Source organism: Colius striatus, chromosome 4 (assembly GCF_028858725.1).
Source record: "Colius striatus isolate bColStr4 chromosome 4, bColStr4.1.hap1, whole genome shotgun sequence".
Taxonomy (NCBI): Eukaryota; Metazoa; Chordata; class Aves; order Coliiformes; family Coliidae; genus Colius; species Colius striatus.
This window is the reverse complement of record NC_084762.1, coordinates 20,329,177-20,401,265: the sequence shown is the minus strand read 5'-3', so window position 1 is coordinate 20,401,265 and position 72,089 is coordinate 20,329,177. Positions and strand designations below refer to the sequence as shown.

General features: G+C 42.3%; 1 protein-coding gene across 3 annotated transcripts; it reads right to left on the bottom strand.

The window, feature by feature from the left end:
* Positions 1 to 31,215: 31,215 nt before the first annotated feature.
* Positions 31,216 to 71,721, bottom strand: DSP (desmoplakin). Of its 3 annotated transcripts, none has more exons than XM_061995055.1 (24): positions 71,249 to 71,721; positions 62,380 to 62,482; positions 60,582 to 60,730; positions 60,063 to 60,237; positions 57,310 to 57,438; positions 56,142 to 56,192; positions 55,128 to 55,289; positions 54,095 to 54,199; positions 52,800 to 52,895; positions 52,437 to 52,562; positions 50,440 to 50,592; positions 48,503 to 48,657; positions 48,098 to 48,224; positions 47,393 to 47,597; positions 46,660 to 46,877; positions 45,721 to 45,887; positions 45,289 to 45,427; positions 43,116 to 43,309; positions 42,100 to 42,262; positions 41,413 to 41,496; positions 40,413 to 40,520; positions 39,708 to 39,806; positions 36,596 to 38,887; positions 31,216 to 35,081 (listed from the first exon to the last, which is right to left on the bottom strand). In XM_061995055.1, exons 1-24 carry the CDS (start codon positions 71,437 to 71,439, stop codon positions 31,887 to 31,889), a joined length of 8,586 nt encoding a protein of 2,861 aa, XP_061851039.1. In that variant the 5' UTR covers positions 71,440 to 71,721; the 3' UTR covers positions 31,216 to 31,886. The 3 variants fall into 3 exon arrangements, with proteins under 3 accessions (XP_061851039.1, XP_061851040.1, XP_061851041.1); XM_061995056.1 differs by having other exon boundaries at positions 37,922 to 38,887; XM_061995057.1 differs by having other exon boundaries at positions 38,390 to 38,887.
* Between the last annotated feature and the right edge of the window lie 368 nt (positions 71,722 to 72,089).

The window sequence follows — 72,089 nt, the reverse complement described above, 5'->3', positions numbered from 1 at the left end:
GATTTTGTACTGGTTATAGTTTTTTCCCCCTTCTTTGTGAAATACACTGACTAATGTAACAAACTCCATCAATTCACTAACTGATCACCTATAGGCAGTAGATATATGCAGGAAAGCATTGTTTCCTTGGACGCCATGAAGACCAGAACACCAGGTACGCAGTTTGACAGTTGTTTGCTTGAGTGCTTTACCTCAGAAGGATTTGGTTTCGTGAGCTTAAAGCTGAGTACAATCGCTAACAAACTGGAAGGCCAATTAGTTTGTTGGCCATGTACCTTGTTTTGTCCCCTGGCTCTCCAAGATTCCATGCAAAGAGAAAATAATTTAAAAATTACATTTGAAATGACTCTCAATGTCATTAATGTGATGTGTTCTATTTTTCTCCCCACCATATTTCAACCACATGTCTCAAGTTTCTGTTTCTTGAATGACTGCATTGAGCTCACCCCAAGCATGTTCATAGGCCGCATTTTAAAAAGAAACATGTTTTAATTTGAGAGTCATATGACTAGAACTTGAGGAAGCATCTGCAGTTTTCTTTTGCAAAATTTCTGTGGGGAGGAGACTTTCTGGAGAAAAACTTTGCTTTTCAAAAATGTTTTCTGGGAAGGGTTCATTTGTTCCTTTCATTTGACAATGCTTTTTAATAGAGACTGACTATAATAAATATTTGTGTAGGAGAGTGAATACATCAATTTTTAAGCATGATTTTATTCATTAGTAGAACTAGGCAAAAACCAGCTCTGCTTTCTAGCTTTATGGTTTCTTATCACTCACATATTCCTCATTTCAAGGGGCATCACTGGGTTTAATATCAAACTATCAAAACAAAAAAATTGGTGTTCCTCTTAATGTTCCAGATGTAACTAATTTGAACTGTAAAGATCAAGAATCTGTAATCTTGAACTAAATTAACAGAATTATTTCTGTGGGACTTCAAGATTCCCATGCTGATGGTTCTTTGTGGGTTCTTTTTCTTTCTTTTTGGATTTTTAGCATATGCTATATCATTTATTTGGGTCTTAGAAGATTAAGAAGTATGTCTAGGCCTCAACACCATGGTGCCTGAGTGTCTCCTAAATTATTAAAAACAGATATGGCAACAACATGAACATCTATTTTTATGTATAGTGCAATCGTTACTACTCTGACCCCAACTCAGAAAAGGATGTGTATCCAGAAAAAAATTACATATGTTTAACTAAACATTTGTATGAACCACATGGAAGTGGTGAGATTTAAGTGCAGAACTGGAGCTAAACAAGGTATTTTTTTCGACTCGCGTTTGTCAATCGTATATTCAACCACTGGTGCCACAAGAAAATATTAACTGCAAAAAAAACCTCTACTTGCTATTGAACAAAATATATTAGAGGACCAGTTTCAAGATGGTTATACTTTGCCTTTAAGTTGTAAATGAGTATAAAATTTCTGATTATCTAACTTCTTCTCGCAGAATTTGTATCCTTCTGCAGAGCTTCACTTATTCTGACAGATACGTGTAAATGGAACCAGGAGGGAATGCTCCGTTTATTCCAGCCACAAGAGAACAATCCAGAAGAAAATTGGAGGCTTAAATTAGTGGCAAGTGAATTCAAATTATAACTTCTGAGAATGATTTGTGGTCTTCTGAAACTGTAAAAAGATGAAATAGTACATTGATTTATATTGGCTTACAATGCCTTTGTCAGTTGCAGAAAAGGATCAGTAGTCAAAGTGATGATTTCTGTGAGCAACTAGTGCCAAACTAAGGACTCTAAATTATACAGTAATAAAGCTACTAAGAGCCTGTATGGAATTCAACAACTTTTGGAAAACAGAGAATTCCATTTGAAGTTATTACACAGCGCTACAAAACTTTTCAGTTTGCATCAATAAAATCTGGTTGAAAACAAAATTTGGTTTGCTTTCTCCAGTTTTTACAAAGCCACATGCTGCATCCAAATGAAACTGCCACTTGTTTGCTGAAAATCTGCCCCATCCAGTTTGACTCGGTTATTTTGTTTCCACGTTTCTAAGAAAATAAAGCACATTGTTGATTTTAACTGTCTCTGAAGACCCGTAGAGTTTTGCAGTCAAATTTTAAGGTATTTAAGAATGGCAATTCAGAAAAGCATCTCTGTTACTAAACAGCTTAATTTGGGGACTTAAGGGCTGTTGTCTTCCTGGGAAAAAAAAAAAAAAAGAAAAAACAGCTTGCCAACAGAAAACTCAAACCCAGTTATTTCTATGTGCCTTTTATTTGTGGATCTCTGCACACATTTCCATTGGGTGCACACGTGGGTGCAAAAGCTAGATTCACATCTACATCCCCAGGGACGTTTGCACAGTTTTTCCCATTCCAGTCGTTTCTTCTAGCTGGACCAGGTTACAGCATGGGTACTGCTTATTCTGAGCACCTTAACTCCGAAGCCCGGATGGCCTTTGGTGTGACCCCGTATTTCAGGGAGATCAACTTTGTTTTCTAACATATAAAACCGACGGCGCCACTAGATGGCACTTCCAAAACATGGCTTTGCACCCTCAGTCCAGCTGGCTACAGATCTGGGGCCGAATTCCGAGCTGCGCTGCAAATCCACGCGGTAAATGCTGTTCTCTGACACGTACACTGAACAGACGTGTTCAAAAGGTTGACAAAGCAAAACACCTTTTTACCAAAGCTAGAATTTCTCCTGTCTTCCCCCATAACAGCATTTTGTCTGAAACATCAGTATATAACCATGACCATGCTTAGCATGGTATCCAATAGCCTTTATAGCATCTGAAAGGAGAGGAACTTGCACACAGATGAGGTAGTGGGAGCAGCAATCTCCTTCCTAGTTTAGAAAGGATCTGAAAAAACAGATTTTCCAGTTGTGAGACTATTGCATTTTGAGTATATTTTGTATGCTTCTTTCCTGTTTTGACCCTTCATCCTTTTGGCCACTCATCCTAGGGACAACATTGATGAAGGAACTTGGTTTTAAAAACAGAAAACAAGAAGTCTTATTTTAGGCAATAAGTTACTCAGGGTAAGGCTGTTTGTCTCTTTTAATGTTTCTCTAGTGCTCAACACCATAATAGTGCAGACTGAGCAAGTCTCAAAACTTTCCTGCAGTGTAGCTGATTACATTAAAATAATCTCATCATATAACATTGCAAGATGTAGCTAGTTAGCCATTAGAAGTATGACAACTACTACTTTTACCCCAGGGCAGAAAAGATGGAAACGTGTTACTAGTGCAACAGCAGGCCACAATCTGTTCAGCCTCTTTATAAGAGGGCTTCAAATCAAGATAAGCTTGCAACACCTGAAATACAGAAACTGCTAGGCTGTCTGCTCCTGTTCACCATTCATCGCCACGGACTGAAACTTTCTCTTTTTATTTTTGCTTTTATTACTATCACTTTCAGTCCTCGACTCTTGTTACTTTTTAAAGCTCTGGACATACAGTGCAAGGGATTAGTTGAGGTTTAGTGGCTCTGAGTGTCTTTGTTTTCATGACAGTGGAAAGATTGCCATTCAACTCTTGAAGGATTTTCTGCAGATGGAGTAAAATGGATAATCCATGGAAGTACCTGTAGTGTGTTGTGTAATTGGTTGTCCAAGAGACAAAAGAAGCATAAATATCTGGAAGGAAACTTCTCACAGTTCCAAACTTCAATGGTTGAGAAAAGGGGCAGAAGATAGCTGCATTCATGGACCAGACAAGGCTCTTTTCCACTAAGCCAGCATTTCAGATAGCATATGGAAATCTTGTTAACTGTGGCGGTCTGCTTAGTCTGCAAGGAGTTAGAATTTTCGTTAACCAGGAAGCATTTTAAGTGTTTTCCAGGGTAATTTCTTTGTCAAACAGAAGGAAAGACAGGTTTTATGAAGATTAAAACCTATTATGAAAATACGTCACATACACAAAAAAAATACTGAAAGAAGCTCTTTAAGGTGCAAAGTTGAGTATATCAGAGTCAGGAAATACCAGAATTAAGTTTACTTATAGACCATTAAATTGTTTCCTTTGAGTCTACAAGTTCTGTTAGCCTTTAATTTAATTTTAATAAGCTGTTAGTGGTTATTTCCATACCAGCCTTTTTTAAAATTTAATATATATTACTGATTGTCATGTTATTTTGCTATCAATATCTATTTTGTCTGCTGTCATTTGATATATGACCCTTATTTGCTGCACATTATTTAAACCCTTCTATGAATCTGCTCATTAACTTTTCTAAAGCATTCATCCCTTGAATAGCTAAGCGCTACATTGATCTTTTATTTTCATAATATCCATGCAAATAGAGGGTAAATGGGGAAAGAAGGCAAAGAGATTAAGGTTAAAAACATTGCTTTTGGTTGCTTAGCTGGCAATTCTTACATGACTTTTTGCATATTTATCATTTTGTGTCAGTCTACATAGTCAGGCCAGCTTCTGTTGGTGCTCATGTAGGAAATGAAACAAACTTATTTTTTCATGAGTTCTAAGTAACTCATTAGCATCAAGCCTGGAAGAAGCAAACCTCTTCAAAGGAGATGCATATACATCTTAACCATAAGGTGTCTTTCCTCCTTTTGCAACATTCTGCTGGATTTCCTACTGTGATTTGTCCAACTTCTGTGACAAAAGCAACAAATACAGACACAAAACTATGTCTTCGTTACATGACCTTAATTTATCCCCAGAAAAAGTTTTCACCATGTGCCCTCAATGAGGTAAGGCTTCTGTTGAAAGAGATTGATGGGAATAATTAAGGAATGTATCCTAGTGATGCCATCAAGGAGCCAAACAGAAGGTGGAACAGCAGAAATTACTGAATTCTTGAATCTTAATGATTTTGTGTGTGCATTACATGCTGCATAATTTTCTAGGTTTTTTGAATATTAACTTGAATGTTTCATCCCTGTCCACTCCCCAGCCACCAAAACTCCCCTTACGGTATCCTATTAACACTTTCCGATATTAACAACATTCCAGCTTGCAGCCAAACACACAGAATTCTGACACTTAATGGTAAAACTGTCGTTGCAGCAAAGCTGATATTTTCTTTGTGAATGACAAACCTTTGGCATCACCTTCTGGTGAAGAAAAGAGTGTGCTCTGGCAGGCCTATTTTTCTTTACCTCTTCACAAAGGAGCAGTTTCATTCACCAATCCATGTCATGCCCTTGTCCTTACTCACCTTTGCAACCTTCTCCTTAGCTCCTTACCAACTAAGCCTGCTTTGACTTTTCATGTTGGCTCCCATCTCCGTGTCTTTTCATTGTTAAGCTCAAGTCAGTATCTCCCTCATGACCTTTCTGTCTTCCTGCCTAATTTCTTTTACTAAACACCTGAGTTTTCTATTCCTCTTCATTCAAGCTGTCTCCTCTTACCCCATCGATGACTCATAAACTGAAACTCCAACTCCAGGCTTGTTCTATCTCAGCAGCTCTGCCTTTGTAATGCATTTATTTGTATCCTTCCCTGGATTTACTGGGGGAAATCTTCCTCTAATGTATGTGTAAAAGAGAAACATTTTTTTAAGTAGATCCTGTAACTTGGGATAGTTGATCTATTGTAGCTTTTGAAAATATTGTAGCTTTTTTTCTTAAAATATTATAGCTTTTTTAAAGCTACGATAATGCTTTAAACATTATTTATATAGTAATATATTTATATTACTACTAAATTAGTATATTTTATATATTATTAAAGCTATAATAATGTTTTAAGCATTACTTTTTAGTTAAACTACATTCTACATGTGTAGATGGTTTTTATCAGAAAAAAGGTGGCTTTAATTTAGTGTTCTGAACTTACTTGAAATTCACATTTGTCATTAATTTGTATCAACTATCCTGACTATCCTCATGTGTAAGGGAAGCTTTAGGAGATGATAGATCTTTGAACATAGGATGTGCTGGTGCCTTAGAGTCATCTTACCACTTTGCATCTTTCACTGGCTTGACTCTTGACTGAATCGCTGAATGACATATGATACAAACAAATAAAAATTGCAATACCCAAATGCAAAGAGAAAGTACAAGGTGTTCAGAGACATCATTAACATGTGTTTAAGGGAAGGATGTCTCTTGGTTGATGCATATTGTCCTTCTGCAGCATTTTCATACAAAGCTATTAATACTACTGAATTCTTTATTTTAGAATTTTCTCTGTGGAACTTATCCAATTCAGAGCAATGTGTATAAAATCATTCCATTCACTTATGCTCTCTATTATGACTTTCTTGCCATTATTCTTATTCCTGTCAAGCCAGCTGTTGTGCAATTTGGCTAGTGAATAAGAACTAGAATAATTAGCAAGAATCATAGAATCATAGAATGGTAGGGGTTGGAAGGGACCTTTAGAGATCATCTAGTCCAACTCCCCTGCAGAAACAGGTTCACCTAGATCAGGTCGCATAGGAACATGTCCAGGCGAGTCTTGAAGACCTCCAAGGAAGGAGACTCCGCAACCCCCCTGGGCAGCCTGTGCCAGGGCTCCCTCACCTGAACAGTGAAATAGTTTTTCTTATATTTAAGTGGAACTTTTTGTGTTCCAGCTTCATCCCATTACCCCTTGTCCTGTTGCTAGATACAATAGAAAAAAGGGATGTCCCAACCTCCTGACATCCACAATTTAGATATTTATAAATGTTAATGACATCTCCCCTCAATCTCCTCTTCTCCAGACTAAACAGCCCCAGTTCCTGCAGCCTTTCCTCATATGAAAGATGTTCCAGTCCGCTGATCATCTTGGTGGCCCTGCGCTGGACTCTCTCCAGCAGTTCCCTGTCCCTCTTGAGCTGAGGAGCCCAGAACTGGACACAGGACTCCAGATGAGGCCTCACCAGGGCAGAACAGAGAGGAAGAAGAACCTCTCTTGACCTGCTGGCCACACTCTCCCTGATGCATCTCAGGATGCCATTGGCCTTCTTGGCCACAAGGGCACATTGCTGGCTCATATTTAGCTTATTATCAATCAGAACTCCCACGTCTTTCTCTGCAGAGCTGCTCTTCAGCAGTTTGACCCCCAGCCTGTACTTGTGCCTGGGGTTGTTCCTTCCCAGATGTAGGACTCTGCACTTGTCCTTGTTGAACCTCATGAAGTTCCTCTCTGCTCAGTTCTCAAGCTGGTCGAGATCCCGCTGAATGGCAGCGCAGCCTTCTGAGGAATCAGCCAGTCCTCCCAGTTTGGTGTCAAAGAAGAGTTGGTTGGACTGGATAACACAGGAACAACAAAATTCTAAGGAGCAAGGACCAAGGAACCATTTTATACCAAACACAAATTACAAAACTCGGTGAAGTTTTTCTCTCCCCTGTCATATGGTTCCTATAAGGACAATTAAGAATCAGTTTCTATAAGAAATAATTAAGAACAAAGAATCAGTTTCTATTTTTTTCCTCTTGAAGAGTGAAAGTTAGGTGTGAGGGTTTTTTTAAAGAAAGAAAAAAAGAAAAGAAAAAAAGAAAGAAAAAGAAAAAAGAAAAAGAAAAAAGAAAGAAAAAAACCCCTCACATGACAATTAGATACTAGCATTAGTGGCCCAGTTCTAAATTTGCTTTTAAAATGAAAAAAAGTCTCTGAAATTCTACTCACAGCAATATGGTCAGTACTGAAAATTTGTGCTTATTCAAGCGTAGAATTTAAACAAACCACTGTTGAAAATATTACTTTATTCTTTAAGTCTTTTACTTTAAGTCTTTACTAGTCTTTAAGACTAGTATGTCTTAGAGAAAATGCCTTGGTAAGCAAATTTATTTCATTGTAGATTAAAGGCTGTTATCTTAGAGTGAATAGCTGTGACTCACAGGCTGACTAATCAGAGTCTGAATGAGAAACAAAAGTCAAATTCAGTGAAACTGGGTTGCATCTGCTAAGGAACAGGCTATTTCAGTTCCAGTTTTGTTTATATCATCAGGTTGTTGGAGGACACAAAGCTCTGCTAGCATGTGGCTTACATGTTTCAGCATATCTCCTATTCCTTCTCTGGATATCCCTCTTTATTCATTTCACGCATGAGAAAAGGAATTGCAACATCCACTTCCAAGAGACAAATTGTCCAGTGAACAATGTGCAAGCAAGGGTGGGGACAACAGACCCAGCACAGAGAATACACCCACCAGGCTGCCATCCATCATCAGGACATGACATGCTATCAATCACCATATTTCACAAACCAGAGCACTTACTTTGCTGGCGGTGGGAGTTGTGTGTACCCCCATGCCTTTTGGGCAACCATGTTCCACCTCCCTCCCTGCCAGGCCTGCTTGTGTGGAATCCTCCACAGTAGGGCAGCCTCCCACGCTAAAGCATGGCAGCAGGCAGTGTGGCCTTACCCTGCGCCTACCCACTGCAGCAGCGACTGCAGAGGGCAAGGAAGAATGGAAGCAGAGGAGGTAACTTCAGTTAGGCCAAGCTGAAGCATTTGGCAGAAAGAGGCAAGGGTTTTAGTACTGCAATATTGTGCATTGAACTATTTACCTTCTTTATCGATGATCTACATGAGGAGATTGAGTGCACCCTCAGTAAGTTTGCTGAAAACACCAAGCTGGGCAAGAATGTAGATCTACTTGAGGACAGGAAGGCTCTTCAGAGGTAGATGTACAAGCTGGAGCAATGGGCTGAGACCAACTGCATGAGGTTTAACAAGGCCAAGTGCTGGGTCCTGCACTTGGGCCACAACAACCCCAGTCAATGCTACAGGCTTGGGACAGAGTGACTGGAAAGCTGCCTGGTGTAAAAGGACATGGGGGTACATATCAACAGGAAGCTGAACATAAGCCAGCTGTGTGCTCAGGTGGCCAAGAAGGCTGATGACATCCTGGGTTGTATCAGAAACAGTGTGATCAGGAGGATCAAGGAAGTGATTGTCCTGTGCTCAGCGCTGTTGAAGTCGTGCCTCAAACAGTGTGTTTTTGGGCCCCACATTACAAGAAAGACACTGAGGTTCTGGTTCATGGTCAGAGACGGGCAAGAAATCTGGTGAAGGATCTGGAAATCTGGAAGGATCTGATGAGGAGTGGCTGAGGGAGATGGGGTTGTTTAGCCTGCAGAAGAGGAGGCTGAGAGGACACACAAACACTCTCTACAACTAAAAAGGAGTTGTAGTGAGGTGGGAGTCGGTCTCTTCTTCCAAGTAACGAGTGACAGGACAAGAGAAAATGGACTCAAGTTGCATCAGAGGAAGTTTAGATTGGAGATTAAGAAGAACATTTTTTCCCTGAGAGGGTTGTTAAGACACTGGCACAGGCTGCCCAGGGAGGTGGTGAAGTCACCATCCCTAGTGATATTTAAAAGCCCTGTAGATATAGTTTAGTGACGGCCTTGGCAGTGTGCAGTTAGTGGTTGGACATGATGATCTTAAAGGTTTTTTCCAACTGAAATGGTTCTATGATTCTATGACTCCACTCAAACTCTTCCAACGTGTTGCCTGAGCTCATGAGTAATACCTGCAATCTGTTGTTTGGATAGGGTGGCTTGTCAGAGCTGAGCTTCTCCCACACTAACTTCTTTTCCTCTTACATCTTTCCATATCTTATTAAATACACATGATACAATCAGGTACCAAAGGAGAATCCTGACACAACAGATTTGCTGTTGATACAAGCAGGATTAACCACAGATGGCAAGAATAACTGGCAACTAATAACTGTCCTACATTATCTGCTCATCATTTTAAATCCCAAATTTCATCACCAAATCTGTCCACCTCATGTCAACTTTTTTCCTTTAAAATAAAGTTGCTGATTTATTCTATTTAATTGCATTTGTCTGTCAAAAGGCCACATAGTATCATTTTCCAAAACAGTTCAGGTACGTGGAAAAGGAAAAGAGTTCTACATCACTGCTACTTTCACGACACTGCACATTTAAATGCACTGTACACTCTCATATAAGTAATCTTGATTCTGCAAATAATGATGCAGTTCTTTTAATGAGTTGCAGAAAAGCAGCAAGATACACACATAAAAAAAAAAAACAACCCAGAGAAGGTATGATCCCCTCCTTTCAAAGGAGCAGTGAGGTCCTGAAAAGCAGAGATAAGCATTTATCATGAGGGAAAGCAGGAGATCATTCTGAAGATAATTTCGGTTCATTATAAAAGAGTATAGAAAGGATCTCAGAAGTGGAAGAGGAGAGGTCAAGGAGAGCTGAAAGGGGCAGCTGGAGTGAAAGCAAGAGATGGAGTCAGGATTTCTTTTAGGAGAGTTTGGGAAGCACCATATACTAAGAGATGATGGGTGTTATGGAAAAGCTTTTATGGACGCGTGTTTGTATATACATAAATACACATATTTGAAAAAATGTATCAGAAAAGGAAAGAAAACATTTTAAAAATTAAATACAGTTGGATTTCAATTATTCTGGGTATGTTAAATGTCTTTTTTTTGTCTTTTCAGCACTCCAGTGGGACATAGGCAGTATTCCTCTGATACAGGTTTCCACAATTCCTTCTTCTAGAAAAGAATAATGAAAAATACCAAAAAGTTATGTTCTGATTAAATCCCAGATCATGCTGAGGTGAGGAGTAGGTGAAAAGATGAGAAATGAGCAGAGACGCTAGGAGAATCAGATACATTTGTTCTGTGAAAGCAGATATTTATCACTATTTCGAGCAGAGCTGGAGCACAAAAGTCATCACATAATGCTTGCTGATGGAAAACTGCCTTGAAAAAACATGTCGGAAGAGAAAGGGCAGTCAAGGAAGACAACAAATATGCACAGAAACTTAGATACGAATGGCAAGTGTTGAAAGAAGAATTGTCACTATATATGGAATTAATGTTACATATGTGGCCAGTGCCTTTAGAGTCCAGTAATTCAGAAATTATGTCTGACTCAAGTACAAAGGTATAGCAAAACATTTCTTTTCCTTTCTTAACATTTTTTACTAATTATAAGCATGTTTGTATCTCAACCTCTGAATATTATTCTCAAAATTAAATCTGGTAGAGAGTGTGGATTTTAAAATCGTTTATCCCAGTGATAGAATCTTACAAAAAAGAAAAGATTTCCTGAATTGTACTTTAGGCTATATAATTTTGAACTGATCTTGGATCTTATAGGCATTTATTTCGATGTCACATGGAGAGCTGGTTCTGTTTCTTGTTTATTAGTCTAATGTTTACGGTATTTTCAGAATGGGATGACAGTAAATGAGACACTTTATGTGACTGAAAAGGACAAAAGTATAGTGTATTTTGCATGTGAAGAGATGAGCAAATGTGTGTGTTCTTTTAACTTCAGGCTAGAAAAAGAAAAGTGGCAAGAAAAAAGATGCAAACACATATCCTACTGCTCTGTAATTGCCAATAATTAAAGGGGGACTTGCTTGCACGTTCACCTATGACAGTCTCTTGTCCTTCCACTTCAGTGGAAGCTAGGTTCAGTCATAAATCCTGCCTTTATAGACACTCTGGCAATGGTATAACAAGGTATAGAATAGCTGCTGGGCTGTCAGAAGACTCGCTGAGATTTGCACCTGGGAATATTCAGGCAGACATTAGTGGGATTGTTCAAGAGGTGGTGTCTCTAGGACACATTGTTCTGGCTCCATCCCTTTCATAGAAGGGCAGCTGGAAACATACACATTCATTCCAATATTACCTAAACACATCAGGGCTATATTTGCCACAGGATTGCTCTGAGACTTAAGCAGGCAATAGTGTGATCCATGGAACTCCTCTAAGAAGTGATTTCAGTACCTCTAGCTCAGCATTTTGATTCCCTGTTTGACACTTCACTCTCTGGACAAGTAAGAAAAACTAAAAATTAATTCTTCCATGCTTTCTACCAGAGCCACTGCACCAGACCTCCTTCTGTTCACCTGAGATCAGCTCCTTTAGCTTCCAATTCAGGAGCTCCCACATCAATGCAAAGCACTGAGTTTGCCAGCCTGATTTGAATAACCTTCTACCGAACATCCCACTTTAAAATTAAATGGAAATTCAATGGAAATGTTTTCATCTCCCAAGGCAGAATGCTCAGACAGACTGATAATCTGCAAGGCAAAACTGTACCTTAAAAGTTATTGCAGTGACACACACATCTGAGACACACTGCAGATTACTACATGCTGCTGACTTGAGAGACCTACTTGGGTAAGCAGTTGCTCCTTATGTATTACAAAAACATATATATATATATATGTACATATATCTTTACATATGATACACATACATATGTATGTATTTCTTATTATGACATATATTTCAAAGAAAAAACAAAATCTCTTACTTTTATCATTCTTAATAAGAGATCATACAAACCAAGTCACAAGAGCTGTAAACTCGTGGCTTTTAGGACATCTAGCCTGAAAGACTAACGTGTTACTAACTACAGCATCAAAACCATTTTCAGCCCAAAACAAAAACCAGGAGACAGAAAGTTGCTGCTTAAAATTGTAACAAAACCCCTGACTTTGACACATCAAGGTAACGGGAAGATTGAATAAGTTGCTGCTGTTTCAGAATTTTAAGCCACTGTGACTGAAGTAATTTGTTAGGGCAAGTCTTGTTCCACTTTTAAATGAAATTCAGAGAAACACTGAATCATTGAATTTGCCTGTTTTTGGCACTGTGCTGATCTGTATTCATTCATGCTGAAAGGCAACAAAGCATTTAACCATGTACATCATTTTAAACATGTCTTCGAGCTCCGTAACGTCTTCATTCAAAATGAAGCCTAGAAGTGGTGCACTGAATCAGTACTTCCAATAAGTGGCAACTCCTTTCTTCCTCCAAGTCTGTTAAATACTTAAAACAAGGCCATCCTTCTTGCACCTCAGAAGGATATGAAAGCAAGTGACCATACAGTAAGAGGCAAAATAGCACTACAGTTAATAAATTTCTCAAAGTCACTTGTAACTTCATGAAACAGCAGAAAGGAATCCCCAAGTCCAAAAAGGAAGACTGATTTTGCAGAAGACTGCTCTTAATGGTGAAGAGGCAGAATGTCCAGACAATACAAAACTATTTAGAGCAGTGACAATTAGAGAAATTCTTGGAAATTTAAAGGGTCATTTTGCAAGATCAAAAGGCACCAGAGCTGTTATAATTCAATATTGATAAAGTGTGAGGTAAGGCACATCAGGAGAAATAACATGCAGGAACTGCTTAGTGTGAGAAAGAGAGAGTTATTCACATAAGACCAGTGAAATCCCATTCTGAAATCACATTAAATTTATTTTTAAAAATGTATTATCAAATTTTTTTGCAGCAAGTTTTATCTCATAAGTCATTGCAAGTTGTTATATCCTGTGCCTCTGGTGTAGTGTCCTGGGCCCCTCAGTGCAGGAGAGACATGGCTACTGGGGAGAGTGCAGAAAGAGCCACTAAGATGAGGGATGGACCAAATAAGTCATGAAGAAAACTATGCCAAGGGGTATTTCCTTACTATGTTTTCAAACTGTTAAAAAAACCCAACTCTACCTTCCAAACTGTATTATTACATATGTTGTTAAAAAAAAAGAGAGATATAAGAGTGGTAATATCTTAAATAGTTTCCTAAGCTTGTTCAGTTACAGAAACCCTCCAGTCTCTGAGGATTTTTAATAACTCACAGTAGTTTACCAAACTATTACAAGTTTTGTAAATGATCTTCAGGTTTTACCAGCAATTTTAAAAAGAATTGCAGTTCAAGTAAGTGCCTACGCCTGGTGCTTACCATTAGGGGTACACCCAAGCTTTGCCTATTCCAGACGTTATAACTAAGATAGTAAAAAGCCTTCTGTCTCTGAGGGAAACAGACTGTAGGTGAGCATTTTAAGTTCTCTCTAAGGGCTGCAATTCAAGCTACCAGAGGTTTTTTTGTAAAGAGCAAAAGACTAAATCCTCCCTAGAAAAAGAACTATCTGAAAAGTCTGAACCCTCAGCACTGCACCACCAATTCAGAGAATGAAATGTCTACAAGAAGCAGGTGGCTTTCACAAAGTGATTCCAAGTGAAGAGTTGAGCACTTGACCCTGTGCCATAACTGCCATGGTCAAGGTGTGTCACACATCTGTTGAAAATTCATTTTTGCATTATCACAGGCATTCTAGTTTCCTCTAAAAATACATCCTAAGCCAACTTCTGCTGGTATTTTACAGGTCACTGAAAACAGAGGCTAGTTAAATATCTTACTGGGGAACCATTGTCAAGCATCTGAAATCTGCCAATCTGCCAGTTGCCCAGAATTTACTTTTATGAAAGAGTTTTGCATGATTTCTCAGAGAAACATCTTACTTCCAATATTTGCAGGAAGCCATTGATGCTTACCAAGAAAAGAATCTACTTGGGTTATAAAAATACTTTTTCTTTATCCTGCAATGCAAAATTAAAAAAACCCACTGTAGTATTTTACCTTGCAATGAATACCAAACCATATACATCAATGAAGATGATAAGTCTCCCTGAAGAGTAAATACTCTGCTTTCTTTCATTCTGCAGGTTATTACATTGCTGTCTTGTCTTTGCATATCATCGTAGAATCATGGGACCAATCAGGCTGGAGGGGACCTTGAGAGGTCATCTAGTCCATCTGCCTGCTCAAGTGTGCAAGGTGAGCCTGGCACAATGTCACTCCCTGGCTGAGCATCAAGGCCTTTTTCTGTACTGAGATCCACACTTGACCTCAGCTGCCAAGAGTTACCCTACGCACAGCTTTGATTGTGTATTGTAATAGCAGGAATTTATTGCTTCATTAATGTTTACCTTTAGGATTATCATCTGCTAGAAGCGGATCTGTGGTTAAAGGTCTGAGTCTAGGGCCTGAGAACAGGGCTGGTTTTATTTCAGGTTGTAGAGGATGTGCCCCGCAGTTACTGGAAGTGACTGGCTCAAAAGTCTTCAATCCTTCTGTTGAACAAAACAGACTAACGTGCTCTCCCTTTTGCTTGGGTTCCTCTGAAATACAGAATGAGTTTCTATCTCATAGCCAAAACAGCGAAGGCTCAAAACTGGAGGCAGTCATACATTTGCCTTCCCTCTGTGGCCCTGACTTGCTACAGAAAGTTGCCACTGGAACAAAACAGGGCAATCCAGTCTAGGAAAGGTAATATAGCCTTTCATAGGCAACTCAGTCCCAGCTGAGATGATTTCCACAATTAGTTCTCCAGATGCAAGCACCATAGCACCAGAAATCCTCTCCATCCCATGCAGACAAATCCACAAACTTACCAGGCTCTTTCTCCTACACACTGGGAATTGTTACTTAATCCTATATTTGGGAAGTGCTCAAACAGGATGATGAAGGTGCCTACATGGATGGGCAGATGGGCTGGAGTTGGATTACAACTGATGAGGAATTTTAAAACTTATTTTCCTTCTGATTCATCCCGTAGGTTGATGTGCAACAGCTTGAACTTCATGTAGATCGTAATGTGACAGCAGAGGAAACCTGCCATGGATTTCCTAGGGTGGTGAGCTGACTGGCTGCAAATAATGCATCATTGTGGTTTTACTTGAAATGTAATTAAATTCATTTGCCTAGTTTTCACTGTTGTTCTTTCCTTCACTTTTCTTCCTTGCAGGCAGGCAAGTTTCTTACCTTATGGATTTGTAAGTTTGACATACATATTTTCTCCTGCTTGGAACACAAGGAAGGTGTATGTCAAGTACGGCTTAAATGTGCCAAGTTCAGCCTAACTACACCGAATTTGCTGTTCTTGTTACATATTTCTTCCCAAGGGTACTAGTGTGAGATACATGGAAACTCCAACAGATTGCAGCAGTGTTTTCAGAGAGGCAGGTCATGCCAGTCTGCTGAGTGAAGAGGTAAGGAGGACAGACATTGGCTAATTGAAGTAGAGCAAGCCTCTAACACCACAAAAAGCAGCAAGGGGCTGCAGAAATGGATTACTCATTTGCCTAAAAGGTTATGCTTTTTTGAAAATATTAAAAGACTAAGGTGAAAAACTGGTCCCACTGGAATCAGTAGTCAGTTCTCTGTTCTTTTTGTAGAGCCAGAACTTCATCCTAGGTCTCCAGGGGGCAAAGCCTCTTCTCCTTATAGCTGCAAATCAAAGTACTCATAATTCCGCTTAATTTATGTAAGATTCCAAGCAGGTGTGGTTACTCTGATGGGGGCCTGTATTTGAATTTGAGTGTAAATTTCAGCTCCAGGGCCACTGCAAATTTAAGCATTGGAGAAGAGAGGCTTTTTCTAGTCTCTGAAGACTATTCTTTCCAACATGTCTGTAAAAAGTTAAGCTTTTATCAATAGTGATGTAAACTGAAATGGGGAAATATCAAAGGCAGCAAAATGTTGGCTGCATGAATACACAACAGCCTTAAACTCTCAGCCTGAAGTCTTGACCCCTGTCACTGTGATGTATGGTGCATTGTCATGATGCAGTGATCCATCAGAAGCACTGAGATATAGTGTTCCAATCCATTAACAATTATTGATTTATATTTTTTTGTAGTTAAGTGACTCCAGAACCCTTCCACTACATGGGACTCTCACAGTATAGTCTGAAGCACATTTATGTCCAAGGGAAGTCAGTAGAAGACTGATCAGCCATTCTCACATTCATGGCTTATCCTCTAGAAATGTTTTCCATGCTCTTCACTCAAGGGATGAAAATGCAGAGCATCTAGGTAACTGTAGGGAATCTGAAGCATCTCAAATATTATGAAAGGCTGAGAAAGCTGGAACTCTTCAGCTCAGAGAAGAGAAAGTTCAAGAAGATCTCAATGTGTGCAAATACCTGAAGACAGAGTCCGGCTCTTTTAAGTGGCCCTTAGTGACAGAACCAGAGGGAAACAGCACAAACTGAAACACAGAAGGTTCTGTCTGAACATAAGGAAACCTCATCCACAGGAGGTCTTAGGCAGCCAACTATAGGTCAACAAGTGTTGCATTGCTACCTTTTACAAAAGCAGTTTCATGCATTCTCCATCTTTCAGGACTACTCATAGTACCAGAATGGCAGCTTGAAAATTATTTAATCTCATCTTTGATGTCCCTGATCTAGAGCTACCAACTAGTGCTTGCTTTATTTTTAGTTGACAGGTTGGCTCAGACCCAGTTGGCCCTGAAAGATCCTCTGGCTACTCAAAAACTACAGTAAATGATAACAAACCTTAAGCACCACGGATAATTGCAATCCATGAAACATACACTGTTGTTCCTGTTATTTTGTCATCTTCCTTAAATCTTAAAATATCTTTTTGTTATTTTCATTTTCTTATATTACCAGATGCTTGGTATTAGGCAAATTGGTTAGCAAGACTTTTGATAGCTTTGTGTTTGTATGGTTCCAAAAAGAGAGACATTTTATCACACACTGCATGGGTTTGAAGCTTCTCACCTGTATAAAAATCACACTGTTAACTGTCGGATTTTCTGAAGAAAAAGGTGAAGTTGGTTCTTTAGGTAGGGAAGCCAATATTTTACATTGCCTCATATCTTGCCTTCAACACTAAGCTTCACTTAATGAATGCATAACCTTATCACCTGTCTTGTTGACTTGAAAATTTTTGTCTCTATTTAGATTGTAGCATTTCCTAGTCCAAAACTATCTTTTGTTAGTTGTTCTGATGAAACCAAGTGGCTCAGGGCTCTGGCAGTTCACAGATGTTTTCCAAAGTTAGTTTTGATGGATTCATGCTCAGTAAAGAGTAACATCTAACCACGTGTATTGTGATTCAAAGTGTCTGGTTTTAACTTCCTGAAATCTCAATCACAGGGAGATCCTGGTTTGCCAAGTCCACAGGGTATATCTAAACCAAAAGACGACAGGATACACAATTAATACCTTGCATTTTTAGATTATTTGTGAGAAGCAGCCAGGTAAGAATCCCTGTAATCATACTGTTTATTAAATGCCCAAAGGAGCAATTGCTGTTTTTGCATGTCATGATATTGATAGGCATGAGGGAGATGATTACTCTTGTGCTAGAGAGAAGGTATGAAATACCAGGCTAATTACAATTTTTATAACATTTGGTCTCGTTGCTGTATGTCTTCTCAATAGTAACATTTCAATATATGTGGATAGTTAATCATGATAACTTTTGGCAACAAAAGATAAACTGTGGTTCAAACATCAATGTGCCTTCTTCTCTACATAAATGACATTTTCTTCATGTTTACCAGCTCCCACCAATTTAGTGCACAGAGACACATCCTTGCTCATGAAGGAGCTAAAACAGCCACTGGGCAACACAACAGCTCCCAGATGTCCTCTTTAGGGGTTGCTTAACAATCAGCAGAAGCCAGTCCTAAATTCACATCATTCCTGAGCAGCTATTCCCTTTTTATGCTGCTTTGACTTTTTTTTTTCCCTAAATGCAGTGATTTCCAGCTGCATCTGTTCTATGCTCAGTGTATCTTAGAAGTCAGCAGGAGAAGTGCAGGATTCTTCTTTCAGTCACAACCCACATGTAGAACAGCACGATTTGCCTGCGAAGCTACATCCTCAGGTAACCTCAGGGAGGATGCAGAACACATTGTCTGAAAAACATTGCTTTGCTTAGAGACATCAAGTACCTGAGAACACTGACTAAAGCATGGCTTTAGATAAGTGCAAAGTGAAACAGGGCAAAGAGAGACCAATTTCAACTGAACTTGCCCTATTCCTTTACTATATTAAATCTGCTACTGTTTTGAGAACTCATTGTGGTGGTTTAGCCCTGGCTGGATACCAGATGCCCACCAAGTCTTTCTATCACTCCCCCTCCTAAACTGGACAGGGTAGAGAGAAATATAATGAGAGGTTTGTGAGTGGAGATAAGGACAGAGATTACTCAGCAATTAGCATCATGGGCAAAACAGACTCAACTTGGGAAGAAATGGTTTGGTTAATTAAATGAGCAATCAAAACACAGCAGGGAAATGAGAAATAAAATCTTAAAATACCTCCCCCTACCCCTCCCTCTTCCCAGGACTCCTCTCTTCCCCCCTAGTGGCTCAGGGGATGGGGGTTATGTTCTGTTCATTGCAGACGGACTTTGCTGCTGCTTCTTCTCAGGGGGAGGCCTCCTCACACTTTCGTCTGCTACACTGTGGGGTCTCTCTCATGGGAGACAGTCCCTCACAAACTTCTCCATCGTGGGTTCTTCCCATGGCCTACAGTTCCTCATGAACTGCTCCAGCATGGGGCTTCCCATGGGGGCAGCTCCTCACACCCTGCCCCAACGTGGGTCAGCCACTGGTAGAACAGTCCTTCAGGTACTGGCTGCTCCAGCCTGAGTCCCTCACAGGATCACAAGTCCTGACAGCAAACCTGCTCTGGCATGGGCTCCTCTCTCCCCACGGGCTCCCAGGTCCTGCCAGGAACTTGCTCCAGAATGAACTGCTTATAGACTCACAGCCTCCTTCAGGTATCTACCTGCTCCGGTGTGGGGTCCTCCACAGGCTGTGAGTGGATCTCTGCTCCCCAGTGGCCTCCATGGCTGCAGGGGCACAGCTGCCTCACCATGGGCTGCACCACAGGTCACAGGGGAATCTTTCTTCCAGGGCCTAAGCACCTTCCTCCCCCTCCTTCTCCACTGACCTTGGTGTCTGCAAAGATGGTTTCACATTCTCACTCCCTGTTGCTGCTGCAGTTTAGAAACTGTACAGCAACTTCTTCCCCTTCTCAAATACGTTACTCACAGAGGCGTTACCTCAGTCACTAGTTGGCCAGGCCTTGGTTAGTGATGTGGACATCTTAAAATTAACTGGCAATGACCCTATCAGCTACAGGGGAAGCTTCTGGCAGCATTTTGTTTAAGGAAGCCACCCCTATAGCCGCCCTGCTATCAAAACCTGGCAAAACCACTGTGCTCATCATGGCACAGAATTTGTAGTAAACACACAGAGGGCTGGCTTTGAAGGCTAAAGGACTACAAGTATAATTTAGCAAGGAATAAACAATTGCATTGCAATAACAGCTCTCCAGTCTCCATCAGAGGGCTTTCCTGATGCTTACAAATCCAACTGTCTACCTGGACCAATGGTAAGCCTAATGGTAAGGTATGGGAGAGGCTGGAGAAGGTCAGTGTATGATATAAACAAGGCCTATTTTTAGCTTGGTCCTATGTCATTGATATCAAGGGTGCCAGAAAATTCTGTAAAAGCAGAGTTTTTAGAAGTTATTTTTAGGAAGCCATAATGAAAGCATTTTACCCTATTTTCCCCTTTTTTTGAAATTCCCAGTACCCTTACTGTGAAACAACACCTTACTCTTACTCCTGGAAGGATTTAACTGCAGTACTTTGGCTTCATTGCAGTAATTGGACTCCACTGCAAAAAAAGCGTGGAAAAAACCCACCATTTCCCTGATTTGCTGAAAGACTAACGGGATTTTCTCTTGGGAAGTGACCTGGAGAATGGAAAGGAACAAACTCTTCCATACATCCTTCAGTTGGCCTAAAATCAAGGTTAGTCTTTTTCAGGCACAAGAGAATAACTAAAAGTAAGTGGAACATGGTTTATAAACTTCCATCTTTGGAACAGTTTCTGTTCTATGTTGGAAGAAATTGCCCAGTGGTATCAAAGTAGATTGTTGTAGAGCATTAAATTCACTTAGGTATACAAACAAAACCAAAAAGATCCTCTGCAACACTGACAATTATCTAACAAGATGGGGAGCTTTATTTGGAGGGCTGTGTTATTTCCAGGGTGATGAAGGGTATGTGAGATCCCAGGAGTGGATGGTAGTTCAGGAAAGCACGAGAGTTAGGATTCACTTCAAAATGCTAAGGAGGAGAGTTTTCAGGCACAGAGAGCATGCTCTGACAAAGATTTCATTGTTTCCTTAGGATCCCCAGAGGATCACAGGGCTATGGGACACACAGGATCCCTGAGACCAAAAGGCAAAACAGTGTGGCTCACACATGAAATCAGCACTCCCAGTAATTAGGACACAGAACAAATAGGAACAAAACAATAGCAGAAAATAGCATCTTTCAGGGTTTTAAGCCTTGCCAAAGTCCAAGAGTAGTTGAAGAACTCTGGATGATTCCTACAGCCCCATTTTTACGATGATTACACCAAGAGGCTTGGGGTGTCATCCAGCAATAGCCTTGGCCATTGTAGCTGCCTTCTAAGCTTCTTATTCCTTGCTAGTTGGCATTGCTATAAAATTGAGCTAGAAACAGAGATAATTCCTCCAGAACTAAAAAACAAATAAAAGTTCCATAACCCATGATGAGTCCAGCTTAATAATTCTCTGAAGATTCATGTTAACTGCACAGTGAGCTTGGATCAAGGTCTATTACCATTAACTGCCCCATTTCCAGAAGGGAATGATCAGAGATATTTTCAACTGCCTTGGCAGAATCTAAGAGTGTGCAAGGTCAAGGATCACAGAATCACAGAATGGTAGGGGTTGGAAGGGACCTCTAGAGGTCATCTAGTCCAAACCCCCTGCTAAAGCAGCTTTACACAGATCAGGTCACACAGGAACATGTCCAGCTAGGTTTGAAAACCTCCAGAGAAGGAGATTCCATACCCTCCCTGGGCAGACTGTGCCAGGGCTCTGTCAGGCTCCCCAGATGCTTCTCAGGATGCCATTTCCAGGCTGCTCCAAAGCCCAGACAGGAAAGACAATAGTCTGCAGGGAAACAGGTGGATGGCAAGAGGATGCTGTGGTGCCAAGGTGGAACTGCACTTTCTCAAGCAAACACATAACTACCATCTTGTGAATAATGTGGATACCTGGGGTGCAACTGGGACTAAGGGGAGTGTCACTTCCCTGCTACAAGGAGAGTCCTATTGACGCCTGGGGCAGGTATGCATGTCACACTGATGCACTGACAGCTCAACAAGGTGTGATGAGAAACGGTCATCTGGAGGTGCTTCAAAAGTTGCCAGCAGGAGGGAAAAGCCTTGTTTGTAGAAGCTGTTTTTGTTTCCAGAAGAACAAAAAAAAGGGAGGGGAGGGGAGGGGAGGGGAGGGGAGGGGAGGGGAGAGGAGAGGAGAGGAGAGGAGAGGAGAGGAGAGGAGAGGAGAGGAGAGGAGAGGAGAGGAGAGGAGAGGAGAGGAGAGGAGAGGAGAGGAGAGGAGAGGAGAGGAGAGGAGAGGAAAAAGTCTTCAATATTTCTGAAGACCTTCTCACCAAAAGTTTGGGTGAGTTCAAGATCCAAGCCTGAATTTGACTTAAAGATACAGATATTTAAAGTATTGAAACTGGAGAAAGAATAGAATGCAGGCAAGTCTGTAAAAGAGAAAATCTGCCCCAAAAATGACCTCTAGAAGAAAAATAAGCAAAATCTTCCACATGGGGAGAGAAAGAAAAAAAACCCAAACAAAACAAAACCCCAAAGCTTACAAGCCCCTTACTAAGTACAGGTAAAAATAACTGAAATAAGGTAACATATTATTAACATTAAGTAAAATCAAGCAGATGTGCAACTGATCTTTTAGGCAGCCTCTGTGTACCTTAGTGGAGAAGTCTAGATACAGACTGCCTCTAGAACAGACTTAATTTCTGATTAATTTAGGACCAGGACATACAACCACGTTAGCAAAGTCTAACAAGTCTTCTGAGCCTCACTCAAGCCATATGCAAATGGTTTCAGATCACAGAAAAGGCAAGATAATTCACCTCCCTGGCCAGTCATGACAGAGGGGTTCTTTAAGTCACTTCACTTTTTATTTGTGGAAGACAAGAAACACAAATCACACCAGTTCCACAGCACCATACATATACAGTAGGTAGCTTGTTGCACGTTAAACTCGCTGCCTCTGAGCTGACCTGGTTTTAACTTGATTTTTTGTTTCTCCTGAGCTGACTAAGCCTGTTGCAGAGCAAAAAAGGAAGAGGAATCAGTTAAAGTCAGAGTAATTGGATGTATGAAATTCTCATAAATGGCTGTTCAAATTCTCTCAATGGGTAATTTATCTTTTTCCATTCAGGACACCACAGATGAGGTGGGAGAGGCTTATCCACCTGGCAAGCTGAGCCTCACAGGAACAAAAAGCCAAAAGGTAAAGCCCTACTCTTAATATGAAATGGTCGCAAATGTGTGGCTTCAACTTACCCAATGATTTCAGCTTGACGGGCTTAGGGTGAGATGGGAGATGCTAGTGCAAAGGTTATTTGGTCTTGAAGGAAATCCTTGTAAAATAGGGTTGTAGGTGAGCTCTTGCAGAACCGCTCTGCATTCATGGTGTGTGTGTGCAGGGCTGTGCAGCCCCACTGATGGAGGACAGAATTTTCAGCAGCATTGCCACCATGGCCAATTTCTCTTGGGACTTACTGCAAAGGCCTGAAAGAGTGCCAGGGATGCTCTCATATTCCTCCCAGACCACAGGGCACTCAGTTTCTGTGGGACAATAGAGCAGCTTTTGGGATAAAAGTATGCTTGGAGAACACTCTAGTATCCCCCGGTGGCAAACGACAGATGGGGAAGGCGTCTGGGCTGTGCCCTGCCTGCAAGAATGTTCACCCTAGCCCTGAGTTCTTGGATAAGCAGGGGAATGGAGTTACAAAGTGCTGGCAGGAAATAAATCTTTCCATCCATAGATCTCACGCCTAATACAGCACAGGCAATGCTCACACACAGCTGAGTTTAAAGAATCGTATTTTCTACTTTGGGGGAGCAAAAAACTACAATGAATGAGGAAATCTCTCTTTATGGAGAGAAGATGCAAGAACGTTGAGCTGGATTTCCTATTTTAAAGGGTGGTACTGTAGGAAAAGGAGAGAGGGATGCTGGATCAGAGGTAGAACCAGTGTTTTTTGAAGTGCAAGTAATTAGTAATTTCTAATCCTTGCAAAGCACACACCCACCTACCCTGTGTTTTTTGTAAATAATGCCTACTGCATTAGGTCAGAAGGTCAGAAGAGGTCAGAAGTCTGGGTTGGGGGAGATAATTCCCCATCCTACTCCCTATGCTATTTCTATAGAAAGCTCTTGTGCAGAGATAAATATCCTTCCAGTAAGGAGGTCTATGGAGCTCATGTACAATTCACATACACGTAGTTTATAAATAACACCCATGCATTAGTCTCTTTCGACCAGGCAACTACAATGTTTGATCATCGAATCATAGAATGGTAGGGGTTGGAAGGGACCTTTAGAAATCATCTAGTCCAACCCCCCTGCAGAAGCAGGGTCACCTAGATCAGGTCGCATAGGAACATGTCCAGGCGGGTCCTGAAGACCTCCAAGGAAGGAGACTCCACAACCCCTCTGGGCAGCCTGTGCCACTGCTCCCTCACCCTCACAGTGAAATAGTTTTTTCTTAAGTGGAACTTTTTGTGTTCCGGCTTCATCCCATTACCCCTTGTCCTGTTACTAGATACTATAGAAAAGAGGGATGTCCCAACCTCCTGACACCCACCCTTTAGATATTTATAAATGTTAATAAGATCACCCCTCAGTCTCCTCTTCTCCAGACTAAACAGTCCCAAGTCCTGCAGTCTTTCCTCATACGAAAGATGTTCCATACCCCTGATCATCTTGGTGGCCCTGCGCTGGACTCTCTCCAGCTGTTCCCTGTCCCTCTTGAACTGAGGACTCCAGAACTGGCTCATTAAAATAATTGATGGCTCATTATAAAATGGTTAGTTTATCAGGATCCAGTTTTCCCAGCAGGATAATGGATATAATGCAAGTCTGCCTCAGATTGACTCTCTACAGAGAGGCCAGCAGTGAAGACGATTTCAAAGCTCTGCTGCTCTCTCCAGGCTTTTCTTTAGCCAAGAGGCAGAGAAAATAGGACTCCTGAGTCTGCCTTCCACTCTGGGCTCACACTGCCCAAGTAGGTCAGACCTCCTCTTGACGCTCCTTGGGGACAGCACAGCTACTTGTGGGGAAGGGCTGTCAAGTTGCTGAAGACTGCGTGGTTTCACAGCAGCGGGAGTAATGCTGAGATTGTGTGTGAGTAGAGGAGGAGTTGAGGGCAGCACAAAGTGGGATCTGCAGCTGGAAAGGTGACTGCCACAAGCTCTATGCAGGACACAGTACTGCTTTGGTTACAGCCAGGCAATGCTGACTGCAGTGACAGTACCTCTGCTCTGTTGATTCACCCATCGCTATTTATCATTTGTGATCTTTGAAGGAAAGGGGATTAAATTGGGACACACACATGGTTACCAGAAGTTAGCATAAACAAGACAGGCAGCTGCTTGCCAGCTTTAGCTGCTGGTTGTTCATCATTTCTTGCTCTGGAGCAGCTGTGAGCAAGTACAAGGCAGCAACAGCCACCTCCTCCTTCCCTCACCCAGCTATCACATTGGTCTAATAAAAAGCTTTTCCCTACAGCCTTGCCCAAGTCTGGTGTGGTAGCAAATGGCTTCAGCAACTGTTCTCCACGTACAGTGAGCCAAACTGAGCAGTGCACAGACTGACCCATGAGCTATGCGACCTGATCTAAGTTGACCTGCTTCTACAGGGAGGTTGGACTAGATCATCTCTAAAGGTCCCTTCCAACCCTACCATTCTATGATTCTATGCACCACACGTTCAAACTGGTTTGTTAGGAACCCCTTTGGGGCACACTCATAGAGAATCAAACAGTATTTTGATCATATTTAAGCCTGTGTTTTCCTCTGAATGTATGAACTCTGTCAGAGCATGCTCAAAGCTTGGCTGGCCAAGCGTGCAGCTGCTCTGCGATACATCTGTGCCAGTGCCTGTTCCCATACCAAGGTGACAATACCTTGTTCCCAGGAGCCTCACAGGGTGACAAGGCCACCCAAGAAAAAGGTAAGAGCTGTATCAACGTAATTAGACCAAAACACAGTCCTGGCTCCAATGATGGCTCAGTCACAAGGACCAGAGCTCAACACAGAACAGTGATAGTCTGTGCTGACCCCTCACAAACTATCATGGCCTATTACAACAAAACATAGCAAGCTGTCTCACTTCCACACCACGTACAGCAGATAAGTGTTCAATATACTCGGGTGGAACTTTGGTGCATTCTTCCTCTCCCCTCCTCAGCTATTTGCCAGGAAACCAACCAATGCCACATCAACTGCAATTATTTTGAAACTTGTGCTAAATGTCATGAACAGTTTTACAAATGAAAACCAAAAGCTAGAGAGGTTTAAAGATTTTTCCTGATATTTCCTAAATGCCAATGTTTGTAGCAACATGTTAAAACTGAACTAAATTTAATCATAAAGTTTTTAAAAATAAAACCACATGAAAATGAAACATTAGATGATGTTTTTAAACTGCTTAACTCAGCCAAGAACCCAAGCACTATCCCAGTTCTATCCTCAGTTCCTTCTACAAAACTTGCCAGTACTTTGTTCTTCGTTTTATTTTTTCCTACTATGAAAACAAACATATTATTCTTGGCCTAATTTTAAAAAAATAAAAGAAAAAATTAAAATCTGCAACATTTTAAAGAAGAGAAAACCTGTTCTGCCTGGACTTAGTGGTGAGCCTGGCCCCGGGGGACCTAGGGGATTTCCTGGAGTGAAGGGAGCAGCTGAGAAACCATGTAGGAATCCAAGAGCCCCCAGGGTCAGTTCACAAAGCAGAGTTGCACGGTGGCCAAGGCATGTTTCTCCTCTTATTTGGTGTCATGCAGGAGTTCCTACAAAGACTGGAAAGGGCAATTTGGGCAGAAGTCTCCCTGGTTTAGGTGGATGACAAGGTCTCGGAGGTAACGTGCAAGCCACTTCTTATTGAATAAGTTTTGTTCTCCTTTTACCATTAACTCAGCCATTCTTTAAATGTCATAGGAGTGGGAAAGCTTTTTGTACAGTAAAGGGATTATTTGTAACCAGGGAACAGTACTCAGCAGCTCCTATGGATCTACTCTTTCAGCTGTGTTGGAGTTGCAGGACTCATTTGACCTCCATGAGAAACTGAGTGTTCATCTGTGGCCACCACATAGAGAACAGAACGTGTCCCTGGGGCCTTGGTGAGAGAAACAGCATCAACTTGGCTGCTGGCATGCTGAAGGGAAAGGAGAGGAAAGCTACTTTGTCTCTCAGCAGCCTTTTCAGTGACAGCTAACTTGGGTGCCCTCATTTAAGTTCCTGCCACATGTTTAGTAAGCAATGAGGACCCCCTAGCTGGTTTGCATGAGGAGGGTCCCATACGTGCTGGAGAATTTAAGAGAAGGCACATCCCTCCCCAGGGCTTTGCTACTCAATTCCTATTGACCTCCTAATCCTCACCATTTGCTCTGATTTTTCCCTGAAGTATGTGCCAGGCTCAGATCATCCTCACATTTTACACCAGTACTTTTTTCACTGCTTCTCATGAGGTCCCTCCTGGTCAAAGCAGGAAGAGAAGACGACATTGTGGTGCATGGTGGGGAGTCTACTCTTTGAGTATGTTTTCTTTATACAGACTCATTTTCTTTTTTACAGGGTTCCCTGGATATCCTGTGGCTGCCTGAGGCAGGCAGACAGACAAAACATATCCCTTGGGCCACAGCAGCAGCGCTGGGAATCCAGCACTCCTGGGTTCACTGAGGAGTCCTGGACTGTGTCAAGTAATGGATTTTGGGTACACCCCCAATCCACCAACAGAACAAGAATCTACAGAGAGATCAGCTGCTGAATCCCCCAATACATGAACAGAATCTACTAATGCAGCCTCTCACCGAATTAACGCTCCCATATAAGATTTTGCTGGTAAACTACCAAAGCTGTAACTGGCTCTGAGAGAACAGAGTCCCAAATATTGCTTTTTCTTTATTATGTGATGCACTTATATATATGTATCCACTGTGCATTTGAAGTCACTGGACAAAAAAATGGAGTTAGCCTCAAATCTCAGGTGTGCAATCATTAAATACCAAGCTAGACAACACAGGTCAGGAAGGAGCAGAAAGGCCATGTGCAGTCTGCCTTGAGGGGCCTGGGAATTGATCCCACATTGTTTGGACATGTCAAAAAAAAGATATTTTCAAGTATAGCATTATTCTGAGAGAGTTACACATGATGAGTAAATTCTACTCATCTCAGAACAGCCTAGGTTCACAGAAACTTCAGCAAAGTAAACAACTCTTCCAGATTTTTGAGTGTATAGCAATTTTAACAAAGCCCAAAAAGACTAACCAGCAAAAACCAACCAAAACTCACTCTGTGTGTAAATGTTATAATTTAATAACAATTCAGATAATTTTACACTGCCACATGGTTGCTACTCTGTAAAGCTCCCCACCCCTCTTTCATATTCATGAGGGTGGACTATTAATTACTCATGGCATGTGCACATTTCCAAATAGCTGGCACAGACAAAACTCTGGCTGGAGCGCTGCTGCATCGGGCAACCATATGGTGCCTTATGTACTTCGGGTCCTAAGCAGCAGTCATTTCTCAGCCTCAAGCTGAAGGACAGCAAATTCACAGCATCAAGACCATTGACTCAGTCAAAAAAATGCTGAGAAATAAATTCCAATCCTGTACAGAGCAAAGCCCCACTTTCCAGGGAGCCAACTGCTAATGACTGAACACAGTAGCTGAGCCAGCACACTGGGCACCCCTTTGCCACTGAACAGGATGAGCATCACATACTCCAATGCAGAGGGAGGAAGCAGGAGACAGCAGAAGACTGCCAACTACAAGGCTGCTGATTGGCACAGCCAGTCCAGCACTCCTCCTGCATGGGGAAGAGCTCACAGCAACAGGCTGGACCAACAAGTATATTCTGAGTTTTAAATACTAAGGAATTACTGTCTCAGCAGCAAGATCATCCAAAGTTGCCAGCCTTTCTTTTAAAATCTACTAACAAAGTTAATTCCACATTTAGTGGCAAAGAGCTGCAATGCCTATGAACACCCTGCCCCAAATCCACAGCAGCACCCTCACACTCATCTCTGCACCCCCACCACCTCACACTGTAACAAAACACAGTCTGCCTACCTTCAGATCCCAGTCATGTCTCCCAGCTCTCAGAAACACCCGTCACTGGCACAAAACCATTCTCCTTGGCTCCACAACATTGTGCCCCTCTGGATGCACTCATCTGCCAGAGAATCATACAATGGGCTTGATTGGAAAAGACCTTTAAGATTGAGTCCAATTACTAACGTCACACTGCCAAGGCCACCACTAAACAGTGTCCCTCAGCACCTCAGCTACACGTCTTTTAAATATCTCTAGGGATAACAACTCCATCCCTGGGCAGCCTATTCCTGTGTCTAACAATTCTCTCACAGACAAAATTCTTCCTAATCTCCAATCTAAACCTCCCCTAGTGCAACTTGAGGCCATTTCCTCTTGTCCTATCATTTGCTACTTGGGAAAAGAGGAAGAGACCAACCCCCACCTCACTATAACCTCCTTTCAGGCAGTTGTAGAGAGTGTTCATGTCTCCTCTCAGCCTCCTCCTCTCCAGATTGAACCACCCCAGCTCACTCAGCTGCTCCCCATCAGATGTGTGCTCCAGACCCTTCACCAACTGGCCACTGGCCTTCTGGTCCACCTAGGCACACTGCTGGCTCACGTTCAGCTGACTGTCGATTAACACACCCAGGTCATTTTACACTAGGCAGCTTTCCAGCCATTCTGCCCCAAGCCTGTCTCTGTTAATTGACCTTCTTGCCGCTACTGCCAAACCTCAGATCTGGAGTTTCTTCCTCAAGCTCCTTCCTCAGCACCTTTTACAGTGGAGGAAAACTGCTTACCTCTAGCACCCTACACTTGCAGTAACCTGCCTCACCTGCTGCCTGCTCTGGCTCAGCTGCTACTCTGGCCCTGGGCACTTGGGTGTCCTGCATCAAAGCCTTTCAGTCATGGAGGGCCCTTGCTCATTAATGCCACACCAGCAGCTGCTGCTGGAGCACCCACAAGGACAACGCAGCATCACCATCATTGCTGTGGGATGAACTCAGGCCACTATGATATGATTGATTGAAGAGTGGGAAAGGGAATATGTCAACCCAACAGAGGTGCTAGGGATGCCTTTTGCAAAAACATAAGCCCAGACCCACGGCAGTCCTGCTGACAAGAGTGTACCGGGCTTCTCAGCCCATGGAGACTGCAGGGGTGCACACACAGAGTAGGAGACTCTCTCTCCTTCAGTCATGACCAGTGCTACTTTTACTGTAGAGCCCAGGAACCTCCTAATCATTTAAAACTACAGGAATAGTCTAGGATTAAATTGTGATTATTTTTTTTTACAGAGCTCTTTTCTCCCTAGCAGTCAGAAAGCCCTTCAGACATTGTTTCTTCCTTTATGGTACAGATAACACACTTCAGTTGTAGAGAGCTGTGAAACTCTAAAGCTCTGGAGTTTCCTAGGAGATGGGACACACTTTCTCACCTACTTTCTATACAGTTCCCTATCACCAACTTGTACCAGTACACTTAATGTCTTCATCCATTAACTAATACTTATAGACAAATAGACAGAGAGCAGAGATTTTTATACACAGCTCTCATCTTCAGAAAACACTGGAAATACTTTTCAGGCTAGAAAACAGCAATATCAAAAACTATGCTGTTTTTTAGCAGAAAAGGCACATGCTACTAAAATTAGGCAGCAGCATCAACATTCATGCCTATCAGCTTCTTTCTGTCTCTAACAACTGATAAAATTCCAGCTGGTGGGGTTGTGGCACAGCATGTGGCTAAAAGCAGGGCAACAGTCAGCTGCTTATAGGAAGAATCTACTTCAGCTACTGGCAAATTAGTACTAAGTTTTGTCATTCAAGCTCTGTACTAGCAGCTGTCTAAAACCATCCCAAATTCTTCTAAGTGATCACCCTTCTAAGAACATAGTGCCTACCCCATAGTATCTGCCCTGTGTGGCAAATGGGAGAGGACAGCATGGTCTTGACGTACACAAATTGTTTTCTGTTGAAGCAGCTTTGAACTACTTTTGTGTCCTCTAAAAAAAGGACTCAGCAGGTTCCCAACTGCCTGCATTGAACCATCAACAGCAAGGCATCATGCCAACAGATAGACTCTTGCTATTTTCTCAACCGAGGCTTTCAAGAGCCAGCAGAAGGTGAGAGGACATTACAGGAGGTGATTGTTCAGGTTTGGAAAGATCTCCCTGCTTATTACTGTATCTTTGTTCTGTTCATTGTCCAAAGTTACACTGATGCCTAAGGGAGAATCTGATTCAGTCCCTTGAACCTGCAGAGACAACAGTATGAGTCATGAACAGAAGAAACGTGCTTTTGTTTATCATCAAGTCTATAAACAGCTGCAGAAAGAGCCCTTCTGCTTCTAGGGGCACAGTTTCCAGTATTCGTCCTATCTTTAGGTTCCTACTGAAAATGGAGAATCAGCATCATGAAAAAGAATGTGCCTGTACACCTTTTATGACTAAACTCGCATTTGCTACTTTCTAAAATGGTTCCTTCTCTAATCTGTACCTCGAAGAATGTCCACAGCTAAATTTAATAAGCACACAACAAATATTTTAAAATTCCAAAAGTTTATTGCCCAGAATAGCTCACATGGTGCAGTTGGATTTGTTGTTGTTGTTGTTACATGGAAATCAAGCAAAACAGTAGAAAATATATATGGGTAACAGTAAAACAAAAGCCCAGCCTAATAATAGCCCTTTCTAGTCACCAAGTTATACTTAAGAAAATGGCTAGCCAAACAGAGAGGTAGAGCATCTGGAAGATAGAGCTTTTCATGTCTATGGTATAGATTCTAACCCAATGTTAAAGGCATTTTCTGTCCATGGTGTTAATGTTTTTTTTTCTTCATAATAGCAAATTGAAAAAGGTCTATGTGGAAAATAAAATAACTACTGCAAGACCTTCAAACCTCAGTTCTCAGCTTATGGTTTGACAGTTACAGGTAAGAGAAGGCAGAGGACAGAGTATTTAAAATATACAGAGGCCAATTAAAATCTAAATACTAAAAGGAAAGGGGAACCAAAACTTTCACAAACCTCACTTTTCCCATCCCTTAATCTATATATCCTGTAAATCTGCATTCAAGCATTTTACAGCATTGAACATACCCAGAAAAGACTTTCAGGTTTTGCTTTGGGTCACTTTGTTTTGTCGGGTTTTTTTAAGGAAAGGAAATGCAGAATAAACAATACTAAAATGCAGACACATTCCCTCGCTTGTTATTAACGCCCAATAGACCCACTGCTGAAAGATGAGTATGAGTAAGAGTATGAAGAGGTTGCAGATGCATCAAAGCTTCCCCTCCTAGACCCACTGCGTGAGCCTGAGCGTGAACCAGAGCGTGAGCCAGAGCGAGAGCCAGGTGCTGAGGAGACATTGTAGGGACTGGATATGCCTTTAGATGAAACGGAGGCGGCTTCCAGGAGTTTAAGCCCAGTGATGTCTTCTACCATTGACCGATTCATCGCATCTTTGTAGGATATTTTCAGTTTGGTCTTGGGGCAGGTCAGAATTTTGGGATAGCTGTTTGTGTCTTGCAATTTCTGTGACGCTCGACCATCAATCAATCCATTCCTAATGGCTTCTTCGGTACTTATTCTTCCACGCACTTCTGGGTCCACAAGACCTCCGGTGAGGTACTGGAATTCAAGGAACCGCTGCCCAGCCTCATAAGGCAACCATTTTTCCTTCACTGCTTCAGCTGCTGACATCCTCTTGCGTCCGCCTTTTATGCCTTCGAACCCTATGAAGGCCTTCTGGGCTGGTTTGAGACGAGTGGCCATATCTTGATCAATGATTCCTTGGCTGGTGGCTTCCTGAAGAGACAGCCTCTGGCCTGTGGTAGGGCATATTATACCACCTGTGCAGGCCTGAGCTTCAAGTAAGCGTTGCCCAGTGATGCTATCCACAATGCCCCGCTGTATAGCTTCTGAAATGGAGATCTTTTCCAAGTTTTCCGTGTCAAATATGGCAGCAATGGGGCTGCACTCTTCTGGAGTATCTGAGAAAGAACCACTCCTGATCAGAGAAGAAGAACTCCTCACACTCAGCACCGTGGGAGATCGGGTCACCGACTCGTGCCGGAACACTTCATCAGTGCCGTTCCGGCAAGAAATCATGTCTGCAAACTGCGTCAGGCTTAAACTGCCAGAGCGGTACTGGTCGAAAAACTTCCTCTCAACCAGACCTTTATCAATAGCATCTTGGATGTCGTACTGGCTCCCCGTTTTTCTGTCGACAAGGACTACTCTACTGCTGCCATCTGATCCTGTAATGGTTATCTCTTCCCACTCACACTCCTGTTCAGCTAGTTCCGTATAGGTGTCAAAATCTATGAGGCCTTTGCTGTATGCCTCCTGCACGGACATTTCCCTGTTTGTTTCTGGATCTACAATGACAACCCGGCGTTTCCTAAGGGTGTTCTTCTGTGAGGTGTGCACCACCTTCTTCTTCTCTCTCAGGGGCAGAAGGCAGAGGCCTGTCGCTTCATCCTTTATGCACCTTTCTTTCAGCTGCAAGTAGGTCAAGTTCTCCTCTGTATTGGGATCAAAGAATCCTTTGGTGTCATCACTTGGGTCACTAAGGATCTGGTTGAGCTCTTCATTGAAGTAGCCACGCTTGTAGGCTGTCTCTACCGGCAAGCGGTAGCTCTCTTTGGGGTCAATGATTCCTCCCGTGGCAATCTGGGCCTCCAGCAAGCGAATGCCATGGCCCCTCTCTATGAGCTCTTTGTTCATTGCCTGGAACAGAGAAATGATGTTTCCAGTTTCTGGGTCTTTGTACCCAGTGACGGCTCTTTCAGCAGAGAGAAGTTTCTCCTTAAATTCAATTCCAACAAGGCCTCTCTTGTAAGCTTCCTCTACAGGCAGTCTCACATTGCTGACGGGATCCACTATGAACCCTGTGGCTGCCTGGGCTTCTAGGAGCTCCAGGGCTGTCCCTGGCCTGACCAAACCTATTTTCATAGCCTGGTAAATGCCGAGTTTCTCTTTGGTAGCCTCATTGTAGATACCTGCAATGCAGCTGGAGCCCTGAAGGAAGTCAATGATTCTCTCGCTCACTTCCTCCACTGTAATTGCACCTCTTTCCAAGTCATTCCTTGTTGATTCCTTAATAATTCCAGCCTCGAGCAGTGCATCTGCTGAGACAGGCTGCCTGATTCCTTGGAATGACATACTCCTCTTCTGCACGGGGAGGAGGAGCAGGCCAGTGTGCGGCTCAATCCTACATTTTTCCTTCAGCTGCATGTAAGTGACTGCCTTTTTGGTGGTGGGATCAATGAAGTTCTTTGTAGTGCCTTGGCAGTTGTTTAGGATCCTGTAGAGGTCTTTGTCGATCAGCCCACGAGATAAAGCTATATCTTTGGGTAGGAAAACACTGTTGACAGGATCAACAATCCCTCCTACAGCCAGCTGGGCTTCAAGCAGACGAATCCCAGTTTCTCTGTCTACCAAGTTTTTCTTGATGGCTTCAGACACTGGCACGGTTTTGCCTGAGAAAGGATCTTTAAATCCTGTAATAGCTTTTTCTGCTGTATAGATTTGTTCTCTGTCATCAAAGTCGATCAGATCTCTAGCTATAGCACTGTCCACGGTTAACATCTCATTTCGGTGTGGGTCGATCACGCCTCCTGTTGCTGCCTGAGCTTCTAAGAGCAGGACTGCGTTTTCTGCTGTCAGCAGCTGATTCCGTTTGGCCTCAACAAAAGAGTACTTCTGTCTGGGTGAAAGAGACACCCCTGCAATAGCACCTGCCCCTTTGAGGTAGGGTTCGATGTCAGCCGCAACCTCTTCTACTGACCTCTGCCCCTTCAGCAGTTTATCCAGTGTGAGTTTGTCTATCAGCTGACACTCATACAGCTGCATCGCTGTAATCTTCTTCCGCAACCCGCTGAACAGCAACTTGGAGGCATCAATACAAAAGTCTTCCTCAGTTTGTGTAGATCTATGGGACCCGTATGGGCGTTGCTTCAGTTTCTCAATCTCTCTCTGCAGCCTAAGGCGCTCGGACTCCAACTCTGACTGGCTTTTGACAGCAGTCTCTTCCAGTCTGCACCGGTATCTCTCCTCGATCCGTTTGATCTCCATCTGCAGCCTTTCAATTTCACTCCTCAGGCTGTTCTTCTCCCTCTCGCTCTTCTCTCTTTCACACTGGATCTTCCTTATGGATTCCTCTGTCCGGGAGTGCTGGCTCTTCCACTGATTGAGGTCATTCAGGATTTGTTGCTTCTCACTTTCCAAGCGTTGCTTCAAACGAGACTCTGATTCCAGGGTAACTTTCAAACGGTTCAGCTCCTCTTCTAACCTCTGCAGCCTGGCTTTGTCTTGCTCCAAAGCACTCATTTTTATCAGCAAGGTTTCTCTTTCTTGCATGATGTGACTATACTGATTTTTGGATTCTTGAATCCTATTGGATGCCTACAATTTTAAAGAAGAAATAAACCAAAAGAGGATGGTTAGGGTTTATGCTGGTTAGTCATCATCTCCATTTGCAATGCCCTTTGGCCTGTCATTTAACCTACAGCAAGCTGCTACTGGAAAACATTCTAGTGGCAGCGGTGCCTTGCCCAAGACCACGGATACACATAACTCGGTGAAGGTACATGTCCCTTCACTGACAGCATCTCCAGTACTGCTGGAGACCCCATTCTGCTACCCACAGCCTTGCTTTTCTGCTGATTCAGTTAGCTCTTTATAATCTTTTAATACTTCTCACAGACTTAAATACTTTCCATACCATCTCTCAGCATTCAAGACTCATTAAGAGCCCGATACTCCACAGATGAACCCTGGCATAGTCCTCCTGACCTGGGTGAATTTGTGTCGGCTAAGGACTGCTCACACAGGGATAAAAGGGAAATATATGACTCCACCTTCGCTTTCCATATATTTTCACATGTTACTCCATGTTACCTGTGTTGCCTTACATTTTAATTCACTTAATGTCTTCATATACATACACACATGCCTGAACACCTAACAGCATGCCCATCTGTATGCAGTCCATATTAAATGGAACACGAGTTTATATATTTGTAATACGTCAGATAATCCTAAACACGAATATTTTTTAAAAAACAGTGTTAAACTTTTTATTTAAAAGAAAGAAAACTGAATAAAGGAAAGAACCGATGAGAATAAAAGTGAGAAAAGAAATATAAAGGGCAAGCATAGGAACAAGCAAAGAAACACTTTCACAAGTGCTCACTTGTCTATATTGAAAGAGTGGATCTTTGGATAAGAAACCAGATAGAAGAAACAATTTAAAAAAACAAAAATATGCTGTTGCCTCAAGTTTATGAAACAAGGACAAACGGCAAAAATTTACAATTGCCCTTAGTGACTCAGGAACATCAATCTCCAAAACCATCAATGAAATGTGGGCTTTAAGTACCTTAGGTACAGCTGATGTGATCTTTAATCCTCACTTGTAGTCAACACCTTACCCAGCTAAGCAGCACTTTCACAGCTAGTTGGTTCTGGGGTTTTCAGCTGGTTTATTTTGTTATAGCACTCCGGTCAGTCTCAAAGGACTGCTTTAACCCACCCTGGCTGAAACGGCATAGGGAAGAACACAGCCAGCAGCATACAGCTAAAGCACAGTGGCAGTCCATGTACTCTCCTCTTTCCCCATGATGGTCTGGCGGAGACTAACACAGACTCAGGGTTTCTCCTGGGCAAAGGGCAAGGCTCAGCTAGACGATAAGACAGCTTACAGCTCCCTAGCACAGCTCCCAGGGAGTAAAGAGGTTAAGAAAGTGGCCAAATCCTGCCATTTTTGTTTAAAAATGAACAAGGAGAAGGGCCATAAAGGGGATATTAGTCACAGGCACCTAAACAGCAAAGTGTGAATTAAGTTGATTCAAATGCACACCGCAATGAATTATATATCTGAGAGACAGTAAAGCTGGGATCAAAATATGTGTGAATACCTCTAGAGCTTGCTTTTGGAATTTTTCAATTTCCTGTCTCAATTTTTCCCTTTCTTTCTGTAAATCATTAATCAACCCCTGAAGTTCCAAGGTTTGCTTGCTGCTCATCTGAAGCTGATTCTTTAGTTCAGCAATGGCAGTGTTTTTCTCATCAACTTCACTTCTGACCATTCTGAGGTCATCGTACTCCAATCTAACGTTTCGCAGCTCTTCCTCCAGTAACAAGTGTTCCTTGGTTAGGTTCTCAGTGAGAGACTGAAGCCTTTCAATTTCTATTTTGCACTCATTCAAGTTTTTGCTTTTTTCCTCAGAGGTTTTCTGTAAGTGCTCGTTTCGTAGGTGAGCCTGTTTTAATTGCTCCTGCTCTTGGACCAACTGACGGCGTAAAGTCTCAAGATCAGAGGTGTATTTTCTTATGTCCTCCATGTATCTCTGCTTCTCTCTCACGTGACCATCTAACACTTCTCTTTGGTGTCTAAGGTCATCTTCATTCCTCTTCTTTACAATAGACACTTCCTCTATCTGCTGCGTGAGATTAGTTATTTTAACCGATTGCTCTCTGAGAGATCTCCTCATGCCTTCTATTTCCTCCTCCAGTTTCTTCCTCCTGGACGTCTCCTCCATTGCATTTTTATTCTGCCTGCAAAGTTCCTCCTCCAGCTTATGTTTCTGGATCTGCAAGTCTTTTACAGTGCTCTGGAACTTTGCACTCTCTTGGTCCCTGCCTTTTTTCTCTTGCGAAACTCTTTCAAAGTCAATTTTCAGTCTGGCCAGTTCCTGCTCTTGGATCCTCAGCTTGTTAATTGTCTCAGTAGCACTCGTGTTTGCTTTTTGCAGGTCAAACTGGACTCTCTTTAACTGACCATTCTCATCCTCCACTTCTTTTCTCTGACTTGTTTCCACGTCCAACAACTTTCTCAGCCTTTCGATCTCCTTGTTTCTCTCCTTAATGGTCTTAGAGGCATCATCGAGCGACTGTTTGTACCGCATGCTTTCATCAGAATGCCTCTGAATAACCTGCTTCAGCTCAATCTCCAGCTGCTGTTTTTTCTGAGAAAGCTCCGAGCCAGCTGCCTTCTGCTGCTGAGCATTCTCTTCTATTTTCCGTAGGTTATCTGTTGTCTGACTTATCGTATTCTTCAGTCTCCTAATTTCCTCACACAAATTCCTATTTTCTCTCATGGCATTATCAAGCTGCGTTCTGTAATTATTTGTGTCCTCTTCCTTTTGCATGGTGATTTGGTGAATTGTGGTCTTTGTAATATTAATCTCAGTTTCATATTTGTTCTTTAAACTAATAATTTCCTCATCATAACTGTTCCTTACCTTAGCCAGTTCATTTTCAAGTTCCCATCGGCTTTTAGCCTCTTCCTGAAGCTGAGCCTTTAGCCTTTCCAGCTCCTTAGTTTTATCCTGAATAGTCGAGGCAGCCTCCTCAAGGGCCTGCTTGTATCTTGAGTTGTCTTCGCCACGAAGCTGAATGATCTGTTTCAGTTCCAGCTCTAACTGATGCTTTTGCTGTGATACCTCAGAACTACAAGCCTTCTGCTGAAGAGCATCTTCTTCCGCCCTCCTTCGCTGATCTGTGGTTTGCAGAATGGCATCGTTCAGCCTCACAATCTCATCCTTAAGGTCTCTGTTTTCTCTGGTCAGTCTGTCAACCTGGGCTCTGAGGCCTTTGGCATCATCATCTTTCTGTGCAGCTATCTGCTGGATTGTGGTCTTCTTAATATTAATTTCTGTTTCATACTTGTTCTTTAAATTACTCATCTCCTCGCTAAACTGGTTCCTTACCTTAGCCAGCTCATTTTCATACTCCCTCTTCCGTGTGCCTTCATCCTGAAGAAGAACCCTCAATCTTTCTATCTCGTACTCCTTCTCCTTGATGACCTTCTCAGACTCTAACTTTTGCCAACCAAGGCTGTCTTTCTCATTTTGCCTTGTTTTCTGCAGCTGGTCATAGTCATTCTTCTGCTGCTCATATCTATCCTCCAGCAACTTCCTTTTCCTTTTTTCATCTTCAGTCTCATAAGTCAGCCTGGTTATTCTGTCATTTAGATCCTTTATTTGGGCGTAGCATTTGTCCAGGTTTTGCTTAGCAGAATTTCCATCCATTTCAGCTTGTCTTTTCATCTCCTCCAAACTCATCAGCTTTGCCTTGAGCTGAGAAATGTCCATTTGGTACTTCTGCAAATTTTGCTCCAGGAATTTATGTTTGTTGCTTGTCTCTGAATTTGAATCCCTGGCAAGCCTGAGTTCTTCTTCCAGGAGTTCAATTTTAGTGTTTTTCATCTGCAAAATGATAGGAGAAAAAGAAACAAAAATCTCACATAAACGCTTGTGCCAACTCTTTCAAAATCATCACATGCAATGCAACGGACATTTGTAACACTGGTAACTTATAAAGCATTTTTTTTCTCTGCTTCAGTAAAAGCTCAAATTCCTTTTGATTTCATGTCATCAAGACAAATCCTGGAATCCTTATTTATAGAGTCAAACCTTATTCAGAAATCAGCATCATGACTTTCAGAGGGGGAATGGTATTTGACTGAGGAGGGAGAGGTAATACAGGTAGTAAAATCTGATGTCCCAAGAGTTCACCAGCAAAGTATTAAATAGCCCTCTTTAGAACCTCTGTAACTTTCAAACAGGCAATTCATATTCCATGTATGTGACCTCTCTGTTCCCACCAAGCTGTTTGAGGCCAGGAGTTACTCCATCTGAAACACTTTACATATGGCCTGAAATGAGCTGTGGCCCCTTAACCATATGGAGCAAGTTTTCAGTACTGAGGTAACCATACTCTCACTGAGGTCAAGGCTGTGATGGGCAGAGAAGGATCTCTTGCCTGCTTTGCCGAGCATCACCTTCTATTTACCAGGAAGGCTACTGTTCTCCACCTCACACATGACCTTAGAGGTAACTTTCCAAGATACTCTTCGACAAAAGAGGCATGAAACTGCTTATATGCCTTCTTCGTGGGACACCAGTGAGCCTAGCTTTTACTTTTGTAGACTGTTTTGCACTGTACTTAAGAAAAAAGTCTTTGATGAGTGATAGCTTGTTAATTTATGACAAAAATAGAAGGTAAAGAAAATAAGAGTCAGATTACCTTCAAGTCCTCCATGCTCTTTAACATTTCACTTAAGAATTTGTAATAATCTCCTGATCTTGTAAGCAGCTCTATATAGCGAGACTGAGCCTCGCTAGCCTTGAAAAGAAAAAGAGGTGTTAGCAGCTTGTACTACAGAGTTAGATATGAATATATCTGTGTCTCAGATCACTTAGAGGATCCAAATCCACTTGAGAAAACCTATCACTTGGCAAAGAAAAAGGAAATTCTCCTCCTCACAAATTCACACGACTTTCTGGGGACCCTAAATGCACAAATCCTCCCCATCCATAAGACCACACCTTCAAGATTACTTTTCCCCCCACGGCTGACATGATATTAAACCCAAGCTTCATCCCTTGGTTCATCATGTTCTTCCTGTCTGACAGTCACGAGTAACTTACGTTAAACTTTTAACAGAAGTTAATTCCCAGGTTGAAAGTGACTAAACCACTTGGGGCATGAATCTTACTTTCTCACAATATGCATGCAATGGACATTGAATAGGAATGAGGTAAATTCCTGAAGGCTAAGTCTGATTGTACAGCACAGCAACTATTCTGCACTAATTCCTTCTGCTTATGTGCCTAGTACACGTTACCAATGACAGTGCTCATTATTAGAATACAGCTGGGTATGACTCACGATGGCTCACACGGACAAACAAATATATTCAAAAGACTCATGGGAAGGACAGAAAGCTACCTCTTGTAGAATCAGCACTGCAGGAGATTGAACCACACTCTTCTTGATAGGTATGTTGAGCAATGTTTCTAATCCAGAACTGTAGGAAGCAACCTGTAGTTCATAATCCTGCAAAACAACAGGGGAAGGTAAGATCCATTTGGGAACTGCCAAAGAACTCCACAGGAACCTGGATTTCCCAAAATGCAAACAAAGTTTGGGAGTTTTGTTTTTTTAATAAAAAGCTATGCTTTCCCTTGTTTGTATCTCTGGACACATATAGACGATCTTCTATCAGAAAGACCTGCTCATCAGTTCAAGTACCACTGTGGGAGACTCACAGAGAACGACAAAAGGAAAAAGAGAAAAACCACTTTCCAAAAACGTGGGAGACATGTATTTCCATTAGTTGAGGTGAAAAAGATGAAAGAGAGCAATTGGTCAAGGTTCTCCTAGCAACCAAAACTTTATCACAAATAACTGTCTCTACATCCCTTTCGTATCACATATATAGTGAGATCTTGGTCACAGAAAGTAAGATTGAGCTGCAGAACGCACAGATACAAAAGAGACATAAAAATACAAAGACTACAAAACCACTCCCTGTATATCTTGGTTTTCATGACTATTACACACCATTCCTCCTGATAATCTGTGTTTGTCTTGCCTCCTAGATCACATCCTAATTAAACTTACTTGCTAAGCTACCAATCTGTTCTCTACTACCCTATTTTTTTAACATGTGAACTGGAAAGTTTGGTCTGCCTAGGAGGAGGTTTTGATTCTCCTGAAGAGAAGCTCTCACTGATATCCATTATCCTGAAGTTTTCAGGTGCCACTTGTACACAAATTGCTTTCATTGTATTTTGTACACACAAGTGCTTCATTCCAGCAATTTCTGCACATGCATACACACCCCAGGGAGTTGCCGTTTCACCTACCAGCAGAGCAGAGACAACAGGCTGTGCCTGACCGTGAAACGCCACACCCCATAAAACCAAGTACCGTGAAATCCAAGTACCTTAATTGCAGCTGAGCACTGATCTGCATGCTTGAGAAGCTCCTCAACTTTGTCTCGTTTCCCACAGATTTCACTGTGCAAGTTCTGTCAAGAAAAAAAAGTGAGCTGTGATTCACATTCTCTCAAGATTTACCAGTATCTCCTCCTGCACATGCTGCCTCCATCAGAAGGCACCTGCAGTAAGAGTGGAACCCCAGAGGCTGAGACCTGAAATGACCTGTAGCCACACAGCTTTCACAATTGAGTTCTCTGTGCATAAGAAGGTTGCTCTCGGAAGGAACATCCAGCACCCGAACAACCCTCAGAGCTGGGGAGGGATGGTTCCTGGACTTTGGCTTAGATGTATTTCTTCACTTTTTATTTTTGTGCTGTAATTTGTCCCATAAGTTGCCCTATCATACAGTCCCTTGACTTAATTAAAAGTTGATGTGTAAAAGTGTCAGTGATCGTGTAGGAGCCAAAAATGGTCTTGTTCATAATCTGCAGCAGTGCTGACAGAAAACAATGAGGATAATAATATTTCCTCTCTCCAGCCTTCTACACATGTGGTGGGTTTTAGTAGCTCGAGTACTTCAGCATTCAAAACAGGCCCCTGTATTGCAGACTGCATTGATACTAATATTTTCTGAACAGGGAGGCAACTGAAAATTGATATCATTGAAGCCAATTCATCTAGGTGCTGCCTACCTTCTGATCATGGAGGTATCTCATGATAGAGTTGCAATCGCAGAGCTTCATGGACTCGATAGCATCCTGCCTGCGCTTGGCATCACAAATCCATTTGCTCAGAGCCTGGTAAAGATCTCGGTAAGTTTTCAGCTGTTTGATCTGCCTCTCTAAATCCCATGATCTAGGGGAAAAAAAAAGCAGGGAAAGCTATCAACATGGAAAGTGTCTTTCTGTCTCTTTAAAGATTTCTTCAGAAATAAGACACTGACGAACTCGAGGAAAGTACGGGAAGGTCTAAAAGGAGATTCTGAACAAAAATGTCAAATAAATGAGAATTGTACTGGTTATTAGTCATCCAACATGAGGGTTTAGCATCTCACTTTTCAGTAACTCTGCAATACACAGAGGTTGGCCCTTCCTATTGACTAAGAGAAGGATGCATAAAATCTTGCAGTGATAAGAATCAAGTTCACTGACTTTGGTACTCAAATTCTCACTTTTCACCAAAACAACCAGCAAGTGGTCCATTTTTAGCAACAGGACCAGAATTTGGCCTGAAATAAAAACAAAACAAAATGAAGAAAATTACACCTCAAAAAAAACTCACAATCCAAATATGCCTTCAATTCAACAAAGCATCAGGAAAAAAAATGTTGGGATTTTTTTTACTTAATTCTTAGTGTTAATTTTTTAACCCTCAGATAGTGGGTATTCAGGAATAAGCATGAATGCTTTGTTTGAGGGAGAAAATATTGACTGAAAGTACTTAATTCAAGAACACTAGCAAGAATTTTAGAAAACAGAACAACTCTTTAGTATGCAAGTTATTTCAATGATTGCATTTTCCTGCTTGGTCCTACACTTTACCTTTTAAAGTATGTTCAACCTATTCACAGCTGCTCTAGTCTTAATGCCCCGATGTCATCATCTATCCTCTGGAACTGAATATTAGTGCATATTAGTTCTTGTAGACTCACTGTTAAGACAACCTTAGTAGCAATAAGAAAGAAGCTAATTAGGAAGTATGAACAAACCTGTTATCTATCTGCTTATCAGCTCTCTGCCAGCGGTCTATTAGCTGGGTAACTTTGTCACAGAACTTCCCAATGTCCATGTCATACAGAGGGTATGACTGACAAGACTGTGAATGAATCTGAAGGGTTTTCTGCAGCTCATTTTCCAGGGTATTCAGCAGGGACTTCTTCATGTTTAGGTCTGCTTTCATTTTCTGAAGAAAAAAGCACATGCTGTCATACATTTTACTCCTGAGAGGATACTCAAATTTAACCATCAACAACATATACAATGTCTTGGGATCTAGAGATTTTGTTTCTAATTCCGTAAGGTATGTACACTGATGTCAGCTGGACTTAGTACATTTGAAGTGAAACACCAACAGAGTTTGACTTAATGTATTTAAAGTCCAACTTACTCTTAGATAATCTGCTAAACCAAAGCCCTCTGCTGTCATATTCTGCAGCTAACTCTTCAGTTTCTCAGAACTACGCAGAGAAGTTACTAAAAAAAACCAACAAGGAAGTGTCTACCCTGCTTGTTCCTAGAAAAAAATTACTGGAAAGTCTCATTGAAGTACAAAAGATCCCTACACTTGCAGCAGCCGTGGAATCATATGGCTGGCATATCCAGTTTTTAAATGTTATCTAAAAATCTGCACAGATGATTTCTTCGTCCTGTTTACATTTGGACAAACATCTTCCATGAAGATGTTTCTTTACGTCCTCACTTGCTCACATCCTGTGAGCACACACGTCTTGCCTTCCCCACTCACAGGGATGACTGCATCCTTCAATAATATGCTCAAACACTTTTTTTTTTTGTCTGTAGCTCAAATTTACACCAGCTAAGAACAACTCCCAGCAATTGAAGTGCAGCCTCCATTTAACAGGATGAAAAGGTAACAGATTGTGTTTCATTTTTTTCCCTGCTGCCGCAGAATAGGTAAGAATGAGAATCCATATTCTGGTATTCAGTGCACAAAAGGACCAGGCTCAACATCAGACTTGTTTGGTAAGTCAACAATGTTTTCAGCAAAACATTTACTCTTTGCCTTCTCCCCTTGCACAGGTTGGATAGTTCTCCCTGTAGGATTTGAAATGGACTCCACGGCAAAATCAGGATACAAAATAATATGCAAATTTACTTGTTACAGTTAGAAGATAAGGGCAATTAACAGGCATTTTGCAAGAAAGGAGGTATTGCCTTCAAGTCCAGCTTCATAAGTGAAGTAAATATTAAATTTTAATTAAATTTAGGAGTCCTGGTTGATAATAAACTAACCATGAGTCATCAGTGTGCCCTCGTGGCCACGAAGGCCAATGGCATCCTGGGATGCATCAAGAAGAGTGTGGTCAGCAGATTGAGAAAGGTTCTGCTCCCCCTCTCTCTGCCCTGTTGAGGCCTCATCTGGAGTCCTGTGTCCAGTTCTGGGCTCCTCAGTTCAAGAGGGACAGAGAACTCCTGAAGAGAGTCCAGCACAGGGCTACCAAGATGATCAGGGGACTGCAGCATCTTCCTTATGAGGAAAGGCTGCAGGAACTGGGGCTGTTTAGTCTAGAGAAGAGGAGACTGAGGGGGGATCTCATTAATATTTACAAATATCTAAATGGTGGATGTCAGGAGGTTGGAACGTCCCTTTTTTCTATTGTATCTAGTAACAGGACAAGGAGTAATGGGATGAAGCTGGAACACAAAAAAGTCCATTTAAACATAAGAAAAAACTATTTCACTGTTCAGCTGACGGAGCCCTGGCACAGGCTGCCCAGGGAGGCTGTGGAGTCTCCTTCCTTGGAGGTCTTTAAGATCTGCCTGGACACGTTCCTATGAAATCTGATCTAGGTGGACCTGCTTTGGCAAGAGAGTTGGACTGGATGATCTCTAAAGGTCCCTTTCAACCCCTACCATTCTATGATTCTATGAAATAAACATGGGTAACTTTGTACAGAAACGGATTATGGATTCCATGCTGCTGGCCTTCCTGTGAGGATAGCAATAACCAGGGCATGGAAGAAGAAGTAACCAACATATTTCTTCCAATAATTTGCAAAAGCACTGCACATCTCTCCTAAAACACGATGGGGTCAGCATTTCCATCCCTTGTGGTTTGAGAAAGGGTTCAACCAACTCAACAGAGCAGTGCTGGCAGCTGTGAGTTTTGCCTTGCTGTGTCTTTAGGTCCCGGCCTCTCACCTTCAGACAAGTCCGATAAGCCTCCACTTTATCAAGATCCAAAGGAACAGTCTCTTCTTCAGACAGTCTGACTTCAAAAACTCTGATCACATCTTCTGTTTGGAGAATAATCTGGAGAAGACACCTCAGCGCGTTCAAGCTAAAATAAATAAGACAAATCCATTATGGACCAGGGGAAGGAAAAATGATATTTCTATTTAATTACAGATCATTAGTTACATTTCAGTGACAGACATGATTCTCACTTATATTTTTTTAAAGTCTTCCAGAAACCAGAAGAAATTCATAGAAGTGTCTGTTTCTACCCGATATGTACAACATTTGTAGGAAAGAAGGTGTAATTTTACGCTACTGGTAACAAAGGGCAGGTTTCTGGACTAAGAATTGCAGAAGAAAGTGAATGATTTATTGCTATAACCTTGATTTTCTTACCTGTCTAAGTAGCCAGCAGAAACACCATTAATATTTTCCAGTTTTTGAAACAGAGCATTTATCTCTGACTGCAAGTACACATACTTCTCACAGCCTCTGAAGTTAGGCAGCAAGTCCTTATGCTTATTGAGAGTTTCAGCCATTATTTGGGAGTCATTCTGCACACCCTAAGGAAAGAAAATGCTCGATTTACACATTTTTGGTGGCTGAATGATCATTCTACAGCACACATGCAACTGTTTTCCTTATCCAAATAGTCTGCAGTTATCTACCCAGCTTGACTGAGGACTGAAGCAGTGCCTGAACTTCTTTACTTCATGGTAAGTAACATTGGGTGGATCTGAGTGGTCCACAACATGTAATATCTCTTTTTGAGCACCTGGCTGACTCCAACTCAGCAGAGTGTTTTACTGCCACTTGCCTACTGCACTCAGTAGACCTGCTGCTCTTAAGACCTTTGCAAGCCTCATTGTCTCAGGGGAATTTCTCATATGCTGAACCTCTCCCTCCATTTTTCAATAATCTTTTCTCTCTGATCTCCTTCAAATCTGAAGAACTGGAGGAAGAGAGTCTGTAAGCCTCATGCATCCACTCTGCATCTCATCAACAACTCTTCAGAGGTAGGCTGTAAAGTGGGGTCTGTGCAAAAGGATTTCACTAGATGAGACTTAACAAGAGCTCATGTCCACCTGACATCCATCTTTCTGTATTCTTTGCAAGACAGAATCTGAGTTCTAAAACTCAAGTCAACTTTTTCTTCTTAGGGGCTAACCTCCAACCCATATCATTGTGATTCTCTTCTAACTGAGAATATCCTGCACAGGATATGTGTCTCTCCCAGCTGATCAGAAATACAACTGCAGTGTGTTCTGGATCAAGGTCAGTGTGCACAGGATCACACTGAGCTTGAGATGCGCTGAGGAAAATATCCACAGTTACCTCTAAATCCTTTATTCTGACTGAAAAGTCATGCACAGCCCCTTGATCCACTCCCAGAGGAGCTCTTTGAACCATCTGGATCTCAGAAGCTTCAATCTGACGCCGAAGTTTCTGCAGCTCCATCAGCAGCCAGGCCTCCTGCTTCTCATATTCTCGGTTTCTCTCATTGACGATAACGGTGTTTGAGGAACCCACAGAACAGGCCTCAGTTGGGACCACTGTAAAATGATCTGAGTCAATGTCAACTGCCAGAGACCCGAGTACCTACATCAAGAAAGCCAATCTAGCACTCCAGTGCTAGATTCAGTACCTAAGCACTGAATTGATCTGTGGAACTGAGATCAGGTAGATCTGGGTCCTTATACAGCTGTTTCAAGGTATGAAATCCCTCCTTTGCAAAAAGACAACTTTGCATCCTGAAATGCAGTACTGAGATTTTGGTTCCTGATAACTGAAAAAATATCAGATGAACTAATTTGCTCTCATTTTCCCAGCAAGTTCCACAAACTTTGGAGGGCTATTCCCAGATTCATGCCAAAAGAAGGAAGAACAAAATATCCCTTCCCTAGCCAGTTTTGGTATGTTGGGAAACAACACTACAATTCTTTAACGTGTTTCAATTCATATGCTTCTGAGAACATTTTCACATAAGAGGAATGCACCACCACCCACCCACCAAACTCAAGCAGTCCAATCTCTACAAAAAAAAAAAAAACCCAGGAGTATGACAAACCTATTTGTGGCTGCCGTGGTTGATTGGGCAGCTGTATGATCAAGGTTTGGTAGTGCTTCTGAGCATCAGTGAACTGAGTCTGGATCTTCCGTTTGTCTTCATCACCAAACATCTCTGAGCCCTGGCTGTTCCTGAGGAACTCTTGATAATGGATCTCCAGGTCAGTTATTATTTTTTGGTAATCTTCCTTACGCATTGTTTTCAGCTGAAATGAGGAAGAAGAGAATTTTGAAAAAGGAAGCATTTAGGGGAGCTTTATAATCAGTCAATCATTAAGGAACAAACTAATAACATCTATATAAGAAGACCCAAAGGAATCACATTTTAGAATAAAACCTGCCTGCGTTGCCTCTAAAAGTGGTAAAAGTGCCCTTTGAGCTAATGTACTGTTTTCTCTCCTCATTTCATAACTTCAGAATACATTGAAATTCAACCTCTTTGTCTATCCACACCCTTGCATAGCAAGAACAAGCACAGCATGAAATAAATTAGCTAATCTTCATGTTTATCCATGTCATGTTTGAATGGGGAGGCATTTTGCTTCTCCTTTAATAGAACAACTTCTGTTTCTTCGGTCCAGTAAAAAGAAGGCTCATGGTTTTGCAGAACATACATTTGCACAGGATACAGTGAGGACTATTTGGGACAGCAGAAGGCAGGTCATGGATGTCCCTGGTCTACAGGTAAGGCCAGCTAGAGTCTTACCTTGGCAATAGTCATCGCTCTGATTTTCTCAATATCGATCATGCAATAATGCCAAGATACCAGGCTCTTCATGTTGATATACAGCTGGTTCCACAAAGCTAAAATAGCTTCATAGTACTGTTCAATTCTGAGATGAGAAAAGAAATTCCATGGTCAGAATGTGTCTGTCCTTGTGGCATTGCTACAAAACATCCCAAGAGACAACAACCAGATGTGGAGTTTGTTAAGGCTTGTTCTCTACTTGAAAAAATCTTGGAAACTAATTTGTTCATGACTTTCATTATTAGAGACAAGAAAAGTCTTGTAAAAGTAAAGTTTTAAATATTTTTTGTGACTGGCTTCTATTTCGAGTGAACTCTTCTACCAGCTCCCAGTGGTAGGTGTCCAACCCAGGCAGCAACTCACTTGGTAGCAAGATCCACTGCTAATGGATTGGGGGGTGGGATGATAAGACTGACAGATGGCACCAGCATATCCACTCCTCCAGGGCCAGTCACCAGCCACTTGCTGCGCTCATTGTTGTCCTTCAGGATACACTCATCCCCTTTGCGCACCGTTTTCTGCAGGGAACAGAGAACAATTTTTTCTTTAGCTCAGTAAGATGGGGTTTCTAGGATAGACAAGCAAGATGAATCTAGATCACAGAAGTGGGAGTGTTTCCCAGTTAGCCAGGTCTGGGCGTGCATCTTTGCTTTGTACTGGGGCAACAGATCAACCCTTTCTCCCGCAACCTGCTTTCCACGTGAAGAAAACCCAGGAAAACCAAGCGGGAGTCACTGAACACTGAGCCATTGCCAGTCTGGTTAATCACCAGGCTCGGAGCTCGTCATGCCAAAACATCAGAGACTGATTGTGGATACGTGGCCACAGGAAACTATGCAACCATAGGTGGCTGTAAGCCAGGGAGCTGGAGGTATAAGGATGCTTAATGTTGCACCCATATTTGTGAGGGGTCTGGGAGCAAATGTGGCAGAGCTAAATCCACCAGCCCCAACTGCCAGAAATGCTGACACTGTGCTCATGGTGCCGGTTACAACTCACTCACATCCAAGAGCAGGAGGCAACTCCAAGAATTTTTCCTGATCACACCTCTACAGCCAGCAAATACCATTTTTGACATAACTAGTAAAAGGCCATGGGCTTTTGCATTGATCTGAGCATGCAGGGGCTCCAGACTCATTTAGGCTTACCTTCATCTAAACAGAATTTAGCTTTCTTAAAGTAAAAGCAATTGCCAAGTCATCAGGTAACCATTGTCTAAATTGGTTTAGTTTTGCTTATAGTAACAAGGGGTTACTCTGTGTGGGCTGAACTTCTGTAGCTCTGGAATGAAATGTGGCATGGGAGGACACAGAAACAGAGTGAACAGCAGAAACCCCAGATCTTAAACACAAATCACAATAGCCAATTACTGGTCACTGCAGGAGTGCAGGTAAAACAAGTTTTAGAGACAGCAGAACAGAAAAAATGCGTAATTGGGAAACAGGGAAGAGAAAGAGCACGAAAGCAGAACATGTATCAAAGCCTAGTGTTAAGAAAAAAAAAAAACAGCAATAAGAACAAGCAGTTCCAGTGCTGAGGAGAACATAAAACCACCACCATCAATTTCATACTCCATCCATCATTGTATACTCCTCGCCCTTTGTTAGATGAAGTGTTGACCTAAGGACCCTGAGGGCCACTGCAAAGGTAAGCAACCACCAAAAAAAAGGCACAGATCCTATGAAGCATCTGTATAACAATTTTAACCTTATTATCAACGCAATTTTTCTGTGTTAATTTGAACTATGAGTATTAATGCTATTTAATGGACTAGTAATAATAATTTTGACTGCACTTATTAACCAATCAGAATACTTTTATCTTTAGTGTCCAGTGATAGGACAAGGGGTAATGCAAAGAAACTGGAACATAAGAAGTTTCACTTAAACATAAAGAAAAGCTTCTTTCCTGTTCAGGTGAGGGAGTCCTGGCACAGAGAGCCCAGGGAGGGTGTGGAGTCTCCTTCTCTGGAGGTTTTCAAAACCTGTATGGACGTGTTCCTATGTGACCTGATCTAAAGCAGGTGGACCTGCTTTAGCAGGGGCTTGGACTGGATGATCTCTGGAGGTCCCTTCCAACCCCTACCATTCTGTGAATCTGTGATTCTTTGATTCTGTGAACCTAGCTTGTTTAATTCATAACTGCAAGAAAGTCAGAGCTTTTTTTGTCAAAGGAATTGAAATGCTGACCAAAAGCAGACAGAGGGGTTACACCCATCAGCTCAACAGTTTGTTTACTAAATCATTTGCTGTGTTTTAGTTTACATGATGCTCACGCTCAGGCAAAATGGGATACAATACCAGATCCTGTTTGTAGTCACACAGAGCCTTTAGGATAATGGGCTTGTTACTCCGGTAGTCTGGGTTACGTGGTTTCAGCTGCACAATCTTCTTGGATTTATTCACCAAACTCTGCACTTGCCTCTTGTACTCAAGAATTCTCTCTCGTTCATTCTGCAAAAATTAACTGTATGTTAAAAACTCATTGCAAAAAGACCACATCTAGTTCCCACTGTTTTATTAAGAGGGATATATCTGGAGTTCAAAGTAGGCAAAAGATGAGTCTTTGGCCTGTAATGTAAAACTGCAGTTTTAAAAAAAGGTACAAGAAACATCAAACTAAGTATCTTTGCAGCTCTGGCAAGTAAAGCAAAGTTTTTCATACAGATTTGCAATGGGGCTAAAGTGATGTGGAAGAAACATAGGAATAAATGGAAAGAATTTATTCTAACATGAATGCTAACCAGAAAAGAGTCACAATTACACTCTCAAACCCAACTTTGTCAATTGCCCTTTTACATCATTTCACGTTTTTTCTCTGGTATATCCAGTTTGGAATTGTAGCACCTAATTGATCACGAGCAAATAAGGTAAAAAAGCTAAGTCCTTTCAAAGAGCCTACCATGATATAGTGTGTCACGGTTTAGTAAGGAGCAGCTTTTGCTTGGTAACAGGGGGAGGGGGTTGCAGTGAAGACCTGGTAAAGAGTTTTTGGACTCTCCCCAGCTCCTGGGTTCACATCCACCTCCTGCCTGGCTGGGCCAATCTGGCGCCCTGCGATCACTATTTAGGGATGGGAATTTGAAGCGCTGTCAGGAGGTGTAAGAGTGATACAAGAGGGAGGCAACCACGCGGACCCTACAGTCAGAGAAGGAGGCAGGAAGGAGGAGCACCAGACCAGACATCCCTCTGCAAGCTGTGGCAAGAATGCAGGCTGTACCCCTGCAACCCATGGAGGGCAATGGCAGGACTGAGAGCCACCAGCAGCTCCGTGTGAGTGCATCTGGATGGGCGAGAGACTGTGTGAGGAGGCAGCCATGGCGCAGGCTGTGCTGGAGAGCCTGCACGCCACAGAGCAGACCCACATGAGAGACAGAGAGGAGCTGCAGCCTTTGGAATAAATGCACCTCAGAGCAGCCCGTGCAGGGCTGCCATGTGTGTGAGGTACCCCACAGACTTACAGGGAGGACTGATGCAGAGCCCACCTGCCCTGAGGAGAGACAAATGGCAGAAGCTATCAGGAATAGACTGACTGAAACCCCCACTCCCTGCCCCCCTGGGCCCTTGGTTCAGGGAGGGGAGGAGGTAAAAAGACTGGGATCAGGACTCTGATCAGGGAGGAGTGGGGAGAAGGTGTTCTTAAAGGGCTGGTCGGACCCCTCACTGTTGTACCACTCTGTGTTGTTTTATTTTGGTTATGTTTTTGGGCTTTTATGCTTCTACTTTAGTTGGTGTTGCATTAAATTATTTTCTATTTTCTTCCCCAAGCTGAGTAGCCTGGTCTGTTTTGTCCTGAAACTTAAGCAGCAATTAAGCTCTCCCTGCCCTTTGGCAATACTCAGGTCTTCTGTACTTGAGGCTAATCGTGGTCTTTTGTTCCCTGACCGGCCTAAACCATGACATAGTGACATGAGGAATCATTTATTAAATGCATGTAACCTTTGAGGCAAAATCTATTCTACTACCTACAAGTGAAAGTCTTTCCTCTTTTAAAGTTTTTAGCATATCAGAAACTAGGGAATTTGTTGGGTTCATTCCAGATTTAAAAAGAAATCCCCAATTAAATCTAATTAAATTAATCCCCAAAAAGAGTCCCCAAGTAAACCAGCACTGATCTGTTCCTAGGCTTCCCTAAGAAATGGGCAGGAATATAGCAGGGCTATACCATTATTGTTTCAATTTCATACAGTGCTTTATATAAACATTGTAGTGCACCTGGGTTTACATTTGGTATCTGAAGAGGGCAACTGATTTCCAATGAAAGCACAATATAACCTGTCAGGTGGATGTGACAGTACCTCCAGCTCTTTGATCTGCTCCAGCAAAGACTGCAGTGACATGCTCTTATCACAGATGAACTTCTTTCTGATGGAGTCTTGTAAGTTTTTCAGGTAGCACTCTGTGGCTTGGGCCTCTTCAAAGAACTAAAGGAGAAAAGTTGTACACAACTCTTAAAAATGTCTGCTAAAAATCAACGGATTCCTTTCATGAGAAATCCCAGCTCACATGTGGCAGGATGGCAGCATTTACAGCATGGTAACAATGTGTTATGCATAACTGTACACAGATATACAAATATTTTGGTACAGAAAAAAAATAAAAGAGTGATGGGATTTACACTTTTAACAAAAGTAGTGTGATTTCTCCACATCACTACTCACCTGAAAGTAAGCTGCATTCTCTTTCAGATGAACATCAATGCACTTGGTGATCTGAAGAATCCAGCTCCACTGAGTTTGTAAGGTGTCCATGTAAGCCTAAAGAAAATAGCAATATACAGAACTCAAACCACCACACTCATCTCTCTGCCATATCTAGACTCAAGCAACACTATTCATGAATCTCATAAATGCAAATGAAAAATCTGCTCTGCTGTGCATGAATTTATAACTCATGCAAATAGTTCCCCAACTCCTAAGCATCTATCTAATTGCAATGAATTAAATATCTGCTTGTGAGATGCAGAGAGGAGCATGTTCATGACTTGAATTTTGTTTCATTGGCATAAAGAATGAAGTGCATGGGCTGAACTGCACAAGTAGTAGTGCATACAAAATATTTCATCTGCAAACTGTCATGGTATCCTTCTTCCAAGGAACATTGTCAAACACAATTTTTCATGATGGCTATTATAAAATTCTAACTTCTCCAGTAGTCCTCACATATATTCTTTAGAAAATTACACATAACTTTTACTTCACTCCTGGAGCTTACAGGAATCTTTCCTTCAAGGCAGAAGATGACCAAAGAAGAAACATGAATAGTGATTTTACACATTATAATGGTCAACAAAGTAAACACAATGAAAAGCAGAATGGACTTGTGGGTTTTTTTCCTATTAGCTTATTTCAGTTTCAGGGTTCTTATGCACTCTTAAAACAAGCACAACTCCAGCATTTCCTATTAAAATGAGATTTTCCAAATTGTTGCAACCTTTGGAATTGAAAGGTAAGGGTACAACAAACTGTGAAAGCAAAAATGTCTTGGCTGAGCTGTGGAAATGCACTGTGAATTTCAGTTGCAGAAAGTATTTGCACCTGGATTAAACATAAACCCTCAAAAACGGGTGTGTCTTTCTTCAAAACATGGCTACTAAGATAACAGAAGAACAAGGACATGCCTTCCTACCATAAATTCCACAGCGCTGCAGTCAACTCAGAAATACATTACTTTCAACACACTCAGACAACTCTCTAAGCCTTGTATTAATTTTCACAAGCATCTATCATCAACATTGATAACAATGAGAGCTCTCCCCATGGCTCTTAAGAAGCCTGCAGTTGTTGTGGTCAGGTTGGTAGAGGAAGGTAGTACCATTTATGAGAGCAGCTTATACAGCTGGACAAAAGTGGACATGCTTTTTAGCAGGCAAACTCTTCTGAGGTCCAAATGCAGCATTTCATTTGTCACCTTTCACTGACAACTTTTCAGTAACGTCAAACAAAGTCTAACTCACCTCAATTTTGTCTGAAGCAGGGTGCTGGTTGAGCACTAGCTGGTCACTTTCTTGCTTTAGCTTGTTGAGTTCTTTTTCTTTAAGCTCCAGTTCACTCATGCGTTTCTAAACAACCAAAGCACAGCATTAAACGGGCTTCTAAATGTGCACTGCACAGGATCCTTTACTTCAAATTTTACAGGTAGTTGTGATAATGTAAAATAATCCCTGCTAACACTACCTAGTAATTCTATTCAGTGTACTGAAATTAATTCTGAAAACAATAGAATTAAAGCAGGTACAATCATCACAGTTCTAGTCTCTACACTTGCCACTTCACAGAGCAAAGCACCCAAAGTTCTGCCTTTCTTAGGAAAGATGGAAGCAAAAATGACTGTATCTTGCAACATCAAGAACAACAGAATTATCAAAAAATAAACAAAGTATCTCCTTAACAGTGTGAACTTTCATTTCTTTTGCAATTTAGTGATCAGCATCAATACTGGCTTAAGGAATGCACATGCTCAACTGCCCTTCATCCCCACAGCAGACAAGGCACAGCACAAAGCACTTCTGACTGCACGCTGGCAAAACTGCTGGAGGAAGAGAGCAGTTCCCTCCGCTACAGCTCTGCTTCCTGCAAATGGACATCAGGGGCAAATAGCAGGATCCCCTAACTCCTACAGAGTCCTAACAGGGAGGATTAAACTGCTTGATTCAAGTTCCTTCGTTTAGGGACATAGCAACCGCATGCACAAGCTGTTAGGTGATTGATTGCCAGTCCAGAGTGGCCTGTACTGATAAGGCCAGATTCCAAGGCCAAAAGAAACCATGACAACTGGAATGGGAGCACAATCTGCCAACAGCTGTCCAATCCTGACTCAGAAGGTTGTCAAACAGTACTTAATCCAAAAGTGCTGATAAAAATCACCAGGAACCTGGAAAGAGCAAGGAAAGACCTGTCCTGTGATCAGACCCCTGAGCCAGGCTGTTCCTCCCTCACTATCCCAAAACAGGGCCCACGGAAAGCATAGGGAGATGTAAGCTGTCTTACAGAGAAAGCCTCCTGCTTCCTGGCAATGTCAGTGTTCCTGTCACTCCAGTCATAGAGAAGCTCCTCTTCTTCACAGTCATTGATCCACATGATCTCTCTGCTTGTTGCTTGGATGAGGTTCTGGAACTGACGGAGCTGGTCCATTCTCTCAAAGGAGTATTTCTGCAAGGAATTCCAGAAATTAGAAGCCATAAACACGGAAATGCCTGTGCTGAGTGGAGAGGGCAAGCCAGAAGCAAACCACACATCTATTAATCCTTTCGGCAGTGGACAGCAGACCATGTGCCTCGGTTTACCAAGCTATGAAATCTGCTGGCAATGGACAGTGGATAACATGTCTGGATTAATAGAACAATGGGAACCTGAAGTCAGCAGCTTCCAAAAGTCATTTCAAATACAGGTGTAGCAGACATACAGGCAGCAGGCAAGCAAAAAGGGGAAAACAGAAGAAATATCTGAACATCTAATATCACTTTTACTTGCATTTGCTGCTCATAGTACATCCTTGACATTGTAGCAGCACGTTTTGCACAGAAAAGACCATGAAGATTCCTTCTCTGTCCTCATGCCATAATACACATCCTGCTGCTTTAAATGTGTACAGGAAGCAGCTTCCAATCCCAAAGGTTATATCTACTGCTTGCACAAGATTCTCAGTGTATTTCACATGAAGATCCAAAGCAGGGAAGATGCACAACCGTACACAGAATTTGGTTCCAATCCACCTTTTAGTAACTTTAAGCTTGACCTTCTTAGTGTCTAACTCCCTTCACCAGGTGCAAACCAGAAACTTCCTTGTGAGGGTAAGTCAATTATACAACAAGTAATGAACTATCTCAAGTTGCTCAAATTGAGTCTTATAAAAACTATTTACTGCTGAATAGAATTATTTAAACACACATCTGTCATTCTGTTGAAATCTGCAATGCCTCTTGACTTGATTAACAGGTGTTACTAAAGCAAAAAGAGTATTCATCATGGAGGGTCTCAGAAATGAACACATTTCATGCTCACCAGCAGTCCTTCGTATTCTTCCTCCAGTTGATGAACTGCAGCCTTCTCCCGCTGAAACAGAGACATCAAATACTTAGTAAGTAACTTTGTAACTTTTACAAGTTGTCTGCTGATATTTCCTTTACACTGTGTCATAATATCTTAACTACAGGCGGTAATCTGTAAAGGTCTGCCGGAGACACAGGTGAGTGGCAGATCTGCACCACTGGAGGACCACAAGAAGTATAATACCAAGGCTTGGACAAATTTACTTCCCTCAGGGATGCTTAGTACATAAGCAAGCTTGCACATTACCCCTGTAACACCAAAACAGCTCCCAAAACTGGGTCTCCTTCTGTACCAATGTCCCAGACAGCTGTGAGAAACAGCTAGTCCTAGAGCTAGCTTTGGAGGTTATAGAATAGTATAAATTGCAATGTGAGGAGATGGCTTCCATTTTTATTCCCATTTCTATGGATGGGAAGCTGCACAGCCTTGGAACTGGTATTCCATAGTGTCAAACTATCACCTTTCCTACTGAAGGAGAAGGGAAAAGGTAGTAATACCCATTCCATTGTTCAGCCTGCCTGAGAGATCAGAACTCTGATCTCTCTTCAGCAGAACTGAGTGCCTTTTCCTTTAGATCCAACTCTCTCTCCTCCTGTCTGTGCAAGCAAGTAACAGAAAAGAATGGGGTTGAAGGAAGACTCCTTTCTCCTATACCCAGCTGCTGGGCTGACAGGAGAAGAAATTTGTTATCCCAATCATAAAATGCAGAGTGGAACAGAAGCTTCAGATGGACAAACGAAGAAACAAAATCCACACCTAAGAAAAACTCTAAGCTGTATCAAGTGATCCTTTCTTGTTTCAATGTACCTAGATAGAAAGTGTGAATAATTGTTCTTAGCCATTCTTCTCACAAAAGAAAAGTTGCAGCATTTATTTGCCAGCTTTGTGGCACACAGCAACAAAATGTTAAATAGCTACTAAATTTTCACTTTAAAAGAAAGAAGTGGAATACAAAATTATCATGAAATAACTATAATTAGAGATGAAAGTGGCTGTTATCATGACACCAGTGTTTTCTGAAGAAAAGCTGAGATACCTAGTATTCTTTTTTGCAGTGGAACCCCAGCAAGCCAACGATATAAATCTAGGCTAGGCAAGTGTAAGGAAAGACAGTAATTACCAGATCTGTTTTGACTTTGTCCAGGTGCCAGCGGTAGTCTCCAATGGCATTGTGAGTTCTCCTATGGTCACTAATTTGTTGCTCAATGGATGCTGCATCAAACCCCCATTTCACTAGCTCCATTTCAGCCTGGGAGAGACAGCATTTGTAATTTAATTTCAAACATTATTAACTAAATTAATGTATAAAGGAACTGAACTTAAAGAAACATGACTACACAGTAGAGAGTAAAACTGACCAAAGGCAAGTTTAGAGACTGGGGTCACAATTTCTTAACATTGTCATCACTTAAACTGGAAGAAACAAAGTTAGGCAAATATTTAAGTTGCTTAAAATCAGACTAAATGAAGCACACTCAGTAGTGTATTTTCATCTGTTTTCTTTGGACCAAACTGTTCTTTTATGTTCTATGGTACAGTTACATTCTTATCACTCTGAAAACAAATTAAGACTTTATCAAACAATGCTGTTAATGCAATTAATGTGAAAACACCCAGAGTCAAATTCTGTAGCCCAGCACACTACATTTCCATTTTAATTATACTCATGTGAACTCCAGTAACTTCAGTTAAATTCTGTAAAAAAAAAAAATGAAAACAACAGAGGATAAACTGAAATTATTATAGAATGTGTTGTTTTGTCTGGCATTTTGCCAACGTGGACTGTAGGATGCCAAGTGAAAATCTTTAGGAACAGCCTTGGAAAAACAGTAATACACCTGGATAATTACTAACTCAAAAACTATCTGACTGCAGTTCTTTGCTTCATTTTTTTCAAGTACTAAGAGCCACTGAATTCAAAACTCAGATCCTGAAGCTCCAAGTTATTTCCTACACTGCAAAGACACACTCTGTCTCTGTCTGAACGCCTGTCTGCGCACGCACACAGTAAAGAAATACGTATCTTAATCTTGGGTTGGGGTTGAATCTGGTAATTACCAGCCTGGAGTCAAATCTCTATGAGTCAACAGCTGACAATAAAGCCCAAGCCCCATTCAAGTGTAGGGGTTCAAAGGCAGTGCTGAAAATGATCCAAGAAGCAAAACCATTTTGCACTCAGCCATCTAAAAGCTACGGGACTTTGACCTTTCTCGTTATTTAAACAGTCTAAAGAGCCTGTAGCAACAGCAGCAGCTCTGGCTGGCTGCCAGTGTGTGAACAAAGACTGTCTGGATTTCACTGCACTTTCACTAATTCTGCACTGCAAATTTGACCTACCTTCCTACCACCTGATTCTCCTGTCAGCAAACCATCCAGAGGCAAAATAGAAAAACACTGACTGCAAACCACAGCTGCTCAGACCTTTTCCCCCCATCTCACCACAGTTACTAGGGGAAACATTATGCTCATGTCAGTGAGAGTAGGTAATGGGACACAGTGAAGCACAGTGGAAAGAAGAGACATGGTGGAAAGTTCAAAATCCATTTTCCCTAAAAAGACCTCAAAACCCCAACAGGGAGCTAAGTGCTTACTGGCCTCACCTCAGCTTTGCACTGAGGACGGAAAAAGGGAGAGAGAGAGAGAGCCTTTTACAAGAGGTTTTGCATGGGAACACAGCTATCAAGTATTGGCTTCTGCTCCTTATGCGTAACGAGGGGTATGTGAGCAGGGTGTCACATGGCATCTTTGGGAGTTGCAGCATGTTCACCATCTTTCATCACTGGAAACGTGCCCAGTGTCTGTCCAGCATCACTCCTCAAGCCATGGCAGGTCTGTTGATTAGCCTACTCTGCCACAGTGTGTGCGGTGGTATTTGCTGTTGCTGTCCAGATACACTGTTCAGCCATGTTACCACTCCAGGAGTGTGTCTCCACTTTCCCTTCTTCCTCTCAAACATGCCATACCATGGGAGGGCACAGGAAGACTAGACTATGACTAGCACTCACATAAAAGCATGGGAACTGTACAGAGCTCTCCTTTCCTCATTTGGTTTGCACAGCAACCACCTGGCAAGCACCATATGCAGATAACAATGACAGGATCACTAAGCAACAATCTAATAAAGAGAGATAAAAATAATGCAATTTCAACTTACAAGGAGTCTACAAAGTGTAACTTCAGCCACACTGTTCCATCCTCCCTACCTGTCTCAGAAAGGGCTTTCTAACAACAAACACACAACTTTATGTCAGTAGCACAAAACCAGACTTCAGACTCTCAACGTGTGTCTTCTACTTCAAGTTACACCACCAAAGCTGTGCTAGGCAAATTTATTCTGGGAATGTAACAGATGGCAACTGCAGCATTTTGGTGTGTATTTCAGCAGTGACTTTGGAAAGCCTAGTCCAGTAACAAACAGCCCTACCTTCTGGCTCCCATTGTGATAAGGACAGATTAGACGGGGAGAAAACTGAAAACTACTGGATAAAGGTAAAATCTGCGAAGCTAGTCCTAAAGGGTTAAAATAAATACGAATCATAAAGGAAATCTGAGGAAGGAAGGAAATATTGAGCATAATAATCTCTAATGCAAACATGCTAATGCCTTTTGTTGACAGTTGTGTCTTGGTCAGCTTTCAAATCTGACTTCCACACTTTTTCCTCTACAAAAGATGACCTCAAATCCATGTTTATATTTCTGTGGCAACTCACTATATGTACAATAATGGGGGGGAAAAATGAATTTGGAATAATACACATTCACATGCACATTAATTTTCTACTGGCATCCAAAACATTTCCACATGCGAGGTGACATTTATAAGCAACATCAAGCCTTTAGCATTGTCTCTGGCAGCATTTTGCACAGATTTACCTTCTGCTGCCTCATCCAGTTCAAGCATTCACTTGTGACACGTTTAGTGAATTCATCCCAGCCTGAGCCACTCTGAGAGGAGAAGCACCCACCGCCTTTGGAGCTGGCCCTCCTGGCCCGGGGCACACTGATGGCTTTGTACAGGGCACGCATTTGCTCTTGAAGCTGAAGCAGCCTGAAAAGGAAGGAATCACTTAGCATCTATGAGGAAAACACACAGAAAATATGGAAACAACACAATATCTCTATCCTGCTGGACCCCAACAATCAAAACAAAGTGCTGAATGCAGAGGCTGTAGAAAAAATATACTGACTAAAATTTCATAGGAACAGTCAAGCTGTGAAACTCTGTAAGAAATATGATACTGCAAGGTCCTTCTCCATGCTAGCACGTCCCAAACAGATTCAGTTCCACCTTGATTTCCATCACCTCCTGCAACACCAGGGAAGGTGAGCACTTGAGACCCGACAAACTCTTATCAGCCACATTCCCTCCTCACAATCCTTCCCTGGCAATACCTTTTCTGATACATATCACAGGGCTGGCCCATCTGCCTCATCTCTCTGATCAGCCCATCCAGGATATCCATTTGGTCATTTGCCTGTGCAAAACACTCTTCCAGATCTCTGTTCCCTCTAAATTGAACACCGTCCCCATATTTCAATTCCTAAAACAAACAAAAAAAGATATGAGAGATTAAATGAAATATTTATCACCTAAGCTTCATCTTGGTTATTTTAGAAAAGATGTTATGTATTATTCTTAAGAAGCCTGAGAAGTTTCAACTAGTATGCTTCTGATTCCCAGTTTTAACTGGCAGAGGCCAATTAACAGAGGATACAGAGTCATTAAGAAATCGTTATTACAAATAAGATATAAAAGAAAATTATTTAAACATAATACCAACCAAATCTTTCCATAAAGAACAGCATGTCCTGGCTGATGTTTATTTCAGCAGAGCCAAGGCCCCACAGAGTATGCCAAGTTTTTAAGACCTTTTGCTTTTGTGTTTAGAGGATGAGAAGCGAACCATGTCCTAGTGGGAGCTGATGGACATTGCTCCTGATTTTTTGGAAATTGGCCTGAGGTTCTAAGACTTTGCTCTGTGCAAAAACACCATCTGCACCTTGCCTGCTTGAGACCAGCTCCATGTCCTGTCACATTTGCATCCCGTCTTATCACCCAAAGTCCAGGCAAATTCTCCAAGCACCCTTTCAGTGCAGTGGACAGACATTAACATGGCACTTGAAGGAGAAAGACACAGCTTTTTTGATCTGATCCCACACTGACACAGCCACGCTGAACAAAACATAACCCAGCTGTGGGTTTTTTTATTGGCAAATAAAATGTTGATGGACCTCATTACTTTGTCCCTCAGAAAGAAAAGAAAAAAGTCAAATAAGCAACACACGTTGTGGCACCAAGCTGGAACTAAACATCACTTTCTTTTAACTTCACTAGAATAATATTAATCCTCAACAAGAGGCAGTATTTACTCTGGCATTGATTGTTACATAAACATGCTCACACGTGTTGTATGTCCGAAAAGGAAATGAGCTGCTAACCACAGAGTTCATTCCTGAAAGAATTTTCTGTCCACAGAGGGTCCCAAAGCATGCATTAAATCATATCTATTGCCAGAACTGTGAATAGGGTTTGCATCTCAGTGGCCTTAAAAGCAGGATGCACTCATCCTGCATCTCCTCTGACTTCAGCAGAAAGACAGGACATCCCAGTTTCGCCAGGACTGAATCTAGTGCCAGGTAGCAACCCACTCCTAGGAACTATGGGTTTGTATCAGTGCAGCATACGGCAAAGATCATCTGTGTGCACTCGGGATGAAACAAAAATATTTAAATCTAGTTTCATATACTTATTTAGGAATCATCTGGGAAAATAATGAAGGTTCAGGTTCATTATGGCCCAGAAAATGATGATGACCACAGAGTCTAAGTGGTCAAAACATTATTAACAGATGTTTACACTGACAGTGGTCTTGATTTAAAACTGAAAAGTATGATGCAAGAGAATCTGTTTGAAGAGGTGGGGTTATTTGGTTGGGTTTTGTTTTAAATGAAGAGATCTCCCTTTTCTTAATCAGATGTATTTCAATCAGTTTTACTGAACACTGAGTTCAGACAGAGGAGGGAGACCTAGAAAGGAGGTATGTTATCCACTCCCAGTTGCTTCACACAAACAGCTGAAAGGGGAAAAAGCAGATGAAGAAGCAGAGCCTGCAAGTCCAGAGAACAACACAGCATTCGTTCCCTGTAATATTCATAATCACTTTTGATAAGAAGAACAAGAAGCACTCACGGGCTGTACTATGAGCTCAGCTCGCATCAGGCAATCTGAACAGTTCTGCAGAAGCTCCTGGATCGTGTTCTGGCGTCTGGACACTGTACAGGTCCCATTCTGGCTGTTGTAGGGGAGAAGAGGATGAAGTAAGTACAGAGTTAATTGCACATTTTGAAGAGATGTGAGAAACACAAATTTAAAAGAGCTAAGGGAAGTTACATGGAATAATCCATCTCCGTTTAGCTTCACAGAGACATAACACACTTTATCTGGCCCTCCTGCATAAGTGCACTGCGAAGTTTTAATACCTATTCCACAATGGCAGAGCTGCTTTATAACTCTGTAACAGCAAGCGTGGAGTGACTACTACACAGGACAGAATAGAAGATGGAAACTGGCATGCCATAAAGGAGAAAGTTTTTCTTCCAGCTCGGGAATTTGTAGCTTTGATAGACAAAATTTTGTCAGTATTACAGTGAGAATGAATTAATCACCATCTTTGTTAAAGCAAACATACTAGAGCACAGCCTTTGCATGATCTTATCGTACATGTTATCACAGCAGCCATGAGATGTCAGAGCATAAAAGGAAAGCAAGATCCTCTGTCCCACAGGAGCATGAGCACACAAGTCTGTACAAGCATACAAAGGGCCCTTTCATCAGCAGAAATGCACGAAGCCAGTGCAGGGTCTTAAGAAAGAACAGCAAGATGCAAAAGCTACTACAAAAACAGATGTAGGGCCTGGAGTTAGAGGACGTGATTTCTTACAAATAAATAAAGTGGGAGTTTGGGGGAATCAAAGTAGTAGCGGGGGGAAAAGGCAATAAAGGCAACACTGGGTTGGTATTGCCGTCTTGCACATAATCTACTGTATCCATACTGCCAGAAGGTTGCTTTTTCAGCATTTGGGATTCAGCCACCACCAAAGCGAACCACTGCTAGTTGGATGTGGGTGAGGTGCTTCAAGTGAGGAATCATTCCTTGGTGATGGAATCAGAGCTCCCAAGCAAGCCCAGGCAGCTCCCAAACCCAAGCATTTGCCAGTGAAACTAGAATAAACCACTACTAAAAGATGGTAAGAAACTAAGACACTTCTAAGTCTTGCCTAGTTTTCTAACTCCTGTGCTCACAGTAAGTAAGCTTTTCCATTACAAATCACTGGAGGTTCAAGCCTTCCACAAAACAATAACATCAAAAAAACTACCAGTGTAAAAATGCCCAGCTCAGAGCCAGCAGGTCACTTGGTTTACATGGAAATATTTCCACTAACTTCACAGACTCTCACCATCCTTTGCAACAGGACTTGTGACAATGTAAAAAATCCAGCAGAGCTGTCCTTGGAAAAAAAAAAAAAATCACTGCAGTGGTGAGAAAAGTTCAGTGTTATTTGTAAAAGCTCTTCTGCAGTTTGTATGGTTGGTGCTTCAGCAGCCTGGCCTCCTCCTATCAGCTCTTCTTGAATGAGGAGAAAAAGCTGGAGTAACTTTTCACCAGCTTCCCCCAATACCAGGGACCAGACCTTCGAAGAGAGAGGCAGGACTGGAGAATCACTGGGTGATTGAAAACCAGCTGTACACATGCAACTCCTGGCTTGCACTGTGACCCTTTGGCTGTGCAAGCGCTGCGCCCTACTGTGCTATGCATCCCTGCATATCTTGGAAACAGCTTAGAGAAAACAATGGTGAAAAATAACATAGGGTCTGATTTTGTGCCAGGCTTCCCATCAGCTTCCTTTCCTAAATCGTTCTTTCTCCTTGGGCATTGCTGTTGTGTTTGAATCTAGAAATATCCGCCTGCATCTAAAATTTACATTTAATTATACCCACAATTATTCTCATGAATGAAACATAATAAAGAAGAGGAACCTTCCAAGCAATCTTCTCTTTTTAGAAGATCAGAAGGCTATTTTTTTTAAATTCAGCCTCCTCCTGACAGCTATAAATGCTGGATACTCATTAAAGCTAAAAGAATTATAGATGGGGACCAGACTTCTACTGTAATAATTCAGTGTATCCACTGGCTTCAGCGCAACTTCACTGACCTCAAAGGCTTTACATCACTTTACTCTGAGAGGAGGTCTAAACAACGGCTGTTGTAGCTCACACATGAAGAATTTGTGAAGAAAAGCTATTTTCAAATAAATCAAACTTCTAAAACAAACTTCTAAAGATAGAAAATAAAAGTACAAGTACTTTGTGTTCACCTCAATGATGTTAGAACACCACATCCAGAATTATTGTCTAGATAATAAAAAAGTTGGAAAACTGGAATACAGATGCACAAACATTTCAAAGGCAGAGGCGGATGCCTTGAAGTGGGAGGCTTAAGTGCATCCTATTTGGATCTCCAAACAAAGACCTTCAAGTTACTTATTTATAGTTTACAGGGACCTTCACACAAAGAAAGCAGCAGGACTCAAGGCTCTCCAATCTGTGAGGTTTGAGGAAAGAGCATGATTTTTCATCAGTGCTGCTTTTAACACCTTCGATGTCAGTTTTGTTGTTAAACAATTGTTTTGCTAGTCCTGCTATTGAGATCAATACTAGGATAAGGGGTGAAAAGGTAAGGCCTGTTAAAGGCAGCTGATGACACTGGGCCAGCTAATGGCTTTCTAATCCATCAGCTGACCAAAAGGAGGTATGCTGGTTCATGGGCCATACACAGAGGCAGCAGATGCCAGTGCAGGAGCTGTTGTTGGGTGGTATCACTTCACCACGCCAATAGGACTCAAAGACTTCACGTCTGAAGAGGACTTGGCTGTACAAACACACTCAAGAAGGCCATAAATCAATCTCCAGGTTCAGAAAATCAAAATACTTAGCAAGACAATACCTCAACACATGTTGGTTGATACATTAGACGGCCCTAAAACAATTTCACGTGGATATATCTTTAATACTTTTCACTCATGTGACAGGAGGGTATTTCATAAGCAGTTTCAAAGGCCCTCAGTGTAATACTCCTCTTAGTGAAGCCAACAGGTCTTTAATAGGAATAAGCAGATCAAAGCAGAAACCCCAATGCAGAGTAAGCAGACATCCAACCTTGAGGCAGAAGGAAATAGCCAGGCAAAGGAAAACCAAATCCAACACACTAGCATAAGAGAAAAAAAAATTACTGGGCTAAAGAAACTGAGACAAACCCGAAACCTTGGACATGCTACATGGCATCATAACGTGGAGGCAAGAACAAAGATAGATTTTTCATATATAAATACACCTATGTCTCTCAGAAAGATGTAGGACCCCAATAATCCTCACAGAACACAGATTAAATGGTTTGCTGTAGACAGTATTTTGTCAACGTCTCAGTCTGATTTTCAGTTTCACACATGAAAATGAATGAATTCAAAATAATGTTTGGACATTGTAACAACCACTGCTGCTATGATGACAGTTTGATTTGATCTTAATTCTGGCAGCATCTAAAGCTCAAACCTATGAACGGGATCCTGCTGCACCAAACACTGTAGGCACACCATCCTGTGAAAATACAGATAGATTTTCCCTGCATCCACTGCAGATGTGTTTTCTGCACCCCTCTAAATATAACATATATTTTCAACTATTCCAACAGAAAGGAAAGAACTGGAGCTTGGACTTTTAGAAAGACTAGTAACACAAGAGTGCAGAGACTCCTACTAACAAGTACAGGCATTTACAACAATCTGATTATTTGCTGTACTGCCTTGGTTTTGTAAACGCTGCACAACAGCGCTGAGTGAAAGAGCCTGAACCACTTCAGGCTTTAACTAGCTCGTTGTCCCCACAACAAAATTTTAGACCATGACACTAATTTTGAAGGCAACTCATGAATTTCTAAAAGGTACAATTAAGCTGAGTTCTTTATTAAAATGACTTCATTTTAATAGTCATTAACTATCAAAAGAACAAGGGAAAACAAAAGAGGGTAGTGTCTTTGTTTTAAAGTTGTAAGACTACTTCATAACACGGAAGAATTAGTTTTATTTTGGATGTTCAAATGAGCCCTGTATCTCTCTGCTGACGGAAGAGCACTAGGAGGGGCACAGCATCTTCACCGTGTCATCATTCTGTACAGGAGCCACCCTCTCCTTGCTGCACGTCAAGGCAGAATACATTGCTCCCTTGCTAGAGTTCTCTCAGAGGAATGAGAGGACAGACCAGTCCCTGCTGCCACTGGGATCTAGGCAGGATGGTAGCTCAGACAACATCTCCGTGCTGCAACACACCCACCTTGAGCTAAACTCAGTCATTATCTTACCGGTGAATCCTCAGTTTCTGAACTAGGATTGAACTTGAGTGTGAAGCGGCACCAGTGATGCTCACTAGGTCCTTAGCTCTACAGAAACAAGAAGTCACTATTTCCACTTTTCATAAATGGGACCAAGAAACACTGTGTGTGACACAGACAGCAAACCCAGTGGTGTCCATGTCCCTGAAGCATGGCAGGGCTGACCACTGCTGCTACTGATTTATTCAAGCAGTTGAAAAATGGCCTAAGTGATATGCTTTGAATAAATGATATCTCCTCTGCCAACACTTGGCTTGCACACTTACAGGACCAACTGAAGAACCTGAGGGGCAAGGAAGACAGTCACATCCTTGCTGCTTTCTCATTTGCTTCCTGCTGCTGCAGACCTGAACCCTCCCCACCCAGCAGAAATGTCAGCAGCGTGCGGTAGCCCCGGTTTCTGCACTTTTTAGTACACATCCAGAGGCTGCTCTGTTATTAGGGGGCATCTAGAGAAGCAGGGTGAAGGAGACAGCAAAAGCACATCCAGCAGCTCTGCAGAGCTTTCCAGGAGCTTCACAGCTCTTTAAAGCTTTGGAAGAACACAGCAGACACTCTTGGCACAAAGATCCAGTCTAAATCAAATCCATATAAGCTTTCTGAAATGTTTTAGTTCTTCCACAAAGCTGTGTTTTTTCATTCACAAAGTACAGAAAGCTTTAAAAAAGGTCTCTTTTTCACAGATCCAAAGTATTCTGCAACTCCTGTAACTCAACAATGAGAGCAAAACAACAGCACTTCTTCTTTTTACTCCCCCCTCCCATCCACACAAACTTGTTTGAACAAGCAAGAGATTCATCAGGGGATTACCTGGTGTGCCCAAGGTAGGCAAGTTAAAAGAAAAAGCTGACCTGGAATCTCTATTCCCAGCACACAGCCTGTACACACCACAGAACTAAACCATCACCCATCTGCCACCACCTGCCAGTCAGGTGAGTGTGCCCCTGCAAATGCTCAGGCGGATACTGGCAAAAGATGGCCAGTCACAATGTCCATAGGAACACCACCAGAAATTAACATTATAAACCAGCTTCTCCACCTCAAAGAAGGTGAATGTCAGTGCCAGAAATGATTCAGAGTTTCATAACTGGGTTCTCTCTATACTTCTCTGCTCTTACTAGGATCAGTTTTGGCACACAACAACCTTGCCAAACTAGTCGCATCTGCTGAGTGTGCACACAGACTAAGGCATGACAACAGGAAACCTCCAAAGATGTTTGTTTGCATCTTGCACGAAAGAGTTAGAAATGTGCAAAACCTTCAGAGTTGATGGTGAAATCTTAAAACCCCTGAGGCCCAGTGCATTCAGAGCAAGTGGCGTTTCACAAGGGATTCTGCCACACCTGTTCATGGAAAATCCTTCCACTTTTTCCCACTGATATGAATCCCCAGGAGCAACAACACTGTTTCTAAAGGCTGAACCTGCCCTGTGCAGTGAGCTGTGGACATGCCTCTCACACTTCTGGGCTCTGATAGAGGGAGGTGCCAAATGCAGGGTCCAGCCTGGACCATGGAAATACATCTGTGGGAGAGTAGCCACTTGAAATGTCAACAGATCCCTCACCAGCCAGATGCTTCCATCCCTAGCTTGAAATCTTGGAATTGCTGGGATAGGCACAAGCTGGTTTTCTTCTCACAGCATGGCAGCATCACCACTGTTCATCAGCCAGCTCAAGCACAGCACAGGCTCTGCCCCTGTGGCAGCTGTTCAGCAGCAATTTAGACACATTCCTCTCCCATTAGCCCATGTTTTTGCAGTTCTTGCCCTCAGCACAATGCTGTGGCAGAGGAGTTCAATGGGGACATTACCACACCAGTTCTACCATCGCTCAGCTTGGCCAAGACCCTGCAGATGCCTGTGAGATGGATGGGAAAGGCAAAAACATGGCTTTGATTCTGTTTTTACCAAGTTTACTTTGTCTGTCAGTCCCAGAAAGTAATGTCAGGGCAGGGCATCTGAATTTCTAACTCCTTCTCTAACTTAAAGCACAGAAGTTACATTAACTCTCAAGCAGAACTATGTAAACTATATTCATATCGCACAGGGACTGTGAATCCTAGGCTATTTTTTTTTTCCTCCTAATCTCAGCAATGACAAATAAAACTGCACAACTTGCTATTTTTTCCCCTTTTCTCACAGTATATGAGATTTTATCTCTCCATAGCAAAGACATTGATAAATATTTGACTGATGAATTGGCAGTTTAGGAGCCTGTGACTCACTGTCAAGCTGAGTATCTGTACTTGGGGCCAAGCTCATCCTGAGTTCCCAAGAAGCTGGGAATGTTGTAAAAGCACCTTGCTGAGCCCTAAGGGTAGGGAGCGTCTCACGCTGCTCTGTGAGTAATCTAACACTCAGCACAGACTTGTTTGGCGGAATACGCCCCAAAACTTAACAAGACTAGACCCTAAGTTGAATCCTACTGCATTTAAAGTACAGTAATCTTCCCCATTGGAAAATCAAGCCACAGTTTTGTGAATTGAGTAACTGTTGTCATATTTTGGCATTGAAGATGTCAGGCAGAACCCAAGTATTAAAACCAATGCCATAGGTGATGGCCCTGACACTTTAAGCACAACATGAACAGCATTTAGTGGACTTTCTGCAAGCACAACACATGCAAAATCGAGCACAACTGCTTTTTTCCATTAACTGGCAACAAAGCCCTCATTTTCTACTCCTGGGGGACATTTTAATTCAAATAAATACAGATTAAAAATAAACCCATGCAACTCAGTAAGGTGCAAAACGTATCTATCATTTTGCAAATAATTATTTAAAGTGCTTTGAATGGTCAGATGTCTTCATATATAAAAACAATGCATGTAAATACAGACATACATATTTTGACATCATTAAAAGGGATCTTTAGTTCCATGCAGATGCTTTGCAATAAAGTGACCAGGAACTTTGACTGCAATCTTGTTGCCAGACATGCCTTTCAAAAAAGGAGATAGTAATATTATAGTATAGAGAGTAAATGAAAGGATGTCAATATGTTTTTAACCTCTTGATTAGACCTGTCCTTCCCGCTCTTGCTACATCACCTCAGAATACTAAGGAAAGAAGAGCCTAAAGGACTGGTTTAAAATATGTAACGAAACCCAAAGAATGCTAAATCAAAGGAAAATTGGTGAAGTGAAAAATTGGGAGTAATAGGGAAGTCACTTTATTGAATCCATGACAGTTACACCAGAGTAAAGTCTGGAAAAGAGAACAGACAGGAAGTAGCATGTTCTGTCATTAATTTTTCATATCTGTCTCTTGTAAACAGTAAAGGTATTTGCAGTGGAGCACCACTACAGAAACAGATCTTCAGGAATGCAACACAGCAACAGCATGTTGTAGTCCTAGTCTATACATCTTCCCAGGGTACAGTATTGAACTGCTATAATTATGTAGAAATAAACAGGTATTCTCATACTACTGTAACAGTAAGTAGACATGTTATAGTTGCAATTCACTGTAACTAACTCACCTGTGCACACACCAAACCGAAAGTCAAATGAAGAACTAAAACTAGAAACCAGGACAGCCTGCTTGTTCTCATCTTCTCTTTATTTACTATATATGTTTAATCCTTATCCTTCTGCAATCTAATAATGATGTACTATCTGTAAAATTTGGGCTTAAATTCTGACACAAACTACACCGCAGCACTTCCGAATCAATCCCTAAGTCGGTGACATCACTAATTAGGCCCATAGGCTTAGTGGAGCCATTCCACACATAAAAAAAAGGAGCAATCACCAGCAGTGTTTTGTACAGGAGCCTTATCATACACTTGTTTCCTTTAGTGACTGTAACTGCTGCCTGCTTTTCAGTCCCATGGACTCCCAGAAGAAGGGATTAATGGAGGAGTCTTCATGACCACTACATTTATTTTACCGGAATTGATCTGAACAGATTGGTGATACAGCTGAATCCACGAAAACAAATGCTCTCCAAAGCAGGACCCAAAAGGTGTTCATTGTGCTCACAGCAACTCGGCAAACAAAAAGTTAAGAAGGCAGCGAAGAGGGAAGCAGGCTCTATCTTTGCTCCCTAGCCACCAAACACGGATTACTGCATAAAAGGCCATGGCCTTTCATATGTTAGAAACACGCTAAAAAATTAACAAGAGAACGATTCCTACCAGTTAATATTGTTTTATAGACCTAGTTATGCAATGGCCGGTGGGGACGGTGAGAGCTGAGCCTGGGTGTATGAGGCACAATGCAATTTACCTCCGTACCGCTGGTTTTGCATCGACGAGCAAGGCGGGGTTTTATCAGCAGAGGACTGTAGGGTCAGTACAGCCAGCACAGGCACATTTACACCCCAGAAAGAAAGGGTGAAGGCACCGTTCTGATTTTTATCCCGTTACTCTCCTCAAGGAGAGCCCGCACCAAAAGTTGGGTCTTTTTATTATTATTATCCAGAAATAAATTAAACCGGTTCTTTACTTGAGGTTTTAAAGGCCCTTTAGACGTTGGTCTCTTTCTCTCTAAGGACCTGCAAGCCCTAGAAACGGGAGGTCCGGCGGCTGAGGGCGGCTCTCCGAGGGCGGCTCTCCCCGGGCGGCCCGAGGGAGCGCGGCGGGGTCCCGCCGCCTCCGTCCCGCCCGCACCTACCCGTATCCGTCGGAGGCGTAGTCCCCGCCGTAGGTCTTCTGGTAGTAGTAGGTCTTGTGCGTGTGGGTGCCGCCGCCGCCGCCCCCCACCACATGGGAGCTCATCTCGTAGCGCAGGTCGGTGCCCGAGTCGGCCCGCGCCATCCGGCCCAGGGTGTTGATCCGCGGGTGCGAGCCGCCGTTGATGCTCATGGCGGCGGGGGAGCGCGGCGGGAGCGGGGACGAGGAGCAGGGGAGCGACCCAGGAGAGGCTGACCCAGACCCGACGGGCTGAAAGGCATTCACACCCGGCAGGGCCCGCCGCGCTGCCGCCTACTCTCGCAGCCCACCGAGGGCCGGGGAAGGGCCGAGTGTCGCAGGGTCAGCGCGGTCCGCAGGTGCGGGGAAGCGACGGCTGGCGGAGGCTCCTGGCGGCGGCTGGCGCGGAGGTCTGGTCTAGCCTAGTATAGTCTGGTCTGGTCTCGTCCCGTCCCCTCCCCGCCGGCGGAGGAAAGGCGAAGCCACACCTTTCGGCAGTGGTTTTAAGCGGCGCTCCTGGGCGTGGAGTCGCTACCGCTGCCGCCGCCACCTCGGCGGCCGCCTCAGGTTCCTCCGTGGCCCCGGCCCCCGGCCCGCCCCGCCGCGCCCGGCCCGGCCCGGCCCGGCCCGGCCCGGCCTCGCCTCCCCGCGGCGGTGCCTCTCCCCGGCGGCCGTCCGGGCACCACCAGCTTTCGCACCGGTGTTTCCATCTGACTCGGTGCGTGGACTGCCGTCATATTTTCCCGTTAAAAGCCTCCTCCTGACCTGTGCCGCACCTCCCGGACTGCGCTTTGCTGAGAGCTGCGGCAGACGCCTTGGGGCAA

Bases quoted from the DNA above. Each gene is read 5' to 3' on its own strand.
- DSP (XM_061995055.1), bottom strand. From the start codon at position 71,439: ATGAGCATCAACGGCGGCTCGCACCCGCGGATCAACACCCTGGGCCGG. The intron at 48,225-48,502 runs GTGAGTTGCTGC...TTCTCATCTCAG, and splicing joins GCAGTGGATCTTGCTACCAA to AATTGAACAGTACTATGAAG. The intron at 45,888-46,659 runs GTAACTGTGGAT...TTCTTTCCTTAG, and splicing joins TCAGAATAAAGGATTTAGAG to GGTGTGCAGAATGACTCCCA.